Source organism: Ixodes scapularis, unplaced genomic scaffold, assembly GCF_016920785.2.
Source record: "Ixodes scapularis isolate PalLabHiFi unplaced genomic scaffold, ASM1692078v2 PGA_scaffold11__112_contigs__length_91849675, whole genome shotgun sequence".
NCBI lineage: Eukaryota > Metazoa > Arthropoda > Arachnida > Ixodida > Ixodidae > Ixodes > Ixodes scapularis.
In genome coordinates this window covers 9,468,670-9,540,758 of record NW_024609837.1, presented here as the reverse complement: position 1 = coordinate 9,540,758, position 72,089 = coordinate 9,468,670, and the positions used below count along the sequence as shown (strand labels likewise).

The following is a 72,089-nucleotide window of genomic DNA, read 5'->3' as shown; positions in this document are numbered from 1 at the left end:
GTTAGCTACCCGACGAAAAAGCCTTAGGTTAAAATTCTTCTACACTTTTTTCATGACCAGACCATCATCCGAAAGGACAAATACTTAGCGTGTCCGTACTATGTGTCCCAAAGATTAGACCATTCTTTCAAAGTGGTAACTGTGTCATCTTGCCAATCATCATTTTTTGTTCGTACAGGACATTTTTGCCATCCTCGTCATTTACTGTGACGTATTCGCCAAGTGTATTTTATACCCGCTTATGTAACCCTCTCCCCAATATAATGCCCTAACGGGCGCAGCAGGACCCAAGGTAAATAAATAAACAACTTGTGCCACATGTTTCATCGGTCAAATTTATATTTACTCCATTGATAGGGTCAAGAATACATAAGTAGAGATAAAGGGAAACTGAAGCGGTTCTGCATTTTAGTAAAAACACTCAAATCGTCTTCACTCGGCCACCAGGATCAGGAATATCAAGATTATTTTCCAATCTGGTGCACGGTGGTTTTATAAAATGATTTCCCAAGTACCGCCGAGGCCCTCCCTACCGAAAAATCCGGTATAAGTTTTCGCTATCCGGATTATGGAACCGGAAATCTATCTGGATTCTATCTGGACTCTATCTGGAATTTAGGTTTTCAGAAATTATTCCTTTGTCTGAAATCTGGATTTCGGGTTTCCAGAAACAAATTTTCGGTTCCATGTTCCGGATAGTGAAAAGTTATACCGGATTTTTCGGTAGGACTTCCTTCCTGCAGCGTGACGTCATAGAAGAAGTTTTCGGAATCTCCGCTCTCGCGCATTTTCAGTTCCTATCAAAGCTATGCACGCGCAGTCTCGCTATTTTCAGAAAGGTCAGAAAAAGGCGTCGCGACAGGTGTCAGTGGGGGGGATGGCAAGCTCGCAATTGCACGCGCTGCCCACACGAGCAATGCGCCCTGGGCGGCCGAAATATATTTGCAATAATACGTATCCCCTGGTCGGAGGTTTTTCGTGTTTTCTCGAGTTCTGCTACATATTCGGAGAAAACGAACGTGATATTCAAATTCACGGGGTAACAGTACTCTAAAATTTACCTCTTACTCCTTTGTCTTTTTTTTTTTCAATAACCTCGTCAGTTTTTTCTTTAAAACTACGTCAGTATAATCTGGTTTACTTTGCAATAAGCGCTACAACCACAAAAACTTCGAATTACACTTTTATGTTCCTCAAAAGTTAGCCTACGAATACTTCCTTTGGAGTGAGTGATAGAAAACACGTTTTTATTTCACTTTTTTTTTTTTTTTGTTGTTGGATGGAAAGCTAACTTGAAAAACGGATCCCCGGGACAAAAAGCTGCATTTTGGAAGCCTTGAGGTCGAAAGATGCATTCAAGCGACGCTGTTACGCACGGCTTCACCGCTCCTCTCGACGTTCTGAATTCCCCATTTCAATTGAATGGCACTCGCATTCTCACAGACCCCGGGAGCCGTCAGGCATCTCCTGGTGCGAGAAACTTGAAATCATTGAGCCTGTCAATTGCACGACCGCACCCCCCCCCCCCCCCCCCAAACCCCCCTTAAAAAAAAAAAAAAAAGTTAGCAGGTGACATTTGTGACCTCTTCTCCGATCCGTCTCAATCTACGAAAAAAAAAAAAACGGCAAGAAAACCTTAAATAACTATAGTAACCTTAGGATGGACCACTGCAGACGCGACCGACTAGTGTGCCTAGATTGCAGAGTGTCTCTAACTTTGGGGTCACGTGGTTCATGGGCTGCGATTGTAATACTAGCTGCGAGGAGGAGTCAAAAGAGCTGCCATCCTCGTCGATCGACAATACATCCGCGCGCACACGACCCGCGTAAGAAGCGTCCGCCATGAAATCGCAAATCCTCTCCATGGTTCGCGTTGACACCTCTCTTAAACATGGGCTCTCTGCTACGGACCGTCGGAGCCCATCCAGCACAGCATCGAGTGTCACGTGACCCTCGAAAGGGGCGCAGAGACGAGCCGGGCCCGTGATCACGTGACGTGTTCGCAGCGCCGGATCGGCTGGGATGGTTGCGTAACGTCCATTGCGATCCATCCTAAGGTGATTCCGAAGGGAAGATTTGGTACCAGGAAGCATCAGAGCGAATCCCCGAGCAGGAGGAACGTACGAAACGCGCGAGAAGGAAATGCGGCGAAGTGCGCCGGGCACGAGTTGGCTAAACTTCATTCCGATAACGCAGACTGCACTTTCGTTCGCAAATTCTCCACTTTCGAACCTCTTTTTGTGTGCGTGTGTGTCCGTGTGGTTTTCACCCGGCACGCGGGGATTTTGAACAGCTGTGGCGTGGAAACTTCATTTGGTTCGATGGAAGATTTCCCGAGTCATCTCGTGGTAAATTGAAGGCCCCTTATTTATTTCCCCATTCGTGTCGTACGTTTTTATTGCGTCTGTTTTAGAATACGCTTGACGAATGACTTGATAACAAAAAAAAGAAACTCCGCGTGCTTTAGAAGGCGAGATCGAAGTCGGATGGTTTCATCGCGAACGGCACATCGCAGACGTCGGCGTGCGTGCGGAAAGTTCCAATGGTCGCCATGTTCAGACGGTCACGCATGCGCAGAATCCCTCCGTGGCCAAGTGAGCGCGAATCGATTGTAGAGAGTGGTTACATTTCCTTGATTCTACTTACTTCTACTGACGACGCGCGACCGAAATCGTCGCTGTGGTTTACGATTGGCCAACCGTCCCCTATGGCGTACTATTGAAATAATGGTGAGTGCAAGTTCGTCTGCTGTGATTGGTTCTGAATGAAATTTCGTCTGCTTCTTTTGCAGGGGTTGTGGTGACGTCAAAAAAAAAAAACGCTGAGCTCTGATTGGTTCTGAATTAAGGATAGGGGGTAGACCTCAAGGCAGCTTGCTTTAAGCTTTACCCACTATCCTTCAGTCAGAGCCAATCAGGGCTCGGCGTCTTTCTGACGTCACCGCAGCTCCTGCGCTAGAAGCAGACGACTTGCTCTCCGTATAGTAATGTGAGACGGTCAACTTTGATGGTGCTGGGTTAAGAACGCCACGACTCCAAGCTTCCACCGTGTTTTTTACACACATCATAACACTTCTTTCGCCACTGATTATAGGAACTCGAGACGTTAGGGCGAAGCAAATCCTGTTCGTGACGTCACGGACGGGAGCCACGCGAGGGCGCCACCGAAACATCTCGACGACACCCAGAAACAAATCCCAAAAAAAGAATCACAAAAAGAACGCACCCTCTTTTTTCTTTTTTTTTTTCTTTCAGTGACTATAGGCCGTTTCGTTGGACGGTTGCCATGTGGAAATATAACGTAGTTGGGTTTAGCGACAAGAACGAGAGTAAATAGTTTAACCCTAACTACAATAAAATGTATGGCCAATGAAACGGCATCGGACTATTGGTAGGAACCCCTTAATTTCTAGCTCCTTCCAGTCGGCCATTAAAGTTATCTGCTATTTTTCCCTAACTCCACATCGTCGGAGTTGAACATGATGGCCGCCATGAAAAAACGTGCTATAGACGTTTTTCGTGCTACTGTTGCCATGATGAAATATTTTGTACTTAGGCTGGCCGACAAAAGCTAAAAAATAGTTTAAGCATAGCTACAATAAAAAAAAGTACATCCCAGAAAAAACTAGATCTATTGACACAATCCTCGTGAATTCTAGCGCCTCCCAATCGGCAAATAAAATGGTTTTCTATTTTTACCCATCTCAGCTACACCAGAAATCAACATGGCTACCACAACGAAAAAAAAAAAGTTCTATGCGTTACCTTTAATTCTCGAGCCACTCGATGGCAGCTTTGTTTTGTATCAACTAATCGGACTTCGAGCCAGCAGATTCGAATGGGATTTAGGCTCTTTCACCCCTAGAATGAATAAAAATGAATCTATTTTTGTCAGCGTGATATTTTTTTAATAAAAAAGTGAAGCAGATTGGCGTACGTGATACTCAAGAGGGACGAAAAGCTTTGCTTTGCTCAGTAACAGTTTTGTTTGACTGCGTTAAAACTACCTGCGCCAAGCTGTTGCCATGGCAACCCTTACCACAAGCCAATGGGGAGTCACTGTGCAGTACGACGCAACGCAACGCAACGCGGCCAACGGAACTGTGTGAACGAACCTTGACCGTTCCTATTCATTATGATAACACCTGTGCACATGCAGTCAGCGTCACACTTTGAGTTCGGGGTCCTGTTTATCCGTTCATCAGGAAAATCTTAAAAAAAAAAAAAAAAGTGAAAACCTGACGCCAGGTCAAAGCACAAGGTTGAATTCACAAACGTCAAATAAAAACTATGAAACATTGTCTCTCCCACGGCCATCCCCGCATAAAAAAAAAAAAAAAAAAAAAAAAAAAAGATTGCAAATGCAAGCATTCTGTCCTAACCATTTTGTTTTATGATGTCGGCACTGCCAGTGGCATAACCATACTCTCGATCTGGTTCCAAAGAGATTCAATACAAGGGCAAACACGAATCTCGTAATGCACAGCGCGACTAACCTACGCTGCAATCCTATGATTGCTTCGGTCGTTTCGGATGTTCAGCAACTCTTAAGTCGAAACACAGATTGCCCAACAGGGACAGGCAACGCGGGTTTCACTAACCATCGCGCGGCTGGAATTCTGCCCTTCGCTATTTTAAGGTAAACTATACCGCGGTAGTTACGACGCCTCGCGCCACAATTGACACGTGGTGTTACAGTGCCAGACTTTTAAGCTAGTATATATTAGGGCTGGGCAATTGATCGATTAACCTACCGATTAATCGATTAATGCTTTAATCGCGATTAAATTTTTTAACTGGTTAATCGGTAAAATTTAGACGAACCAAAGAACTCAAAATTAAACACTTCCATAACGCAGACGTGGACAAGTACGCCTGTACGAAGGGCGAACTTTAGGTCAGATTTTAGAATAAGGTAAACTGTATAGAGGCGATATATTTTTAGCATCATATTTAGGGCAGAGGTTACGCCAGTCCCCGGCCATTTCAATGTCGCTCGAGTGTCTGTTTAGCGCAGTAGAGACTATTGTGAACAATGAAAGGAAGTCACTCTTTTTAGAGAATATCAACGAACATCTTTGCCTCACGCAGCAAACGTAATATTTTGTGAAAGATCTCTGATAGTGATCTTGATTAATTCATAATCCACGTTCTACATTGCACCGTTTATCATAGATTCAGCAAAAAAAAATACTTTTTTGAATATTTTGCAATGAAATAAACGAGACCGATTAATCGATTAATTAATCGATTAAAGGGTGACGATTAATCGGGTTAAAACTTTTAATCGACGCCCAGCCCTAGTATATATGCTCGCCAAACACGTAAAGACGCAGAAAACCACGTAATGTTTAATCCGAAATAATAAACGCCGCACGCGGAGCCCGTCCAGACAACAACACACACCCACCGCCCAAGGGCTGCAGGATCCTGACCAGAGGCGTTCAGGCAGTGGCCGGGCACGAACTCCACGCGGAAAGACTCGGGAACGTTAATCCGTTATACAAAAGTTGGGTTAGAATGGACTGCCAGATTTGGTATTCTTTCGCTATTTGACATTCGGTTTCATAGCTTAGCATGCCGGAGGCACCAAGCATGCGGCATTTTACCCCCTTCCCACTAAAGGTGGCGGGTTCGAATCCCGACCGAGGTGCCCGCAATATGACGGAGGCTTATTGCGGAGAAGGCGCCGTGTAACCGAGCTTTCGGTTGCACGTCAAAAGATCCCCAGGCGGTCCAAATTAATCCTCAGTCCACCGCTGGGGCGTGTCAGATGCCCGTCGTAGGTTTGGCACGTAAAACCCCCAAATTTGACTTCCCACTAAACTGTATGCCAGCTTAAATAGTGCCGCTGACCGCACAACCCTTTAGCTATACACTATACGGTTTATTTTAAGTACGCTGCGACCCGATAGAGATAAATCAAGCAACGCCAGAGCGCGTCGTCATGGCGCGCTCGTTTCCTGGGTTGGCCACAACGAGGTAGAGGGTCTCAGAGCGATAAACTGGCAGCTGAAAGTTACCCCCAACTGGGCGACGCCATGTTGCACATTTTAACCACTAGACACGTGACCTTATCCCTTTACGTCCAGATTTTAACGAAGTACCTCGCACATATAATTGCCCATTTATCTTTAATAACGGTACCAACGAAATGAGTTATGTTTCGCTTTTTTTAAGTCCAAAATGTGCTTTTACGACAAAAACTCGGACAGTGTTGCATTGTCTCCTCTAGACGCCGTCAGCCGCGTTGCTGTATTTTGGGTTTTTATCGGAGCTAGACACTGATCTTCGAGGCTAACGGTATTAAAAACATAGTTCATCATATTTTTTTTTTTTTTTTTTTTTTACAGCGACTGCAATACAAATCTTGGCTCAGTTTTCCGTGAAAACCTCAGGATTGGGCACGGTCACGTGTTTAGTGGTCAAAATTGCACAACATGGCGGCAGCCGAGTGGGAATCAGTTTTGCCCGGTGAACGGGATACCAGTTTATCGTTCTAAGCCCCTCTGCCTTGTTGGTTTTTAGTGCCGTGACGATGCATTTTTGGCGACGCTTGATCGGCCCTATAGACAAACTCAACTCTAACGTCACGCCGCTGCGGTGGCGCTGCTGTCGGCACTGCGCATGCGCAGATGCGTCGCCTCGGGCGAATCTGGTTTCTGCGCGCGCTCAGCGCCCCCACCCAGCGTGGGCAAACGCGGGTTGCTTAGTAAACAGTGTGTTGGTCGAATGGATCGTAGCGTCGGCCCACTTTTTAAGTCGAACGGAGTGGAGTATAGATGCGCCACTAGCTAAAACCCTTGTACAAGCTAAAGCCTGCGCCCACCCCTTCGTGACGTCAGAGTAGGTAGGCCGACGAGCGGAATAGCGACAGTCGGCTGGGCGCTGGGCTTTCGCTGTGCCGACACGCTGTGCCGACACGCTGGCCTCTAGCTTCGAATGGAAATATTGTACGAGTGTCACTCAAACGTTCGTGACGACGACATAATTACTCGAATTAGTCTTTTCAGATTAAAAGATCGTGTAACAGCTCTAACTTCTGCAGTTCGTCTACTAAGTTACGACGACTGAAAACACTCGCGATAAATTTGAGCCACTACACGCTTTCCACGAATATTTCCCTTAATCTCCTTCGTAAAATCATAGCGCTGCTCTACAATCGCAGATATTTTAATTTGAAGCATATTAAAGCGAAAGAATTATATGTCCCATCGTTCAGTCGACCGAGCGAAAACACTTCGGCGACAGAAAAGGCACCAGAAGGCTTACGTGACCACTCAGTGGGTGACTAAGCAAATTATTATGATGACTAAGCAGATTGAGAAGGATGACTCAGCACATTAGGAAGGATGACTAGCATATTGTGGGGATTGTGATCCCTCAACATTCTGTCGCGTCAGCGTTTTGGCGCGCCGTGGCGGCCGCGCTGGAGTAGCGAGAGGCGGCGCTGCTTACCACTGTGAGTGGTAAGCAGCGCCGCCTCTCGCTACTCCAGCGCGGCTGCAGCTGCAACACTGAGTTGCGGTGAGCGGACGTGTTTCCTGGTTCTCCTCGAGCATCCGAAGCTAAGTGCCAGTTTTTCTTCTTTTCTCTCTCTTTTTTTGAGAGTTGATTGGAAGTGACTATGCGGTAGCAGTATTAGGTTTGAACAGCTTAACGTTAGTTTCGCAAAGTAGGCTCTGTTTGAATTTTTGGCGGGAAGGGACGGTTTGTTCCCGGTCTAGACATGGGTCTAGATTTGGGTCGGCATGACAAGGGTGGGGACGAGTTGGTGCAGTGCGAGGGGTGTGGGAGGTGGTGTTACCTGGAGGAGACGGGTTTCGGGAGCCTGGAGGTGGCGGCGGAGGTGAGTTTCGAGTGTCGGCTTTGTGTGAAGCTTCAGCAGGTAACTGGGGAATGGGAGGGTAGATTTCGGGAGATTGAGGCCCAGCTTAAGGCAGAAGGAGAGAAGCGGGTGGGTCTCGAGGCCCAGGTGGAGGAGCTGACTAGGCAGCTTAATCATGAGAGGGAGCAGCGGGTCGGCCTCGAGAAGCAGGCGGAAGAGCTGGGGGAAGTATGGAAGGCGGGTTTAGAGGAGCGTAAGAGGGAGTGTGACAGTAGGGTAGAGCGCCTGGAAGGGGTAATTCGAGCGAGTGAGAGTAGCGAGGGAAGAAAGGAGGAAGTGTCAGTTCTAGCGGGACGAACCACCAGTCTGCAGGCTGGGGTCCCTGGTGGTCGGGAGTCCGGCCTGTTGGCAGGCGGGCTCGACGACGCTGGAGAGCTGATTGAACCTCAGCTCAATGGCGCCTTCGAGCAGCAGGCGTCGGGCAGTCAGGTGACAGGAGATAAGTCGCAGGACAAAGGCGCGCAGGCACCAGGGGGATCTAGGGTACTGGTAGTGGGGAGCTCTAACGTAGCACGGGTTAGGAGGGGTGTACATAACAGGGTGAAGGGAGACCAGAGGGTAACCGTAGAGGTCCAGCCAGGGAAGTGTATGGTGGATGCTATGACCGCAGCACGTGAGGGGGTGTGGGATAACCGGGAGGGAAGGAACCTAGTAATAGTTCATGCGGGGCTTAATGATGTGCTGAAGGGTAGGAGCCAGAACCTCGGAAAGCAGCTAAACGTGGGAATACGTAAGCTGAGGGACGTGTCTGAGAATGTGCATGTGGTTGTGTGCACCATTCCAGAAGTTCGGGGGCAGTCCGGGTTAACGGAGAGGAGGGTTGTCGAAGCCAACGGAGTAATTAAGGGTATGAGTCGACAGCTTCGGTACGACGTAATGGAAGTAAACAGAGAGGTGTACGAGGCTGGCTCCCGCCCTTTTGCAGATGGCATTCACTACAGTGAGGCCACGGGTTACAGGGTGGGGGATAGGATGGGCCGCACGGTGACTGCTTTTTTGGGGGGACCGAGGGCCCTGGGGGCACTGAAGTAATTGAAAACCCAACGAAGTCAGGAGAGGCACCCAGGGTTAAAAAGAGGAGAAAACGTAAGAACAGGTATAAAAAAACAGCACAATCAGACATTGGATATATTAACATGCAGGGTGGTAGAAATAGGTTAAAATGGGAAGAGGTAGAGGAGCAACTAAGAAAGGAGGATTTAATGGTGTATGGGTTTGTGGAAACACATCTCAGAGACATGGAGCAGCCACCTTGCAACCCTGACTATGTGTGGGAAGAATGCAACAGAATGGAGGGAACGAGGAAGGGAGGTGGAATTGGAGCATTTATTAAGAAGAATATGAACTTTCAAAGGATCAGAAAGGAGTGCGCCGAACATTTGTGGCTGAAAGGAAAAGTCGCTGGGGAATCAACAGTCCTTGGAGTGGTTTACTTATGGACAAGGACAGGTGCTAAAGAGGAAAACAGAAAAATGATTGATTGCATATCAAGAGACATTAGTGAACTAGGGGAAGGCTCCGAAATAATTATTATGGGAGACATGAATGCCCATATTGAGGGTCTGGATGGGTATACGGACTCAACTGGAAGCATATTACTAGAACTGGTGGAAAAACATGACTTAGTTTTATGTAATACCAGTCAGAAGTGTGACGGGCACATAACTTGGGAAACTGGCAATCTGCATTCAACTATAGATTACGTACTCATGTCACACAAAATATATGGTAAGTTACAAGTAATGAAAATAGATGAAGAAGGTTCCAAAAGTCTTGGTAGTGATCACAAACGTATTAAGCTGAATTTTGCCAGAGAAGTAAATCCTGAAACTAGACAACATAATTCAAAGCAAACTTTCTGCAGCGACAAAGAGTTGGAAATAGTTGTTGAAAGAATAGAGGCAGCAGTTTCAGGGCACCGGCATACAGATTGGACCTATGAGAGCCTAACTAGGCTTTTTGCTCTAGAACTAGACAAAGTTAAGAGTAAACGAAAGGGGAAGCAAGGACATAGACCAAAAAGCTGGTGGGACAAAGAAGTGAAGCAAGCGATACAAAAACGTCAGGAAGCCTCTAGAGAACACAGGTATTCCAAGCGTAGTGGGGAGTCCGAAACGGAAGTAAAAAGAAAATGGGACAATTTTATAACATGTCGCCGAGAGGCATCCAGTTTGATCAATGCGAAAATTCAGAGAAAGGGTGAGGAATGGATGAGTAATGTAAGTAAGAAAGATAGAAACGCTGCCAAGAAGTTTTGGGAGCACTTGAACTCACTCGGTGAAACAACGCAAGCTAGACAGAGGTTCATACTCTCGCATCAGGGAGATCAATTAGAGGGAGATGATGCGATACAATATATAGGAGCAGTGATGGAGGAGAAATTTCGGGAACGGTTACATGTGGAAGATAGGAGAACCGAAGGAAGTAGCAGTCCAGTTTGTGACATCGCGGATTTTGGACAAAGAGAATGGGAAAAGGCGGAACGAAGAGTCCCTAGTGGCACGTCGACAGGCACAGATGGTATCCCTATCAAGCTGGTGAAGAATTTGGGTCCTAAATCTAAGGCAAAACTAAGGGAGGTAGTGAGTACCATGATAACAAAAGGAAATATTCCAGATGAATGGAGGCTTAGTAGGATGAGTATGATATATAAGGGAAAGGGAGATAAGTCTGATATTAGGAATTATCGTCCTATAACCGTGACACCGGTTATTTACAGGTTGGTAATGCAGATTATAAAGAACAGACTGGAGGAATGGGTAGATTGCGAGGGCATACTGGGCGAATTACAGAACGGGTTTCGAAAACAAAGAAGGTTGGAGGACAATTTATTTTCTCTAACACAGTGTATAGAAATAGCGCAAAAAGAAAACAGACAGCTCTGGCTGGCATTTCTGGATATCAAGGGTGCCTATGACAATGTGAACCAAAGAAACCTGTGGGACATAATGGAGAACTTAAACCTAGATGAAGGACTAACAGCACTATTAAGGAACATTTACAAAGATAACAAGGTGATTATAACATGGGAAGGAAAGGCGACAGGGAAAATAGAGATAAGACGAGGCCTTAGGCAGGGGTGCCCGTTATCGCCTTTGCTGTTTATGTTGTATCTGAGAGGATTGGAGGATAGACTAGAGAAGAGTGGGCTTGGGTTCAACCTTTCTTACAGTAAGCTAGGCCAAAAAATTCAGCAATCCTTACCGGGATTGATGTATGCGGATGATATTGTACTAATGGCTAACAACAGGACAGAGTTGCAGGAATTAATGAGCATCTGTGGTAGGGAAGGAGAGGAATTAGGTTTAGAATTCAGTAGCGAAAAATCGGCAGTCATGATTTTTAACGAGGATGAAGTTGAGAGGCTGAAGATACAGAATATTACAGTTGAGATAGCTAGTAAATACAAGTATCTAGGAGTATGGATATGTGATGGTGCAGAATATCTCGGAGACCATGAAAAGTATATAATAGGTAAGGGCAACAGAAATGCAGCTGTAATGAAAAATAGAGCACTTTGGAATTACAACAGGTATGAGGTGGTGAGAGAGATTTGGAAAGGGGTCATGGTGCCTGGCTTGACTTTTGGAAACGCAGTGCTATGCATGAAATCCGAAGTGCATGCGAGACTAGAAATAAAACAGCGCGGAGTAGGTAGACTGGCTTTGGGGGCACATTGCAAAACGCCAAACCAGGGAGTACAAGGAGACATGGGATGGGCATCATTTGAGAGCAGGGAAGCGGTGAGCAAGGTAGAATTTGAGGATAGGTTGAGGCAAATGGACGGGGAGCAATGGGCACGAAAGGTTTTCAGCTATTTATACATGAGGAGTGTAGACACAAAGTGGAGACAGCGCACTAGGAAATTAAGAGGAAAGTTTTTGGGCTATAGCGAAGATACCGAAGAGCAAGTCTCAGTTAAGAAGAAAGTTAAGGCCACAGAAAGAGATTGGTGGCTAGAGGGAATGCAGACAAAGACGGCTCTGGAAAGCTATAGATTAAACAAAAGAGTTATTGCCAAAGAAAGCATTTATGACAATTCTAGGGGAAGCTCATTGCTGTTTGAGGCAAGAACGGGTGTTCTGCGAACCAGAACATACAGAGTGAAGTACCAGGAAATTGATACAGTGTGCACTGCTTGTGGAGAGGAGGACGAGACGGCTGAGCACTTGATACTCTACTGTAAAGGGCTTCACCCTATGCCTACCGAAGACAACATAGATTTAATAAAGTCATTGGGTTTTAGAGACAGCGAAGGGAGAGTGGATTTCAAGACTGTAGAGATTACCAAGCAAAGATTAAGTGAATGGTGGCAGAAATCGAGAGAAAACTAGGTATTTTCTTATCCACTGATGGCAAGGGGGTTTCATAGCCTCACTTTCTTTACACTGCGGAGTGAATATAGATTTCACATTTAAATATTCTAAGCTTAAATGGTAAAACAAAATGGCTAGGTGGCGTAAGCTACCGCCCGATCCAAAGGGCTCAGCCGTATTCATCCATCCATCCATCCATCCATCCAGTGGCTTCCTCCTCTCCCCCCTTGGGGCGATTTCCGTAACGAACCCCCGCACAAAGGAGATCGACGTGTCGCTCCTTGATTGGCCACTTCGCCCCCGCCGTTATCTTAAAACCAGCGGACAGCAGTCTCGCTTCTCTTCTTCCTGGGATTCGGCGGCGGCGACAACGGGGAACCTTCCGGCGCACCGGTGAGCGTTTACCCCGTCCTTTGTACATTTGTGAACGACCGTTCGGCCGTGGGCGATCTCCACACCGACGGCGTTCACCAGCTTATAGCCGCTGTGTTGTTGTTATTTTGTTTCATTGTAAATAAACAGTTTATCACCGTTACCAACGTGACTGGTGTCTGTTTGCGCTCAACGAGCAGCATGCCACGCGAGTACGAACCCGCTTCGCGGTAGAGCGTCTCGCCGCGAACGTGGTACTCCCAAAGGCAGTGGCCCCAAGGAGAACCACAATTTGGCGCCCAACGTGGGGCTGACGACCAGAATTCCGGTACGTCTTTGTGTGGCGACTGCTGCCGAGTGACGAGTCCTCGCGCAACCAGCGCTTACCGTGACGATGCAGACCGACTTCTCGGATTTGCTCACGCTGGCGACCGCGGCCGACGCATTCGCGCGGCCCCCACTTCAACGAGAACTTCGAGAAGCGCCCTACGGCGCACCCCTGGAGCCGAGCGTGGTTCTGACGCCATTGCGAACGGGCGCCATCGCTCCCGGATCTTCCCTGAACACACGTGCTCCGCCGCCGGCACAAAGCGAAGCCTATCGGTCTCCCCACGGAGAAACCGCTGCGGCGCCTCACCACACCTTGCTCGAAAACGCGGCACGTGTGATTGAGAGTCTGACAGGTGCGTTGCGAACGACAACACTCGCACCACAGGCCCAACGACCTCCGGTCCGAATTCCCGTCCCGACTTATCGGGGTTACGCAGACAGAGCGAGCGCTACGGACTTCCTTGACGATTTACGGAAGTACCAACGCGCGATGGGAATGTCCGATCTTGAAATACTTGAGCGCATTCTGCCAATCGCGCTCGTCGACGAAGCCGCCCGCTGGTTCCGACTTGTCGGTGACCAACCCGGAACGCTCGATCAGTTCCGAGAGGCGTTCCGCCGCGAATTCCTTCCCGCCGACTACGAGAGAAGGATGCGGCGGGAGCTCGAACAGCGAACCCAGCATCCGGACGAGTCCCTGCTGGAGTTCGTACGAGCCATGCAAGAGCTCTTCGAGCTCGCAGAACCCTCAGCTCCCAATGCAGAGCGAGTGGAACGCGTCATACGCCAAAGCCACCCGACTTTCGCTGCGTATCTTCGAGGCAGCCGTTTCCGCGACCTGAACGAGCTCGCCTCCGAGGCCCGGCGCCTTCAGGGTGATATTCTCGCTGCCCGTGCGTACCGGCCTCCGCCTCCAGCGTCAGCGGCCCTCGAACCGCGCTGCGCGTGGAGCGGGCACACACCATCCCGAGCACCGAGGCGCTACGATTCCGCAAACTATGCGGAAGATCGGGGCCGAGACACGTACGCAATCTCAGATCGCGCGCTCGACCCGTACTCCTAAGGTAGACGAACAAGCCGGCCGACGCCGCAGTTCAGAACCACCGACTCGCGCCCCAACGAGGCAGCGAGGCAGGAAGAAACGAGGATCCCTCAATCTCAGCGAGCCAATGCACGCTACGACAGAGCCGGCGAAAACCAAAACGCACGGCGGAACCCCCAGCGGGGCGACGAACGAAGATGTTTTCGGTGCAATCGCCCCGGTCATCTCGCTCGCCAGTGCCCGGAGCGGCCGAACACGGAATCGCACCGTGCGGGAAACGAGCAAAGCCACCGGTAAACGGCCCTTGGACGGACGGACCGGTGGCTAACAAAGAATCAGAGGGTCCCATGGCCACTCTTTTGCCGACCGCCTACAGAATAGGCTTCCCGACCGGCACGCCGGCCCCGTTCATTTCTGTGACGGTCGCCGGCAAGGCATTCAAGGCACTCCTCGACACCGGAGCAAGCGCTTCGATGTTCGGCGACGAAGTGTTGACTCACCTCCGACAGAATTCTGTCCGACTCCGAGAATGCAACACTGCCTTTCGCCTAGCCTGCGGAACCGCCCTTTCGGCTGGTACCGCGCGGCTGGTTGCGAGATGGGAGAATCGAGTAAGACGACAACGCTTCGTTCATCTCCCTGGCCTATCGGTGCCCATTATTTTGGGCAGAGACTTCCTTGCCAACACAGGCATTGTAATCGACGTCAGCAGCGCAGGCTATCGGGAGGGCACGTTTGCACCCCTGAAACCCTTCTGCGAACCCCCGGCCGTACCGCCAACGCCACCATTGGCGCACGCGACGAGCCGTCGAGAGGAAGCGAGGGACTCCCTAAACCGGGTCATTGACCCCAAGACACCGAGTCCAGCGCCGATGGCAGCGAGCGCCGCCCCCATCGGGGAAATGACGCACCCACTGCTCACGCAATCATGCAGCGTGTCAGGGCGAGAAAAAGCACTACTGTCGTCGTTGTTGCGCCGCTATGACGCAATGTTCACGGACCGACCGGGCTGCACAAACGAAGTGCGACATCGCATTGACACGGGCGACGAACTGCCAAGAAGGCAGAACGCGCGACCCGTAAGCTTGGCTAAGCGAAAAGCCATCGACCGTGCCCTGGACGAAATGATCGACACCGGAGTTGTCCGGCGATCTAACAGCCCCTGGGCATTCCCCGTGGTGCTGGTCCCGAAGAAAGACGGCAGCTCACGTCTCTGCGTGGACTACCGCCGTCTGAACGACGTCACACGAAAAGACGCCTACCCGCTACCGAGCATCGACTCGATTCTGTCCAACTTGGGCAGTGCGCGGTACTTCACCACCCTGGACGCTAGCCGAGGCTACCTCCAGGTTCGGATGGAGCCAGGTGACGAGGCAAAAACAGCCTTCTGTTGTCACCGCGGGCTTTTCGAATTTACACGAATGCCCTTCGGTCTGTGCGGAGCGCCAATGACGTTCCAGCGATTGATCGACCGAGTACTGGGAGAAGCCAAATGGAAACACGCAATGGCCTATCTCGACGACATTGTCGTCTACTCCAACACCTTCGAAGATCACCTGCGTCATCTCGAGGACGTACTCGACCGGCTAAAAGCCGCGGGAATGACCCTGAATCCCGAAAAGGCTCAAATAGCCGAAACCCGCATCGCCTTGCTCGGGTTCGAACTGGATCGCGGGCGCCTTGCGCCACATCCCGACAAACTACAGGCCATCCTGGAGTTTCCTGCGCCAACCGACGTGAGCTCCCTCCGTCGCTACCTGGGAATGGTGAACTTCTATCGCCAATTCATCCCAAACTGCGCGACGCTTCAAGCACCACTGACACGCCTTTTGCGAAAGTCCGTGAGTTGGAGCTGGGGTCCCGAGCAGGAAGCGGCCTTTCGCCGCACCTCCCGAGCACTCGCGGACACAGCTGAACTCAAGCTACCCGACTTGAACAAGCCCTTTCTGATCCAAACAGATGCCAGCAATCTTGGCTTGGGCGCGGTCCTGCTCCAACAGCACGAAGGTGTACTCCGACCGGTGGCCTTCGCCAGCCGCTCGTTGACGCCAGCTGAAAGGAACTACAGCACATGCGAACAAGAGTGCTTGGCCATCGTCTTTGCACTCCGGCGTTTCGACATTTATGTCGACGGGACCACTTTCGTGATCGAAACAGATCACCAAAGCCTAATATGGCTCTCCCGACTTCGCGAACCCGCTGGTCGCTTGGCAAGATGGGCTTTGATGCTGCAAAAATACGACTACGTCGTGCGGTACCGGAAAGGCAGCACAAACGTGGTGGCGGACGCATTGTCACGAGCCCCCGTAGACTGCACACAAATTTCCGCAAAGACCCAGGCCGAGCCAACGACATCCACATTGTCAGGCGAAGCCGTGACTCAGTCCCAAAGGGAGGCAACAGATCTGACCACCCCGGACGAGACGATCAACCACCTAGACGCAGTGAGCGCCGTGGGAATCGTGTTCAGCAAAGAAGAGCTTCTGAAAGCCCAGCAGAATGATCCGTTTTGTCGAAAGGTGATCGACGGACTCGTGGAAGAGTCGGACGCCGTGGAGGCGGGCGGTGCGACCGCCGGGCGCAACACTACTGGTATTGTAGTAGGCGCCGAGTGCCGGGACGTATCTGGTATTGGTGCGGGCACGGAGGATTCATATCTGCTGAGCAATGACGGGCTCTTGCTGAGGTACATACCCTCCGAGAACGACTCCGACGAGGCGTTCAAGGTAGTGGTACCCCGCAGTCTGAGAAACGCAGTTTTGCGCTACTATCACGACTCGCACTTGGCCGGACACGCGAGCGGCTCTAAGACTTACTCAAAGTTATGTCGCATCGCCACCTGGCCGGGCATGAAACGGGACGTTTTCCGTTATGCCCGCACCTGCCACTCTTGCCAAAGCTTCAAACCGAGAGGCGGCAAACCGCCGGGCCTAATGCAACCGATTCCGAGCCAGCAATCATGGTCTCTGGCAGCCTGCGACGTGGTCGGCCCCCTACCGAGGAGCTCTAAAGGACACCAGTATTTGCTGGTTGTAACTGACCACTTCAGCAAATGGACGGAACTTTTTCCACTCCGTAAGCTGACAGCCCGAGCGATCACGGAGAAGCTCATGGAGGTTTTCACCCGTTTTGGGTTCCCCGAAGCTCTTTTGACTGATCGAGCGAGCTACTTCGTCGGGAAGGTATTCGTGGACGCGTGCAAGGCCCTTGGCATAAAGCACAGAACAACCACGCCGTACCACCCGCAGTCGAACATCACGGAGCGATGTAACAGAAACATCAAACCAATGCTGGCCGCCTTCGCGGAAAGGCACCGTGACTGGGACGCATATATCCCCGAGATCGGGTTCGCACTTCGGACCACACTCAACCGTTCGACGGGTTTCACCCCCGCTTTCCTCACATTCGGGAGAGAGCTTCCGAACCCCATGGACCGTGTCCTAGGGGGGAGCGCCGGGGTGGACAACGCGCAGCCGACGCAAACGTACCACGCGCGGCAGCTACAAACTCGGATGACGGAAGCCTTCTCGGAGGCGCGTCGCAATCTCGGGGTAGCGCGAGCGAAACAAAAAGCTCAGTACGACCGCTCGCATCGAGACCTCCGCTACAAAGTGGGCGATCTCGTCCTCAGACGCAACCATGTTCTGAGTGATGCCAGCAAAGGCTTCTCGGCCGCTTTGGCTCCGAAGTGGTGTGGCCCGTACCGAGTGCAGGAACTTCTCTCCCCACTCGTGTACAAGCTGACAAACTCGCAATCAAGAAAAGTCGGTGGGCCGGTACATCTGTGCGATCTGAAACCCTACCATGAGAGGGAAAACGGGGCCAACGAGCAAACTCAGCCCCCGCAGAAACATGCACCCGCAGCGCGAGATAACGCCGACGATGAACAACAGGCGTCTCGCTACAATCTGCGTAGACGGAGGAGCTATTATCCGAAGTTTTCGTAGAGGCAGCCTTATTAAGTGGCGAAATGTCACATTAAGGGAAGTGCAAAGCACAATACACCTGCTGCCTTCGCGAACGCGCCAGACACCATTGTTTACTGGCAATAGGTGACCGGCGTTTGGCAGCAGCCGCAAAGCACTCTGGGTAATCTTCACTTCCGGTTCGTAGCTAGCAGCCGACGCAGCCCCATGACGGCTATGGAAGCGTGTGCGGGTGTCGAAACCCGATCAATCCGGGCCACCTTCCTCTGCTGCTGGGTGACTTACGCACTTTTAAACGTTTCAAGTTACTTCTATGGGTATGTTAAGTAGTAGTCGGTACGCAGAAGCATCGAGAACGGGCACGAAAGCGCAGAGCGAGTGCGGCCGGCGGCAAGCTGCACTCGCACCGCGGTTTCCGGGTCTTCGCATGAAAACTCAGGCTAGATGTTTCGTTTTCCTTTTGAGCCAGCGTTTTTCATTTGGGTTCTGTTTATTTTTGATGGTTACGTTAGATCACATCACGACTGAAATAGGTGCGAATGTAAGCCGTAGGACGCGGCCAGCTGAAATGCCCGATCGGAGGTCTGGCGTATTTTTCTCATTTTGTTAGAACACCTGAAACTGGGTAAGAAAATCTTGAAGCAATCAAAAGTTGAAGAAAGGGAAAGAAGTCGGTCAGATGGCGTTTCAAACTGAGCTAATATGTTTTCTCGCGCGATTGAAATGCCACTTCCGTACACAAATTAGTTTCGATGACATCAGATTACGTGACAATCCTTGCTTTTTAACACTAAAAATTGGTTTGCTCTGTATGTTTATACAGCCTTGATGGAGATGCGTCTCAACGGGTAATCGGTCTCTTAGCTGTAGATGAGAAATTTAGCCGGTACAGTACAACCGCTAACGTTTTAACGTGCATCACGCAGTAGTGATCACACGAACGTGGGCCGGTACGAAACTCATCCAGATCGAAACGGGCGGGGGCGGTGGGGGACCGAACCCAGGAGGTTCCCAGCGCAAGCTTTCGCTCCACGCTCCGAGCTGAGACGCGTTAGTCCACTCGGCCACTTCCTCCCCTGCTTTTTAACACTCACGCGTTTTTGGTACTTCAACTAAGTTGTCCCCCGTGAACTGTCATAACCCTCCCTCCCCCCCCCCCCCCCACTTCACGTTTTTTTAATGATGTCGAGTAAGAAAGCATGCATGAACAAGCACCGATTTTGATATGAGCTACGCAGGGTCGTACTACCGGTTTATTATCAGTCAATATGAAGGTGCTGCCCATTTGCTCTTACTTCTTTATATTGCAGCAAGCTGACCTGTTATTTTTTTTATTTATATTATAGTAAGCCACCCATTCACCGCCGCTTTGCGGGAACAGTCTGCGGCGGCTCATTACAGAAAAAGTTAATCCGAGCTGTCGATATAAGAATTAAACGGCGTGGCGATAGCACTGTATGTCGACGAAACGTCATGCCATGAACTGATTGCCTGCGAGATCGCATCTCGCGTTCTCGCAGATGCCTTGTACGACAAGCAGTGCTCACCGCTTCGTGGATTAATCAAGACCTTTTGGTGGGTGCCAGAAGTCTGTAAGAGATCGTTATTTCCCGCGGCCCCTACCTGAAGAGAGAACAGGTTCTACTGGCCTGTAACAATATTGGCCGCGCATAAACGGTCACCGACGTTTGTCTGTCACAGGTCACTTCGCTCCATATCACTCGCTTAACAGCGACGGCCCATCGTTGCTTCCATGCTTTGTTCCACGGGAACTGGAACATCTTATGCCCTCTATGGCTTGCGTTAGAACAACGTACCGCGGAGCTGTGAACCATTTTCAGCGCGAATAGGGTGTTTTCACTGACGTAATTTCGTCCACCATTTTGTTGTTGCGATCTGTGTGGCGTGTGCCAAACTCGAGCATTTCAAGGATTTGCATGCCTTCTCAAATGCGTAGAGCACCGCTGACATCATTTCAACCGGTTACGATGTAATCTTTCAATGTAGTAAATTTGTTTGAAAAAACAAACTAACAACAAAATGGCGGATTGACGTCATGTGCAAACAACCTATACAGCACGGCTACCACGCCTAGAAGGGCTCTCGATGCAGCTGGACGAATCACGACCGGCTCCGGACGAACCGGAAGCGTGAAGTCACGTGGTGCCTCGCTTCGGATGACGAAACTTCCGGCTCAAACGCCGGTCACCTATTGCACTGACCTAGATACGTCACCTCAGCGTTCGCTCCCGGATGAACCCGTAGGGGAATCCCCCAAACACGGCATCCGAGGGAAAGGGTACGCGTAACTGCCATTGGTCAGTTATTGCCACCTACGCTCACGTGTGCCACTTGTCAACGCAAGAGCCCGGTGCGAACGTCGTCACAAGCGGTCGGAGACCAAGTGGTCATTCTACCGCAGTACGTTCCGCACCTACGAAGAGGACTTCCAGCCTTTGCTTCGCGTCGTTCGGGAGCTGCTGTCTCCTGGCTACGGCAGTTCAGCGGCGTCCGGGGACCACGGCTGGGCGTGACTCGTCAGGCAGCCCCTCTACCCCAGCCGGCCGCGGGCCAAACCAGTAACCCGTCGTTTCCGTGGGCCGTCGGGATCGTCATCCGGTCAGGGACTGCCGGCTCATCATCTTCGGGACCCGCGCCGCGGTCGGAAAGCTCGCCGACCAAGGACCAGCTGTTCCCGTTCGTCCCGTGACAAGTCCCAAGGGCCCCAGGGACCTGGAGCAGTTCGCCCGGCAGGGCTCGTGGGGCACGCACTACATCCGCCGCCGAGGGATGATCCACCGGGACCTGGTCGCCCGGAACGTGCTCGTCGACGGACACGGTTGCTACAAGGTCGCCGACTTCGGCCTCTCCAGGAGCATTACGGACTCCGAGTCGGACGTCTACCACCAGTGTCCAAGTGCGCCCTACCGGTGCGGTGGATGGCTCCGGAGTGCGTGCAACTCCTGGTTTCCCCTTCAAGTCCGACGTCTGGGCGTTCGGCGGACTACTGCTGTGGGACATCGTCACTTTGGGCTCGACGCCCTACCCCGGCCTGGGCGCTCAGGAGGTGACCCGCTACGTGCGAGGCCGTCACAGGATGACGCAGCGGATCGACTGCAGCTGGGAGCTGTACCGCCTGGTGAGGGCCCGCTGGACGAACTTTTGGACGTATGAGCCGGGCTGTTGTGTCCCGTGTCTTGCAGCCGCTGGCGGCCTTTTTCTTTTTTTATTATTTTAGTCTAGTTATGTGTTTGTGTTGGTCCACCCGTTTCCGGGTGACTATTGGCTAAGGAGGGGGGAGTGTGGGGATTGTGATCCCTCAACATTCTGTCGCGTCAGCGTTTTGGCGCGCCGTGGCTATGGTGTACTACACCATACCGTGGCGGCCGCGCTGGAGTAGCGAGAGGCGGCGCTGCTTACCACTGTGAGTGGCTTCCTCCTCTCCCCCCTTGGGGCGATTTCCGTAACGAACCCCCGCACAAAGGAGATCGACGTGTCGCTCCTTGATTGGCCACTTCGCCCCCGCCGTTATCTTAAAACCAGCGGACAGCAGTCTCGCTTCTCTTCTTCCTGGGATTCGGCGGCGGCGACAACGGGGAACCTTCCGGCGCACCGGTGAGCGTTTACCCCGTCCTTTGTACATTTGTGAACGACCGTTCGGCCGTGGGCGATCTCCACACCGACGGCGTTCACCAGCTTATAGCCGCTGTGTTGTTGTTATTTTGTTTCATTGTAAATAAACAGTTTATCACCGTTACCAACGTGACTGGTGTCTGTTTGCGCTCAACGAGCAGCATGCCACGCGAGTACGAACCCGCTTCGCGGTAGAGCGTCTCGCCGCGAACGTGGTACTCCCAAAGGCAGTGGCCCCAAGGAGAACCACAATATTAAGAGGGATGACTCAGCAAGTAAATCATGTGTCTGTCTTTCATGCATGGGCGCTTGGGCCTTCGGCCTCAAGTCGTCTTAGGAAAAACATAGAAGACTTCGTGTTTTATTTTTGACGTCCATGCTCATCACACAACTAGAAAATATGTGAAATAGTATCTTAGGCCTAGCGCCTTCCAGGTAGTTTCCTGAGAGGTAGAATAAAAGTAACAGCACACTCACGAACTCCCACCACAGGTTGGACGGTCACTTTCGTATTTCAAATGTACGAAAATAAGTGACGGCTCGCTAATGATTGAGTCTATTGTTTTATTTTAAAAAGGTAGCTTTAATAGAGTGAAACGAGCAAATGCGACACAAAATGTGACTGATTGACTACAGGCTAGAAGGCAATCATGTAATAAATCAACGAGGCAAAATGTACAGTTCGTCTAATGAGACAACTTCCTTTTTGCCACCGTTTCGTGTTTTAGAATGTCGGTCTTGTGGCTCCTTCACATTTTATTTTTAAATCAACGCTACAGTTCGGGGAAAACAGAGGGTTGCTTTTTGGCTGAAGCAAACCTTGCATCCTGCCTAAGGTATCATTTTTTCTGTTTGCAGACATTGTTGAAAAGAATGTCTGTCGAGTCCCTTGCACAAGTCTCCAACTCTACAAACGCTGGCAGCGTAGCTATAGTGTCAGGTGCCTGACAACAGTTCGTGGATCATGTAACCGCAAGAACTGAGCGATGTGCTGGGACGACATTAGCGTGTTCACAACTTCGGCATGCATTACCACACTGACGACAAGTGGGGCTAAAAAGTGCAGTCCCCCTCAATATGAAACATCAGTCAGATGATGACCCACTGCATACATCGTGAGGAAGAGTCTTCCCCAAACCCAAATGCTGTCTACGGTATTCGCACTTCAATGTTTTCAGATACAGAGGCAAAGTATCCAGATACGTACGTCCTAATAGGAGTCTTGGACGACAGCGGTGCTAAATCCTGGTCGGTGATGTCAAATGCAAAAGTTAGAACACAACGCAAGATACTCTCCGCAGGTATGATAAATGATAAATATGATAAAAACAACAAAATGTTTTCAAACACTTTGAAAGTGGTAACTCATTCTAAAAATAGCTACAATGTCTCCTTGAGAATAAAATAAAATAGCGGAGTTGTTTACTATACTGTCGTCCTTCTGGCCACAGTGACAATTCGTAAGTTCAAGAGTGCAACGATATAAATTCAAAATCTGCCAAATCAACATACCTTCGAAGAGGCAGCAACTTAAACTATACTTTCTCCGGAATTCCCTTAATGCAGTGAATAGGCCGTTGTTCGTCGGTTAGGAAGGAAAATATGGGAACCTTCCATTCTTCGGTATAATTTTTCCGGTACAACCACACACAACACACATAAAGCAGTGATCCTCACATTCGCACACGCAAAAACACTAAACGATTCTGGTCGCCAACGGACGCAGTAAGTGATTTTCGCTAGGTTCATTTTCAACTGCTTTCTACGTCGCTCGATGCACGTAACGTCTGGTTTTTCTTCGCTTGCAAGCCGCCTGCCGTCTTTAAAATTGCGTCGTCACGACGCGTTATTTTTTATTTGTTATTCGATTCAGTAGATATAAGTACATAACACAATTCCATTTTTGACGATTAGACCGAACGCAACGGAGATAACAGGGCACTAGAAAATAAAAAAAAAAGTGTTTCCCCGGGCAATTCCAAGTGCCTCATCATCATCGTCGCAAAAGCTCGGGCGGTGAAAACCCTCTGCTGACTCTCCTCTTATGGCCTACGAGTAGTGACGTACTGACGTAAAAAAACAAAACGCCCCCCCCCCCCCCCCCCCCCCAAGCCGCAGACTTTAGTTTCTAAAAGGGTTTTGCGCTAGCCCCAAAGCGGGCTGTCGCACCCCGGTTCGTACTTTCTTTGCTTTCTTCAACTAAAACATGTCTGTTATCTTCTGTTTCCAGTGAACCCATATCAGGAGCAAACAAACCGTCTGTCTTATCTCCATGACGCCATGGTAACAGACTCGAAGCAGCGACGAACGCACACGATAGCGCTCTTCGCTCCTTCGCCCCACGGCAGAAGACAGCCTCAACTGCCTCACACGAAACCAGCACCAATCGTGCCACTCTTCACGATGCCAGTGATCAAGCGTTTGCGCGGGTACTGCGACATCCTAGACTTGAGGCCCATACACTTTCAAGAGACACTTCCCGACCACATATGCTGTAGCGTATGCGACGTGATTCCCGGGCTTTTGCTGGGACTTCCGTGTGGACACAAATACTGCGGGGCGTGCTACGACCAGATCGCAACCCAGAGGCCTGCTCGCTGCCCGCTTGACCAGGTAGGCTACGGCTGCAACTGCGTCGGCTGCGACAGCGACCGTCACTACGGCTGCCAATGCGGCTGCGTCTCCAGGATCTTCGTGTTAAAACCTGCCCTAGAAAATAAGAAAGTGCGGTGCATCAACGCCAACGAGGGATGCCCGTTCGTCGGCAGCCTTAATACCTTGAAGGAACACTTCCAGGTAAGCTGTCAGTTCCACGTGGTGACCTGCGGGAGGTGCGCTCAACACGTGCCGCGGAAGAGACTCATTGAGCATCTTTCAGATGATTGCAGGAGCGGGCGAACGTTAAGCGAACTTAAGAAGACGAAATATGAAGTCGGGAGGGTGATCGATAAACTCAGCGCGGCAAAGTGCGCCGCAGAGGACAACATCAACTCGGTACTCGCCTGTACCCAAGCTTACGCCAAAGTAACCAACGACTTGCAAACGCTCCTCGAAGACTGCTTACCTCGGCTTCACCAAGCGGAGAAGCAAATCTTGCAAAGAATCGGCAGCGTCGCGGTCTTTGAACCCAGTTTGGAAGGCCAGCGGAGAAGTTCTTGTCTCTTGCGGAACTTCAGTGCCAAGTTGCGAAGCGCCGCGTCCTACACGAGCGACTCCTTTAACGTGGCGGGATACCCGATCCAGGTGGGCCAGACGTTCGTCGGAGGTTTTGCGGATCAGTTGTACGTCTATTTATCGCTGCTCACCTCGGTGAGGAGGACCACGGAAAACTCTTCGCAATGGCCGATCCGGAAGACCTTCTTTTTGATCCTGGTACACCCAGAAGACTCCGGCAAGAACATCAAGCACGCCATCATGCCGTCAGAGGTGGAGCACGTCGACGTCTATTTCACCAGGATCCGAGACAACACAAATAAGAAGAAGATACAGAGACCTCTCGACAAGTGGTTTAAGACCAGTAAACTGCAGTCGGACGGCTTCGTCGTGGATGACGCATTGCGAGTGACCGTTGAAGTAGAGGGTTGACACCGTATAAGTGGCAGTCCACACCGTCGCGTGAACAAAGAAGTATAGTCACTGAGAGGATAACAACGGCAGGGCGCCTCCTTGCAACGCTCGGCCTTCAGCACGCCTTCGTTGCCTTCCTACACGCTTTGGCTGCGTGTGCACACTCGAGGCTCAGGATACACCGAAGCATAATCGAAAGTAGGAAGCTCGCGCTGGAAGCGGTACAACTGAAGCTTCTCACTGCCGTTTTCACCTTGTCAGTGACTATACAGCACACGACAGGAAACTGTGAAGTTTATCGCATCTTGGACAACAACTGATTTCGATGTTAGGATTTTCTTAAGAGTTATTCGCATGTTGGTTGTCTATACGGTGTCTACAGTTTTACGTGAAGAACATGTTATTTTATTCTAATTAATCGTTTGGTGCATTACAGTAACATGAAAGTACAATAGATAAAATAAATGAGTGTCAACACGCCGTGTGCCGTACTCTCCGATAAAAACAACGTGGTCCCTTTACAATACTTTACACAGCAACCACTGGCGGAAGCCGCCGTATTTTAGTCATGTACAGCAAGCGTGCATCAGATTCGAATGCTGCCAATGCGTGTTCAATCGCTAAATATGGCTCCTAACTAACAGCATGACCAGGAAGACAAGTTCGGTGATTCATGAATAGGGCCAGTGGGTAAGACGGGAACAAGTTAATTTGAGGTCTAATGGGTTCGACTTTGTAAAGAAGGATGAACGTCGGTGAACGTGACCCAAGCAAGCGAGGAGTTTGTTTCTATAAATATTTTGATTGAATAAATTTTAAAAAAGCATAAGCGAGCAGTTTTTCGGTCGGTTTTATAAAGAAATTACGCCCAATTTTTTTCTTCGCATTTGTGAATCAAATGTTTGTGAAGAGCACTCGCAAAATATAAAACGTGCAAATTCGTTTTGAAACGTTTCTAGTTTAAACGATAAGTAGCTTCGGTGAAGATTCCATATAAGGGAACATATTCTAGTTTATGAGAGGATAATTGTTCTATAAGCGAGATTAACTTGTCTCAGGAGTGAAATGAATGTTTCGCTTAAAATAAAATGCAGATTCCTAGACGCATCACGGATTCTGCGTTTTATGTGCGTTTTTAAATACAGATTATTGGTGAAATTTGTCCTTGAAGGAGGTTCAATGTTTCTCTTTTTATTTAAAGAGCGACAAAGTTTGGAACTTTTATACCGCTGAAGCGCTAAGTGTATAATTTAACTATATTTTTTTTAAGGCAAGGAAAACGTTTACATTACAAGAAACGCTACCCTAGTCAATAGAATTGCTTAATGTGTTCATACTAGACACATCTTCGGCGCACTTCAAATCAGAATTGTGGAACAAAAAGTGTTTTATCCAGTCAGCTTTTACAATGGGTAACTTCAAAGTTCCCATTTTTTCTAGTGATCCAGGTCCTCCACTTTTGAACTAGACGGTACGTTAACCAGGTGATTTCTCAAACATCAAAGAAAGGACATTGCGGTTTAGTTTTACAAACTGCATCTGGCTCACTGGCGCACAAGAACGCTAGTATATAAGGGTAAAAAGGCCGATTCACACACTTCAGTTTGCTTACTAGTGAGGCCTGATGCAGGCACGTAGCCAGGGGGGGCATGGGGGCCAGGCTTCCCCCCCCTCCCCCCGAAATTTTCCATTTTGCTGGGACCTCCTCTCCCCCTCCCCCTCATACACCATTTTGTCATAGGCGCCCCCCCTGGCGATCAGGGTCAACCCAGCACTGAGGGAATGTGACCATCTGGGTTGGCCTTGCGATTCTCGGAGCACTGGGTCACGTAGTGCTTGATTGGCTGGGATATAGTTACTCTGGAATAGTTCGTGGCATCGGCCGCGGCCATATGCTCCTGAAAGAGAAAGCAAGGCGCGGAGCCAATTAAAGGCCACGGCCAAAGCTTTTGGCGTCCGGCTCAAATCTGCACACGTGCACTACTCACTTTTCTGAAGCGGCATAGAAAGCAAGCTGGGTTGGAGCTCTGGGTGTCACTGCTCGGGTAGGTCGCTGCCGTTGCTCGCTGCGACGGTTTTGAAAGTAAAAGGGAGGCACGTGGCGTTGAGGCATGGCGCGTTGTCACAGCTTCACTACGTCATACATGCATCGTCTCATCGACTCAGACCATGGCCGTAGGGGATTCGTGCGTATCCAGCCCGGCCGTGCTCAGACAAGCATGTGAACAGCCTCGTCTTCTTCAACGGTACATCTAGTGCCACTACATAAGCTGCGTTCCGAGTAACAACACTTGGCCATATTTAGAGCCACTAAATCAGCTGCGCTTAGAGTATGGGTTCCTCGAGCTTGTTGTGGGCGCCGCCATTTTGGCTCGTATGCAGAGCAGACGCAACTGCCGATCGCCGTGATTCAAAAGTGCGACTTCCTCAGCACTAAATCGATGTTAGGAAGGTCATGTAGTATTGCTTTGCTCTGCCGCGAACTGTTTAAACAATTGTAGAGGGCGGAAAAGCGTTTCCTGTGATTTCAGATAAAGTATTCAGAAAACTGGCAACCATTATCTTAAGACACAATATGGCCAAGAGTCGTTACTCTGAAGCGTAACTTATTCAGTGGCACTAGCCGTATTGTGTCTTAAATCATGGTTGCCAGTTATCTGAAGCTTTATCTGAAATCAAAGGAAACGCTTTTCCGCCCTCCGCAAGTGTTTAAACAGTTGGCGACAGGGCAAAGCAATACTACATGGGCTCTCTAACACCGAAACTGAAGCTGAGAAAGTCTGACTTTTGAATCATGACGATTGGCAGTTGCGTCTCCTTTGCATACGAGCCAAAATGGCGGCGCCCACAAACAGTGTCGGGGAACGGGGTGCCGACCCTTTAAGCGCAGCTCATTTAGTGTCTCTAGTTACGTCATCACACCCGAACGGCGCCAACTCACTAATTGGGTCCGATCCCGACGCTGAGTGTCTTACGACGCGTTGACTGAACTCGACTTCTCGCCGAAGGTTGACGCAGTGTTGACGCAGTGCAGATCACAGAGGTAGGGAGTTACCCGGGATCCTATGCAGATGCCGCTTAGTTGTACGTACTGCTTGTTTCGATGTGCTACTGCCGTCGCCTTCAGGTGGATGCTCAGAAGCTCTAAAGCGTGTTTCACATGCAGCGGTTTTGGCCCTAGAGCGGCGCGATTTCTGCCGTCGCGGCGCTCTGGCCAGCACCATGCGGTTGAGCGGCACGAGCGCCGCGACGGCAGAAATCGCGCCGCTCTAGGGCCAAAATCGCTGCATGTGACTTCCTCAGCATTTGATTCGGTGTTAGGAAGGTCATGTGATATTGCTTTGCTCTATCGCGAACTGTTTAAACATTTCTGGAGGACGAAAAAGCGTTTCCTGTGATTTCAGATAAAGCTTCAGATAACAGGCAGTCATGCTTTTCAGCCACAATATGGGCAAGTGTCGTTACTCTGCAGCCTAGTTTTGCGCCGCTAAATAAGCTACGCTTCAGAGTTACGACACTTGCCCATATTGTGACTTAAAATCATAGTTGGCAGTTATATGAAGCTTTATCTGAAATTACAGTAAACGCTTTTCCGTTTTCCACAATCGTTTAAACGGTTTGCGACGGAGCAAAGCAATATTGCTTGAGCTCTCTATAACACCGAATCTAATGCCCAGGAGTTGCACATTTGATTCATGATCGGATCGGCAGTTGCGTCTGCTATTCACAAGGACCAAAATGGCGGCGCCCACAACAATGTCGGAGAACGGAGTGCCGATACTCTAAGCGGAGCTCATTTAGTGGCTCTATCGTAGCTTATTTGGTGGCACCAATTCAACCTTTTCCCGAGCGTCGGGTTTAAGTCGCAACACCTGGCTTTCTGCTACCTCACTGAGATGCCCAGCCACTAAAATAGATAATAACGGATTAACCCCTAGGCAACGTTTTAGACATAACGCTGTTGTTTATATAACTGAAAAAGCTGTCTCGCGACCACAGAAATGAAGTGAAGCCTACCGATTGAGAGACAGAGAGGGGGAAGGTCAGTTATGGCTGTGACAATGCACATCTCCGTAAAAGCGTCGACCTGTCAAGGACAAAATCACCGCCACCCTAGGAATTTTCCTGGACAAGAAGTTCTTTAGCTTTGGTTGCTCCACTCAACAGATGGCAGAAGCAGTCATAAAATCCCCAAAATAACCTGCTATTACGTTTTTTGCTGACTTCAGACGAAGCTGAGCATTGTGTACAGAAATCAGAAGCTGCTAATTTGTATATGCGATATTAAATCCTGTTTACACTAACATTATATATCAACTGATTAAAAAATATATGAAAATTACCTTTTTGTGCCAGAAAAAGGTGCATTCTATTGCTGCAGATTCAAACATTTCCACAAAAAAAAAAAATCAAAACGGGAAATCTGAAAAAAAAAAAAAAAAGTGTACGATAACCTAATCAGCGTACATTAAACTTTGTCTGTCAGAAGTTCGGATACTTTGTGTAGACAGCTAACGGCGGTGCATTTGTACTACGAAACAGTGTTTGGCTGTTTTTGCCATTTTCTCCTATTTTCGTGGGAGCCTTACAACAAACCTTGAGTACTAATCTTTATGAAATTCGGCAGATATTCTAAAACGATACCTTTCAACAACTATCACAGCGTTCAGACGTAAAAACCGAGCAGCTGTTATAGAAATTGATTGTGATCTTCCTCCCATAAAGCCTACTCTCAGACAGAAATGAAAATAAAAAAATGGCCACGATTTGCAAAGCATACAATCTTAACCTACATATTTTAACAATTTGAAGCAAATTGGCCGGACAATAAACTCTCCCCATTTGTACTATCAAACCATGTACCGCCGAAAACACCTCTCATAGATATTCCCACCGAGATTAATTTTTAATTTACTCGTACTTATTTGATATCGAGGTAAAAAAGATGGCATCTCGTATACAGTGGTATATATTAAATATTTTTAGGGAGCGACCACGCGTTATAATAGGCATTCAAACGCCGGCATATATCGTCCTTTTTCATGGACACCGTGCTTCAGCCTTAACCTACTTAACGAACCCTTCGATTCGTTACGATGACGCCTAAGCAAAAGTAGTCAGCGTCGCACTTAGAGTTCGGGGTCCTGTTTAACAGTTCATAAAGAAAACCTTCAAAAATTGTCAAAACATGACGCCAGGCATAAACACACGGTTCAATTGACAGACGTAAAAAAAAAAAAAACATAAAACATGGACTTTATTACGGCAGTCTCGCACAAACAAAAATAAAAAAAAGACTGCAAACGCAAGCACCCTGTCCCAACCGTTCTGTTTCGTGATGTTGAAGCTGCCAGTAGTAAAACCATATTTTTTATCTGATTTAAAATAAAATCAATTGAAAGGAACATACGAATTTCGGTAACGCACAGCAGAACTAAACTACTCTGCAATCTTTTGCTTCGGTCATTTTGGATATTTGGCAACTTTTAAGTTGAAACCCAGATTGCCCAACAGGCAATCCGGGTTTCACTTACCATAGCGCGGCTGGAGTGCCCTTCACTATTTGAAGATGAAGTACTGCATCTTTCCGGTGGCCTCCGAGCGTTTTATGAGCACTAAAATTGATACTAAAGTGGTGTGTTGCGATCGCAGCGAAGTAATTTCTAACATTTTCCTAGATTAAGACGGTTTGTGTGGCCGCGGTGATTGTAGTGTGAGGCATCGTAACTTCAGTATGCGGCATACAGTGGCATACCAACTTGTTTTTGAGTGGGGGAGGGGGGGGGGGGGGGAACCAAACACCCCCCCGGTCGCATACTTTTACAAGCGATGGGCCGAACTTTTGCAGAGCGCAACTTTTGCCGAACTTTTCTAAAGATTCGGTAATGATTCGGCAAAAATACACTGCTACCAGACTTAACATTGATATTTCGTTTTTTCTGACGAAAAAAGGTTTATGTTTTTTTTTCTTAACTTAAATACAACATGTAGTGCCTATTGACACAGTTTTGATTAAATAAGGTAATATTCTACAATATAATCGTATCGATGTCGCTTCTGGGTGTTTAGTGGCAATTTTTGTGTCTGTTTGCAGAAAGTGGCGTGACAACGAGGTTGGGTAGTAGCCGGCGCAGTCACGAATCACGCTACGAGAGTTTTGATTTTGAGGCTTCATCAGCGCACGCCTGCAAGTGTGTTTACATTGTTAAAATAAAGGCAATCACTGCGTTCTTACTTTCTCTGGGAGTCACCGTTTTGTCCGCGAAAACGAATGCAACGGTTGCTGCACCTTCACCAGAAGAGATAACAATACTGTAAATATGCATGTTCTTCTATTTGAGTCACCTGACGTCAGCTTTGCATGAAAGTGTGCGTTCCATATTCGCAACGTGCCGTTTTTAACTTTTAAAATTCCGGTTTCTAGTGTTAGGACACACACAGACGTTTAGGAAGTTGGGGAGAGTTAGCAATGTCGGATGGTGCAACAGCGCGAGCATGGTAGTTTTGTGTTTAGTTTTATGTAGATACATGAAAATCGCGAGATAACGCGAACCAGAAATCAATATTATTCTGTTTTGGCACAAACTAGTTGTGAGCCGAAAAGAGGATTGTTATAATAATAATAATAATTCATAATTTATTTGTGATGGAGGATACAATAATAATAATAATAAATATAATAATAATAATAATAATAATAATTTTATTTGCACATACTGGAAGGGGCCCATGTGGTTGTGTGCGGGGCTAGGCAGTTACGTGAAAACCCTTACGCAGAGCGCGTACGTATTAGTAGTACGTATTGTAGGTAGTTCAACTACTTTACTCAAGTTAATGTAGTTTAACTACTTTGCTAGGTAGTTTGGAAATTTTCAATTACACTTCTATATTGGCAATTAGTAATTTACTTTAACTACTTTTCCGAGTAACTGCTACTCAGATTACAAATTTCTTTTTAATTTTATTGGTTCTTTTGCATATCAACAGAGATTAGATATTGGAAGATTCAGCTGGCATATGCAGAGGGGGAAGCATGTGGCGTAGAAAAGGGGGGGAGGGAGGAAGAATGTTATTTGGATAGTTCAAAACTCCCCAAAATTTTAACGAACCCCCCACTGTAACAACACTGCTACGAGGCGAGTGGATGCGAACAAGCACGACGCAAGAAAGGCCCAGGAACTGTGTGACTAGCGCCAAAGACTGGCGTTTCTTTGTATCCCGAAGCTCAAAGAGACTTGACGCATTCGAAGAAAGTATCCCCGCTTCTCCCCAATGTAGGAATTCTTGCTTACTACAGGAGGTATACACACTACATCCTCACTCAGAGAAGGTAACAAAGTGCAGCACCTGCTCTGAAGTTCGTCTAGCGCTCCTGTATGGCTTGTGCTGCCTTTCGAGACGTCATCTGGTCATTTATCTGAGTGAAGTAATGGCGGCTATAAGACCGATACAAATAAGTGCCTTATAAGGTGACTGTGTTAAATGGTTCGTCAGCGACAATAAAGCAATTACCCAATGACGTATTAATTGCCGCCATTTCCAAAAAAAAAAAAGAACTGTTGCACCTCCGATTTAGCCGCCCTTTCCAAAAAAAAGAAAAACTAATGCACCTCCGATTTCCCCTAAAGTAATGCAAAGCGGCAAATAAAAAAAAAACGCTGTATAGGGAATGAAAGGGCGCATTCTGAAAGAGTGTGTGAAAAAGTACTTCTACTTTACTCAGTAAGTACATTGTGTTTATAGTACTTAACTTCAGGTACATTGCACCCGGTGTACTTACTACTTTACTTCAAGTCCATAACGACTCATTTACTTTGTACTTCCAAGTAGTTTTTAGACGTACTTTACGCAACACTGTAAGCCATCAAACACTGTCTGCGAAATCAAGCTTAGGCAGTGCTAAACCTCAAAGGTGAAATGATACATCCGCAGTACATCCTTGACCAAAAAGAAATACGCAACAATTAGGCATGCGGAAGCAGAACCAGCTATTACAGCATTTCTGTGAAAACACAAGCCGTTTTATATTCAGCCAACAGAATTTTGCTAACGGATCAAAAACCTATGTAAGTACTTCCTTGTTAGCATAGAAAAAGAAAAGCAACTACAAAAGTAATTCGCTACTTTTTTACGGTAATTTTCTTTCCATCAGAGTAATTTCTACTCTAGTCAAATTAGTTTTGAGGCTAATACTCAGTAACTTAAATTAATTAATTTTTTTTAGTAGCTTGTACATGTCTGCTGCCAGCTCGCTAACACATATGAAAAAACAAAACAGACAAATAAATGTACAGATTATACACACTACAAAAACTACGCAAAAAGAAAAAAAAAAAGAAGGGGGAAAACATATATATCACATTATAACGAGGATGCCAGCTGCATGCCATACATTCTGGCAGGCTCTCGTGACTCTGCCCTGCTTGATGGCAGCGGGCTGCGCACACTGAGCGTAATTTTCAGTCAATGTTTCAACGAACTCGTTGCATCAGTGGACAGGTCAAATGAAAAGGACTTTATCCGGAATGCACCGCATCATTTGTCACTTGCGCAGTGGACTGCGTAAATTACTGATCGATCGCTGCAGAACCCAGGGATCCTGGGTTCGAGCCCCATCCCTGCCCGTTTCGATCTGGATGAGCATCGTACCGGCGTGCGGTCGTGTATCACTACTGCGTGATGCACGTTAAAGACCCCAGGCTAGCGGCTGTACCGCACTGGCTAAATTTCTCATCTACAGCTGGGAGACTCGTCGCCCCTGTGAGGCAGACCAAGTTCTAGGCTGTATAAACACACACACAACCCAATTTTTTTTTTACTGATCGATCTTCTGTTCTTGAGGCAGAAAATATTGAAGAGAACCACACTCGCAAAAACTCACAAACGCACAGTTACCGCATCGCCTACTCCAAACCTCGCCGTAACCGCTGGTTTTACTAAACTGTGAGATGGTAACCGCGCGACTGCGCGGCATCCATTTGCGATCCACGGCCCCGTCGCGTTCGTGCGCGTGCGCAGACATTTGCGAAATTTCTGACGAATCTTTGCCAAACTTGCCTTCAAAATTTCGGCATGTGCAGGACCTTGCCGAATCTGAAATTCGGCAGATTTGGTCCATCACTAACTTTTACGGTGTGTGTGTGTGTAGGCGTTGTAAAAGAGGAAGAGGGGGGGAAAGAGGGCCAATTGTGTATGCGCACCGGGCACTTTGGTCACTGACTCCCTTTACAGCGCAGGCGATAGACGCCCTAGCAACGACGCTCACGCCGGATTGGCTGCTCGGCAACGCGCGGGATCTTAAATTTCGGATTCGGACGGTGCGTGTATCGCTCGAAGCGCGTTAACCGACCCCCGCGCCTGCGTTCACGCCGCTTCGCGGCGACAGTGCGCGGCTGCTAATTACAAAAAATATTAAACCACTTAGCCCCCCCCCCCCCCCCCCCCCCCCCGTACACGGCGTCCAGCCGGCAACCGAAGCCCCCCTGTCCCTCATGCACCTCCGCCGTAGAGTCCCGTATACGATTTAGTTCAGCGATTTTTCGTCAACAACATTCGTTATTTTTTTTTTTTTGTGTGTTAATCGTAAAAACGAAATGTCGTAAATATCCCCAAATGCCTCGACAAAAAGATGTTCGAGGAAAAACCATAAAAGAAGTAAGCCCCCACCATGGATAGAACCCGGGTCTGATACGTATGAGGCAGACATATCTTACAACTGAGTTACGCTACCGCTTCGGAAACTCGCATTGTAACCTCTGCCTATGTTGACGGCAGCAGCGCCTATCTCCACGAACCAGCCGATCCGGCGTGATCGCCGTTGCTAGGGTTTGTATCGCCTGCGCGTTACAAATATGCCCCCGCGGGTCGGGGGCAGTGCCCTTGGTATTCCTTGGGCACCGCCGGCCAGTGTTTGCCCTGCCCTGTGGCGGCTGTTTCGGGGGGGGGGGGGGGGGGGGGGGGGAACGCATGCCTTGCCCCCCCCCCCCCATGGCGGCATAGCAAGGAAACAGGAACGGTTACCGAAGTTACGACACCGCGCACTACAATCAACAAGCAGTGTTTTAGCGCCACACTTCAAAGGCAGCATAGGCTCGCCAGACACACAGAGAGGCACAGAACCAGGATGTTTTCAACCCTAAGCAATGAAGGCTGCACCCGGAGCACGCCGAGACAAAAACGTACACACCGCCCCTGAGTATACCGGACGGCGCAATGAGCTGGCCCGGGTCATTCAGACCGGAGCGGCACACAAGTCACGTGGAAAGTCTCTAGATCGGTAATTCGTTCAGCAAAAAGTGGGTTTCAATGAACCGCCAGATTTACTATTTTCGCCATATGGCATTCGGTTTCATAGCTTAGCCCCCGTGCCGTGGGCATTTTCCTCCCTTCGCATATCACTGAACTAGGCCAGCTTATAGCGCCGCTGACTGCACAGCCGTTTACCTATAAACGTTAGCAAGTAAGCCCTCTAGGCGAGGACATCTTTCTGCTGGTGTGGGTACATCGTCCGATAGTCACGCATCGCTGAGGCCGTGGGTACGCCTCAGCAATGCTCGACTATCAGACGATCCCCACCAGAAGCAAGATGGCGGCGCTCGGAAAATGTGTTTTGCGAGCCTCTATACTAAAGCTTCATTTTAAAGCCAACCGTAACCGTTGATCCCATAGAGCCGATCGAGCAACTGCGCTCGTTGTTTTGTCATCAGCGGATTAATTAGTCACGCACAATCCCAGGATCGCGGCGCGTCCACTGCTTGTGATTGGTTTAGTCAGTGACACCAAGAGCACACCGACAATGAGCGCAGTGACGATGCGCTTTTAGGCATTACTTGATTGGCTTCATCGAATCGCATCGTCAAACGGGGCCGGAATTAAATGTGGAACGGAGTACAAATGCGACGCTGGCCCATACCATAGCCTCCTCTATAGTGATGGACTGAACTTTTGCCGAATCGAAAATTCGGCGCCCGGTCTTGGGATTCCGCAAAGTCGAACTTTCGCTGGATGTTTCTAAAGATTCGGCAAAAATACATTGTTACCAGACTTAACGTTAATAATTAGTTGTTTTTTTTTTTCTTTTTTTTTTGCGAAAAAAGGTTTTATGTTTGTCATGTAATGCATACTGACACAATTATTACTAAATAAGGCGACATTCTACAAGATAATTGTATCAGTGTCGTTTTTGTATGTTTACTGGCAATTTTACAGTGACTTCTTGTAGAAGTGGCGTGACAACGGAGGTTAAGTAGATAGCGCGTGCAGCCACGAATCACGATACGGGAGTTTCGGTCTTGAGGCCATCATCACCGAAAGCCTGCAAGTGTGTGCACAAATAAAGGCAATAACACTGCGTTCTTACTTTCTCTGGGTGTCACCGCTTCGTACGCGGAAACGACTGCAACGGTTGCTGAGCCTTCACCAGAAATGGTAAAAACTGTATTGTAAATATGCATGTTTTTCGACTTGAGTCACATGACGTCAACTTTGCATGAAAGTGTGCGTTCTATATTCGCAACGTCTCGTTTTCAACCTTTGAAATACCGGTTTTTAATGTACACACACGGACGTTTAGGAAGAGTTATGAATGTCGGATGGGCAACGTCGAGCATGATAGTTCTGTGTTTAGTTTTATGTAGATGCATGAGAAAACCGCGAAATAAGGCTAATTAAAAAGCAATATCATTTTGTTTTAGCACAAACTACTTGTCAGTCCAAGAAATTATATGATTCCGGAAAGCGCTTTATATTAATTGTCAGACAATGTTTCAACTACCTCGTTGCATCACTGGAAAGGTCAAATGAAAATCACGTTATCCAAAATGTACCACACCATTTGTCGCTTCCGCGGTGGACTGCGTAAATTACTGGTCGATCTTCTCTTCTTGAAGCAGAAAATATTCAAGAGACCCGCACTCGCTCACAAACGCACAGTTACCGTGTTGCCTACTGTACACATCGCCGTAACCGCTGGTTGTAACTAGGGGTGTCGCGAACCGGCCGCGGTTCGAGTTCGACCAGGTTCGACTTTTTCTAACTTTTAGTGGAAAGTCCGTCGAACCTTGTATTGAGGTTCGACTCGTGTGCGCATGCGCGACAGGCTGGCCAGTTGGCTTCGGATTGGATGGTAATGGCTAAGAGATGAATTAAGTGCAGCGCTGATCGGCTATTTCAGTCAATACAGTACTAAAATTTAAGTTATTAACTTCTTCAGTGAATAGAATTAGTTTCTTTTAATTGCAGTTGTTTACACAATAAAATAACCCTTTGCCTAAAAAAAGAAATTCTCCAAACCTAGACATGCTTGTATCAAGGTCTGGCCACACTGTCCACAAAGTCGAACCGGTCGAATCTGGTGAAAAGTTCGAAGGTTCGTCGAACCGGTTCGACCCAGTCGAACCCCGAAAGTTCGACCAAAAAATCTGGTTCGACAAAAGTTCGCGACACCCCTAGTTGTAACACAGTGCGATGGTAACCGCACGACTGCACGGCGTCCATTTGCAGTCCATGGCCCCGTCGCGCTTCCGCGCGTGCGAAGACATTTGCCGAATTTTTGCCGAATCTTTGTCGAACTTTTGAGCGGAACTTTGCCGAACCTGAAGTTCGGCCAGACTCGGTCCATTACTACTCCTCTCTACTCACAAAGCCTGGCAGTTCGACGACGGAGCCATAGAGTGCCCGGCCGCAGATTTGGAGCGCGAGGGTCTGGTAGCACAGAGCATCGAACAGCCATTTCTCGGGGATCCTGGACGTCAGCGCACAGCGTTTGCAGCGGCGAGGACCCGAAACACGCTTGTTCGCTCGGGAGAAGTGTGTTTCGGCGTGTCGCCGCAGCGGGGCGTCAGTCACGTGACTCTCCTCTCATCCGTTGTCTGCTACTTTACTCCGATACTTTCTTCGCCTTTGTTCAAAAAAAAAACATTGCTGTTATCTTTTGTTTCCAGTGAAACCGTATCTGGTGTCGTTAATCCGTTCGTCCTATCTCTAGGACGCCAAGGCAACAGACTCGAAGCAGCGACGATAGCGCACTTCGTTCCTTTGCACAACGGCAGGAGACAGTCTCAGCTTCGTCACGTGAAACCAGCCATTATCGTTCTACTCTTCACGATGCCAGTGGTGAAGTGTTTGCGCGGGTACTGCGACATCTTAAACTTCAGGCCCATACACTTTGAAGAGACGCTTCCCGACGACGTATGCTGTAGCGTATGTGACGTGATTCCCGAGATTTTGCTGGGACTACCGTGTGGACACAAATACTGCGGGGCGTGCTACGACCAGGCCGCCAGCCGGAAGCCTGCTCGCTGTCTGCTTGACCAGGTACGCTGGGGTTGCGACTTCGTCGGCTGCGAATGCGATTGCCGCTGCGGCTGCCACTGCAGCTGCGTCTCTAAAACCTCCGTGTTTACGCCTGTCCTAGAAGAGAAGAAAGTGCGATGCATCAACGCCAACGAGGGATGCAGTTTTGTCGGCAGCCTCAATACCTTGAAGGAACACTTCCAGGTAGACTGTCAGTTCCACGTGGTGACCTGCGGGAGGTGCGCTCAACACGTGCCGCAGAAGAGATTTCTGGAGCATCTTACCGGTGATTGCAGGAGCGGGCGAACGATAAGCGAACTTAAGAAGACGAATGATGAAGTCGGAAGGGTAATAGAAAAACTCAGCGTGGCAAAGTGTGCCACAGAAGACAACATCAACTCGGTTCTCGCCTGTACCCAAGCCTACGCAAAAGTTACCAACAACTTGCAAACGCTCCTCCAAGACTGCTTGCCTCGAATTCACCAAACAGAGAAGGAAATGTTGCAGAAGGTCGGCAGCGTCCCAGTCTTTGAGCCCAGTTTGGAAGGCCAGAGAAGAGGTTCTTGTTTTTTGAGGAACTTCAGTGCCAAAATGCGAAGTGCCGCGTCCTACGCGAGCGATCCTTTTAACGTGGCGGGATACCCGTTGCAGGTGGGCCAGACTTTCGTCAGGCGTTTTGCGGATCAGTTGTACGTATATTTATCTCTGGTCACCTCAGTGAGGAGGACCACTTCGCAATGGCCGATCCGGAAGACGTTCTTTCTGATCCTGGTACACCCAGAAGACCCCGGCAAGAACATCAAGCACGCCATCATGCCGTCAGAGGTGGAGCACGTAGACGTCTATTTCACCAGGATCCAGAACAAGGCCAATAGGAAGATACAAAAACCCCAGGACAAGTGTTTCAAGACCAGTGAACTGCAGTCGGATGGCTTCGTCGTGGATGACGCACTGCGAGTGATCATTGAGACAGAGGGTTGACACCGTATACGTGGCAGCCAACACCGTCGCAAGAACAAAGAACTATAGTCACTAAGACGATGACTGCGGCAGGGCGCCTCCTTTCAACGCCCGGCCTTCAGCATGCTTTCGTTGCCTTCCTACATGCTTTGGCTGCGTGTGCACACTCGAGGCTCAGAATACACCGAAGCATAATCGAAAGTAGGAACCTCGCGCTGAAGGCGGGACAACTGAAGTTCCTTTCTGCCGTTTTCACCTTGTCAGCGAATATATAGCACACGAGAGCAAACTGAAAAATTAATTGCACAAGGACTGACTTCGATGTTGAGATTAGTAGTTATTTGCATGTTGATTGTTGACGGTGTTATAGTTATTTATAGTTATTTGCATGTTGCATGTTGACGGTGTATATACAGTTTCATGTCATAGACATATATTTGTATTTCAATTAATCGTTTGGTGCAATATTTTCAAGGGAACGCACACTAGATAAAATAAGTGAGTGTCATCACGCCCTGTGCCGTAATCTCTCAAATAAAAAATTAAAAAAAAAACTGGACCCTTTACTTCACGCTGCGACCACTATCGGAAGCCGCCGGTTTTTGGTCGTGTACAGTGTGTACAGTATAGCGTGTATGGGATTCAAATTTTCTGAAATAAGTTTAAATAAAAACGATATAAGCGAGTAACGTTTTGGTCGGTTTTCTAAAGAAATTAAGCCCAATTTTTCCCTTCGCATTTGTGAAGAGTACTCGCGGCATTTGAAATATGCAAATTCGTTTAGACACGCTTCTAGTTTAAACGATATTTTGGTGAGGAATTTATCTAATGAAAACCTATCCTAGTTTAGATAGGGTCATTGTTTAATAAGAGAGAAGAGTTGTTGCCGGGAAAGTGAAAGTGATGTTTCATTTAAAATAAAATTCAGATTCCAAGACGCATCACGGTTTCTGCGTTTTGTGTATACATTCGAATGCACAATATTGGTGAAATTTGTTCTTGAAAGAAGTGCAATGTTTCTATGTTTATTCACGGAACGGCAAAGATTAAATTTTTTATAGAGCTGAAGTGGTAGATGCATAGTTTATGAATTGCTTAATGAGTCCCTACTAGACACAGGGTGGTTCTCATTTGAACCCGTTCGCATTTCTACCTTCTCGTTTTTACCTTCTCATTTCAACCCAGCGCAAAACAACTTTCGCGTTTCTCCCTTTCTCATTTAAACCGTTCTCAAAACAAACTTTCGGGTTTCGACCCTTCTCAAAACGACTTTTCTCATTTTAACCTTTCTCATTTCAAATTTTCTCAAAACATACTTTCTGGTTTTGACCATTGTCAGAAAGGCTTTTTTCATTTTAACCTCTCTCATTTCGAACCCAAATTAATCCAACATCATGTTCTCGCAATCTTTCTGCGGCGAATTCGGGTAATTAATTGACCTTTTTCAGAGATCGCTGGGCGCATGCGCCGACTCTGAGAGAGGAGAGGAAAGGGAAAGGCGCCATTTTTGGTGGCTCTCTCGCCCGCTCGGTCGCTCAGACAGTGCTGGTTATGCTTGACTCGTCCGGTATTCTCGCGGCTTGGCCTCATAGTCGTCATGCCTCACCACCGCGCAGCAGAAGGTTGCACAAATAGAAGCAAACATTGTTAAAATGCCAAATTTTATGAAGTTCTTGTAGCCTTTGGCGGGTGGTGCACGAAAGCACCCGATGTCAAACACCCCGCCGTTTTTGCCCTGCTTTCAAACGCCTATGACGAGAGTCCCCCGTTTCAAGTGGCTGGAACATCAGTGTGACGGTGGGACATTCTGCTTTTAACTAAAATAGCGTAAATGTGAACATGATGATATACCTGAAATTGGGGTAGGAAAAGGAAAACGCAAAAGGACAAGGAAAGAGGACAGACAACGTCTCCTGAGACGTTGCCCGTTTTTCCTTTGCGTTTTCCTTTTCCTACCTCAGTCTCAGGTTTAATAATATAAAATGAGCGTGTTGCTGAATAGTTACTAATACATGAAAGGATAAAATATCAAGGACGGGAAGGCATACAGGACTTCTTGAAAGAGGTACTATTTCCGTCCCTGTCCTCGATGTTCCATCCAGCTTTCATGTATTCAATTTACACCAGCTCGCCTGCACTCCAACCATTTTTTTATTAATAGTAAACGTGCAAACGAGGTTGTGTGACGAAATCATGCCATACCCGGTACTGAATTAAAAAATAACAGCATAAAGCTTTCCGTTCTTCAGGCGTGCGCTATACACATTCGCGTCTTGCTACGTTAAAAAAAAAAAAAAAAAAAAAACTGACAAACCGAGGGAAATGAATTTAAGCCTTACGGAGACGGAACCTTGATGAAATTTCTTGGCTACCATCCGTGAACTTGTGGCTGTTTGCTGTTTGCCCTGTTTGTTGGGCCCACTTTGTCGAAGGTTCGTAAACGTGCCGAATTCAAAGATGGATTGTTTCTAACATACCGTTCCTTACTTTTTGACGGTGCAGGCAATCCTTCGCGATATCAAGACGGCCCGGATTTCGCACCGTCCGAGTTTGTTTACACATTCCCGAATACGGCAATGTCCCGTGCCCTCGCGCGGTACACAGGACGGAGAAGTGACGGATACGATAAGCTTGAATAACTTAAGCGATCAAAGAGAGTAAAATCAGCTGGTTGTAGTAGCCGGGAATCATAAATTAAGCTCACAAACTCCGCACAAAGTTGATGATTGGGTCGGTATCCAAGCTGGTCACCATTACTTTCCTTACATAACACTCTGCCACTCTGCTTTGAAAGCAGACCCCTTTTTTAGTTGCTTGCAAGACGCGGCACCGAAGTGACGATGAAGTGACTCTGAGTCGATGGTAAGAACCGATGCTGCGTCGGCGGTCTATCCATCCCTGAAGGTATAAAAACGAACGAGGTCCTCTGTATCCTAGACATTGACTTTTGTTAATCCTCCAGGTCGTTCACAGCGATTTCGAAGAAAATATGCATGCGAAGCGACGACAGAAAGACACGTTAAGTTTGGTGAAGGATGGAACAACGCCACCAGAGAACACACGCAAACACATAGACCGAGAGACAAGCAGGCCTGGCGCGGACGAGGGAGAGACGTTCCCGGAGCCACCAAAAGTGTTTCGAGGGATACCCGCGAGGGCGCGCCACGATCGTGGCTAAACTTTGAAAAAGGTCAAATAGCCCTTGCCTGTGGCACCGGCGACCAAAAACGTCTCCACCCGAATGCAAAGCACAATGAACTGGCGTTTTTATTTGACTGGGTCGCGAGTGAGCTCTGTTAACTTCTTCGATCATTCTATGGTACCATGAGCACGCTGAATACGCCAACAACTTAAATTACGACTCTTTGAGATGTGTGTAAACAGAAGCGGCTTCACAAACCTTTTCAAAATATTGGCATTACCACAGTCCGTACAGCTCACAGAATATTAAAATATAAAATCAATGAAAGGGCAGATGTATAAATCAGTGTGGTGCTGCCCGCACGCGCGTCAAATTTTGCCAGCGTCGCTTTCCATATTCTGTTTACTGTTAGTAGAGAGTTTTTTTAGATCATTCCCATGACTCCGATAACGGTACCCGATACTCCGCCACCGCCTCCCTTGCGCATGCATAGTATCGTTATCGGGGCTATCGGGGGTATCGGAACGATCTACTAAAACTCTCTAGTGCCTTTTTGGAATCCCCAGTCTTCTCATTGCACCTCCCTCTTTGAAATTGTAATGCGTGTTCAAGTTTCAAACTGCATCACTATGCATACTTTTTTTCAGCGGTGCAATACCTTGTTATTATAAAGTTGAAAAATAAAGTGATGTATGATGCAGCCCGTGTCTCAGAGCAAACATACCTTGCTCAGGCTGGACAAATTCTTCCAAAAATGTTGACTTTCTTTGAAACATAAATTATCTTTCTCTTCGTTGTTTTTGCTATCTTGTCTCAGAGCACAAAAGGGTGCATGTCTCAATGGCTTCGTTTGCCACTCGAACCCGCTATTTGCTACCTCAGCGAGCATTGTTTCGTTTGGTTCCCTATCCCGAATCGGATGTGACGATACCGGATAAAGTCTGGCAGACAAGCTGCCCGACCACTTGGAGCTTGAAAAAACTTCTGCTGGTAAATCCGGTACACGCCTGAGGAGCGCAACCCGAAAAGCTTGCTCCCGCCAGCCTTTGACCACGCGAACGCCCTTGCCGAAGATATGGGAAAACGTTTTTTCAGGGAAAATGACCATCCGAAATGGCCATTACAAGCAATAACACACGACTAGCACAATGATCCATCCGCTGCAAACGACGACATCTTAACGACATACAGCGACAGAAGAGAAATGAAGTACCGAATCTGCGCTAGCACTTTTGAAACCACGTCACCATGTGACCACGTAGCTACGTCAACAGACTCGGGGTGGCACTCAGGCATAAGGAAAATTGTTTCATGTGCTATGCAAGAGATGGTGCCGCTTCGCTTCATCTTCAACCTTCATCCTCAACTGTTTTTCCTTCTTTCTAAACCTCACTACGGTGTTCAAATGACAACGGGTTCAAATGAGAAAGGATCGAAACGCGAAAGGTTAAAACGCGAAGGGTGTTTTGCGAATGGGTTCAGACGAGAAGGGTTCAAATGAGAATGGGTTCAAATGAGACGGGTATAAATAAGAAAGGGTCAAAACGCGAAAGGTTCAAACGAGAAGGGCGTTTTGCAAATGGGTTCAAACGAGAAGGGTTCAAATAAGAATGGGTTGTTTCGAGATACACCCCTAGACACATAGTCGGCGCAGCTCAAATCAGGAGTCTGGAATAAAGATTGTGTTTTTATCCAGTTTTTACAACAGATAATTTGAAAGTTCCTATTTGCTCAAATGATCCAGGTTCTCTACTTTTGAACTAGTCGGTACCTTAATAACATGATTTCACAAACATCAAGGAAACGTTCAAAGAACCACAAACAATTAACGAAGTTATAGTTTTACTTACTCCATCTAGCTCATTGGCGCACAAGAAAGCTAGTATATGAAGGTAAAGGTTTTCTCACACACTTGCGTTTGCTTACTAGTGAGTTCTTGCGATCCCTTGCGACGAGAGAACACCCTGGTCAGCTGGCGCCATCTACGAGGCGACTTTTGAACTCCATTTCAGTAGAGCGACGGCTTCGCTGTATTTGCGAGATATAATGTACTTAAAATTTATAAAAACAAATGTCGTTTTTAATATTTTCAAAAAAAATTCCAAACAAAAAAAAGAAAAGAGAATGATGAGCGAGAAAACAAAAAGTGAAATTGGTCCACGACTACCCGGTAGATGGCGCCAGTCTGTTCCTTTATCGTTAATTCTCTCGAGAGTCTCTCGACTGAGTTGCGGTGAGCGGACGTGTTTCCTGGTTCTCCTCGAGCATCCGAAGCTAAGTGCCAGTTTTTCTTCTTTTCTCTCTCTTTTTTTGAGAGTTGATTGGAAGTGACTATGCGGTAGCAGTATTAGGTTTGAGCAGCAGCAGTTAACGTTAGTTTCTCAAAGTAGGCTCTGTTTGAATTTTTGGCGGGAAGGGACGGTTTGTTCCCGGTCTAGACATGGGTCTAGATTTGGGTCGGCATGACAAGGGTGGGGACGAGTTGGTGCAGTGCGAGGGGTGTGGGAGGTGGTGTTACCTGGAGGAGACGGGTTTCGGGAGCCTGGAGGTGGCGGCGGAGGTGAGTTTCGAGTGTCGGCTTTGTGTGAAGCTTCAGCAGGTAACTGGGGAATGGGAGGGTAGAGTTCGGGAGATTGAGGCCCAGCTTAAGGCAGAAGGAGAGAAGCGGGTGGGTCTCGAGGCCCAGGTAGAGGAGCTGACTAGGCAGCTTAATCATGAGAGGGAGCAGCGGGTCGGCCTCGAGAAGCAGGCGGAAGAGCTGGGGGAAGTATGGAAGGCGGGTTTAGAGGAGCGTAAGAGGGAGTGTGACAGTAGGGTAGAGCGCCTGGAAGGGGTAATTCGAGCGAGTGAGAGTAGCGAGGGAAGAAAGGAGGAAGTGTCAGTTCTAGCGGGACGAACCATCAGTCTGCAGGCTGGGGTCCCTGGTGGTCGGGAGTCCGGCCTGTTGGCAGGCGGGCTCGACGACGCTGGAGAGCTGATTGAACCTCAGCTCAATGGCGCCTTCGAGCAGCAGGCGTCGGGCAGTCAGGTGACAGGAGATAAGTCGCAGGACAAAGGCGCGCAGGCACCAGGGGGATCTAGGGTACTGGTAGTGGGGAGCTCTAACGTAGCACGGGTTAGGAGGGGTGTACATAACAGGGTGAAGGGAGACCAGAGGGTAACCGTAGAGGTCCAGCCAGGGAAGTGTATGGTGGATGCTATGACCGCAGCATGTGAGGGGGTGTGGGATAACCGGGAGGGAAGGAACCTAGTAATAGTTCATGCGGGGCTTAATGATGTGCTGAAGGGTAGGAGCCAGAACCTCGGAAAGCAGCTCAACGTGGGAATACGTAAGCTGAGGGACGTGTCTGAGAATGTGCATGTGGTTGTGTGCACCATTCCAGAAGTTCGGGGGCAGTCCGGGTTAACGGAGAGGAGGGTTGTCGAAGCCAACGGAGTAATTAAGGGTATGAGTCGACAGCTTCGGTACGACGTAATGGAAGTAAACAGAGAAGTGTACGAGGCTGGCTCCCGCCCTTTTGCAGATGGCATTCACTACAGTGAGGCCACGGGTTACAGGGTGGGGGATAGGATGGGCCGCACGGTGACTGCTTTTTTGGGGGGACCGAGGGCCCTGGGGGCACTGAAGTAACTGAAAACCCAACAAAGTCAGGAGAGGCACCCAGGGTTAAAAAGAGGAGAAAACGTAAGAACAGGTATAAAAAATCAGCACAATCAGACATTGGATATATTAACATGCAGGGTGGTAGAAATAGGTTAAAATGGGAAGAGGTAGAGGAGCAACTAAGAAAGGAGGATTTAATGGTGTATGGGTTTGTGGAAACACATCTCAGAGACATGGAGCAGCCACCTTGCAACCCTGACTATGTGTGGGAAGAATGCAACAGAATGGAGGGAACGAGGAAGGGAGGTGGAATTGGAGCATTTATTAAGAAGAATATGAACTTTCAAAGGATCAGAAAAGAGTGCGCCGAACATTTGTGGATGAAAGGAAAAGTCGCTGGGGAATCAACAGTCCTTGGAGTGGTTTACTTATGGACAGGGACAGGTGCTAAAGAGGAAAACAGAAAAATGATTGATTGCATATCAAGAGACATTAGTGAACTAGGGGAAGGCTCCGAAATAATTATTATGGGAGACATGAATGCCCATATTGAGGGTCTGGATGGGTATACGGACTCAACTGGAAGCGTATTACTAGAACTGGTGGAAAAACATGACTTAGTATTATGTAATACCAGTCAGAAGTGTGACGGGCACATAACTTGGGAAACTGGCAATCTGCATTCAACTATAGATTACGTACTCATGTCACACAAAATATATGGTAAGTTACAAGTAATGAAGATAGATGAAGAAGGTTCCAAAAGTCTTGGTAGTGATCACAAACGTATTAAGCTGAATTTTGCCAGAGAAGTAAATGCTGAAACTAGACAACATAATTCAAAGCAAACTTTCTGCAGCGACAAAGAGTTGGAAATAGTTGTTGAAAGAATAGAGGCAGCAGTTTCAGGGCAACGGCATACAGATTGGACCTATGAGAGCCTAACTAGGCTTTTTTCTCTAGAACTAGACAAAGTTAAGAGTAAACGAAAGGGGAAGCAAGGACATAGACCAAAAAGTTGGTGGGACAAAGAAGTGAAGCAAGCGATACAAAAACGTCAGGAAGCCTCTAGAGAACACAGGTATTCCAAGCGTAGTGGGGAGTCCGAAACGGAAGTAAAAAGAAAATGGGACAATTTTGTAACATGTCGCCGAGAGGCATCCAGTTTGATCAATGCGAAAATTCAGAGAAAGGGTGAGGAATGGATGAGTAATGTAAGTAAGAAAGATAGAAATGCTGCCAAGAAGTTTTGGGAGCACTTGAACTCACTCGGTGAAACAACGCAAGCTAGACAGAGGTTCATACTCTCGCATCAGGGAGATCAATTAGAGGGAGATGATGCGATACAATATATAGGAGCAGTGATGGAGGAGAAATTTCGGGAACGGGTACATGTGGAAGATAGGAGAACCGAAGGAAGTAGCAGTCCAGTTTGTGACATCGCGGATTTTGGACAAAGAGAATGGGAAAAGGCGGAACGAAGAGTCCCTAGTGGCACGTCGACAGGCACAGATGGTATCCCTATCAAGCTGGTGAAGAATTTGGGTCCTAAATCTAAGGCAAAACTAAGGGAGGTAGTGAGTACCATGATAACAAAAGGAAATATTCCAGATGAATGGAGGCTTAGTAGGATGAGTATGATATATAAGGGAAAGGGAGATAAGTCTGATATTAGGAATTATCGTCCTATAACCGTGACACCGGTTATTTACAGGTTGGTAATGCAGATTATAAAGAACAGACTGGAGGAATGGGTAGATTGCGAGGGCATACTGGGCGAGTTGCAGAACGGGTTTCGAAAACAAAGAAGGTTGGAGGACAACTTATTTTCTCTAACACAGTGTATAGAAATAGCGCAAAAAGAAAACAGACAGCTCTGGCTGGCATTTCTGGATATCAAGGGTGCCTATGACAATGTGAACCAAAGAAACCTGTGGGACATAATGGAGAACTTAAACCTAGATGAAGGAGTAACAGCACTATTAAGGAACATTTACAAAGATAACAAGGTGATTATAACATGGGAAGGAAAGGCGACAGGGAAAATAGAGATAAGACGAGGCCTTAGGCAGGGGTGCCCGTTATCCCCTTTGCTGTTTATGTTGTATCTGAGAGGATTGGAGGATAGACTAGAGAAGAGTGGGCTTGGGTTCAACCTTTCTTACAGTAAGCTAGGCCAAAAAATTCAGCAATCCTTACCGGGATTGATGTATGCGGATGATATTGTACTAATGGCTAACAACAGGACAGAGTTGCAGGAATTAATGAGCATCTGTGGTAGGGAAGGAGAGGAATTAGGTTTAGAATTCAGTAGCGAAAAATCGGCAGTCATGATTTTTAACGAGGATGAAGTTGAGAGGCTGAAGATACAGAATATTACAGTTGAGAGAGCTAGTAAATACAAGTATCTAGGAGTATGGATATGTGATGGTGCAGAATATCTGAGAGACCATGAAAAGTATATAATAGGTAAGGGCAACAGAAATGCAGCTGTAATGAAAAATAGAGCACTTTGGAATTACAACAGGTATGAGGTGGTGAGAGAGATTTGGAAAGGGGTCATGGTGCCTGGCTTGACTTTTGGAAACGCAGTGCTATGCATGAAATCTGAAGTGCATGCGAAACTAGAAATAAAACAGCGCGGAGTAGGTAGACTGGCTTTGGGGGCGCATTGCAAAACGCCAAACCAGGGAGTACAAGGAGACATGGGATGGGCATCATTTGAGAGCAGGGAAGCGGTGAGCAAGGTAGAATTTGAGGATAGGTTGAGGCTAATGGATGGGGAGCAATGGGCACGAAAGGTTTTCAGCTATTTATACATGAGGAGTGTAGACACAAAGTGGAGACAGCGCACTAGGAAATTAAGAGGAAAGTTTTTGGGCTATAGCGAAGATACGGAAGAGCAAGTCTCAGTTAAGAAGAAAGTTAAGGCCACAGAAAGAGATCGGTGGCTAGAGGGAATGCAGACAAAGACTGCTCTGGAAAGCTATAGATTAAACAAAAGAGTTATTGCCAAAGAAAGCATTTATGACAATTCTAGGGGAAGTTCATTGCTGTTTGAGGCAAGAACGGGTGTTCTGCGAACCAGAACATACAGAGTGAAGTACCAGGAAATTGATACAGTGTGCACTGCTTGTGGAGAGGAGGACGAGACGGCTGAGCACTTGATACTCTACTGTAAAGGGCTTCACCCTATGCCTACCGAAGACAACATAGATTTAATAAAGTCATTGGGTTTTAGAGACAGCGAAGGGAGAGTGGATTTCAAGACTGTAGAGATTACCAAGCAAAGATTAAGTGAATGGTGGCAGAAATCGAGAGAAAACTAGGTATTTTCTTATTCACTGATGGCAAGGGGGTTTCATAGCCTCACTTTCTTTGCTCTGCGGAGTGAATATAGATTTCACATTTAAATATTCTAAGCTTAAAGGGTAAAACAAAATGGCTAGGTGGCGTAAGCTACCGCCCGATCCAAAGGGCTCAGCCGTATTCATCCATCCATCCATCATCCATCCATCCATCCATCGTAAAGGACCCCAAGGGGTTTTAAAGTACTGGGTCGTAAACAGTCGCAAGTGTGTGAAGAAGATTTAAGGAATACGAAACGTGACTTTTGACCAAAAATTTCAAAAAGAGTGTTCACATTTTTTAGTTTTTTTGTTTTCTTTCGAAAGCCTGCTGACCTCTACAAGCGGTGCAGTGCGCGTCAAGACCGTGTGATGTTCGAGTTCTGCGTCACTGGTTTTATTGCACTCGATAACAACCCCAATGCGATGGTGTCCCATGCAACCCTTGTACCACGCGTCGAACAACGCAGCCACGACGATGGAAGCCAATCGCTGGAAGGCACCGACTTCGAGTGCTCCTCTTTCACAAGTCACGTCGTGGTCGACTGACTCCGGTTCGCGGTATCTCTACTTCTGCGCCTTTTCTTTCCACTAGAAACTTGTTCTCCCATATCGCGCTTCTTCAACTACGTTTGAAGTTTTTAGAGCGCAGATTCTGAGGCGCCCGTTTCCGGCTTGAGCGGCGTCGCCGTCGGCGTAACCGCGCGGTGCATTATGCGACGTTTCCCATGATGACGTCACACGTGACGTCACGAAGGTTACCAGTGACGTCACATGTGACGTCACCGCGCGTTGTATTGTGGGTAAATTTCCCCGCTAAATTTAGCGAAAACATTTTCTTGCTAGATTTGGTGGAAAGTTTCCCCGCTAAATTTAGTGGAAAAAAAATTGCCCGCTAAATTTAGCAAAAAAATTTCCTCGTGAGCAAATTTAGCGAAAACAATTCCCCGCTAAATTTAGCAAGAAATTTTCTCCTAAATGGGAGGCGAGCAGGAGAGGAGGAGGGGAAGGTACGAATGAGGAGGAGGGCATACCCTCCTCTGCGAACCTTCCCCCCCTCCTCCTCCTCAAGAGCTGCGCTCTAAATCGGCGTTACAATGAATTGTAAACGTCTTTTTTTTTTTATGAACAAGACGTTTGTGGATAGTGCGGCGTTGTAACGGATTAAGCCGCGCCGTCAGACCGCCAATACATCATCCAAGAAACAGCCTGCAGACAACATGTCTGCCTGAGTTTCTTCCTAGTATGAAGGTCACGTTGATCACACAAAAACCTCCCTGCAGACATGTTCGATGCACACATACGTAAGAAGCAAATGGAACGTGCTTGAGGAGTGTGCGTAGGTAATTCTGTTATCATGTCTGCAGCCGGTGTATTTTGTGTGGGGTATGAGTATGAGGACAGTAGGGAACCAAGTTAATCGTTCTTTACCTGCTTTGTATTTGAACCAAGCAACCATTACCTCGTCGTTGCACAAAACCGCTTCCGCCGTTTTCCCTCCCCCCTTTTTAGTGAGCAACCTCACGAAGGCGTCAACTCATCATTGGTCAACCGTCCTTGGAAAATATAAATGTTATTCCGTTATGGGACACACACTGCCGCAGTCAGACGTCTGCTACGAAGGGAGTTGGAGCGACAGCCAGGGACGAAACGGGGATTTTTTTAAATGTACCCGAAGTCTGTCAGCGACATTAGAGGGATGCTAAACCGAAATCTGGATTCCCCAAAACACGCGGCAAAAGCGTGCAACGGGATGCTACAAACAAAATATCACTTATACAGCGATACCTCGAACAGATGAGCTATTTTTCAGAAAAAGAGGCGCATTTGGCAAGAATGTTGACGTCATGTTTCTGCGAGAAGGAGTCGGAACGGCCTCGCGTTTTCTCCGCCTCGCCGCCTTGAGGGAGCGAAGCGAAGAGAGAAGGAAACTAGGTATCTTGACGGTTACGCGCCTCGCCCGCCTGGTTACAGTGTTGCCTGGTTCAATCTCGACTTCTTTTTCCAAAAATACGGCCGTCCATTTGAGATATCACCTTACTAGTAGTGTTGTAGGGATTGTAGCATCCCGCCTACATCTCCAGCATTGTTTGTTTTTTTTAATTCAAATTTCGGTTCACCATCCTTTTAAAGCGGTCATGAAACGATTTTCCTACTTCTTCCTCCTTAGCTTTAATACTCACCTCAAATGCAAATTGTGAAATCGCGTCGTCGTGACATTCTTCGGCACCGGTGCGATGACTCCTAGCTTCCACCGTGCTTTCTATGCACACCATAAAACTAGTCAGTCCCCAGTGACGATAAGTTCCGTCAGGGAACTCATTGACCACGAACGCGAATCCAAATATTCGTCGACGGAATGATTGTTGACGAGCGCATACGTCCGAGTGACGCAGTTCTCGTGTCCAATGCGTGAGCTGGGCTCGGCTGACGTCAGGTTGGCACCGCTGAGGCGCTTTTGGAACCGCGGATGTATCATAGTGAAAAGGCAGAGAGCTTTCGAAGGAAAGAAGGTACAAAATAGTCCGCTATATTTTCAAATCTTCGTACCGAAAAGCTGGCTTTTGATTTTCTACTCTCTTCCTTTTGGCCAACTAAACGATATGCGATTAGCCCCAATTTAAAATCATTTATCCCGGCCAAAAATTCGTTTCATGGCCCCTTTAAATATAGAGATCGACAAACTCTATTTTTGGTGGGGATCGGAGCACTTGTCTGCATCGTGGCGGGAGCCGCGAGACGTCCGTCAATTATTAAACAACGCAACGGTTCCCTTTGACGTTCGAGGGAATTGGATTTGGGAAACAAAATGCGGACAACTGGCGCCTGATATCTTCTACGGGCTCAAAGCCTCGGTCTTACCCTTCATTTCAATTCAAAGCGCGAAGTGTTGACATCGCAGTTTCGATTATACGGGTAGAAATTGAAGGAGAGGAGACCGGTAAAGTTTCGTTATTCATGTGCCCAACACGTTGTTCCGCTAAAGGAACTCAACAAATAACCCAACACGTTGTTTTGGAAAAGGCCGTAGGGGTAGTGCAGATAAAACAGGGCGTTCGGGCCGCTGGGGTGCCTTGGGAAATCATCGTACGGAGCCGGCACTTCTTCGTTCTCTAGTTCCTTAAACTTTCGAAAAACAAAAACAAAAAACGAGACTCTCCGTAGTTCATCTAACATGTAGGGTGCCTGATAACCAGGCTCGAGCTAAAATGAGCCTTAAAACTCCGCATCTGCACGTAGCAGTTAACATTTTTTGTCAGAGGTGTATTTTGCAGGTCGGTTTTGTATAGCGAAAATTACAAAGCGTAGCTCGCTTTCTGTGAAAAATGGGGTCAAAACATTTGCCAGGGTCAACGGCGGGCAGTGACGCAGACGACCGAGTCGAGTGGTTAGGGTCGGACCTTTTAAATTTTTTCCACGCGCACCAGAGTCAAACTTCAGTCGAACTTTGCGGTTGAAGTTGAAATAAGTCGAACTTGTTCGAACTTAAGCCACGACCAGTTCGCGGCGTCCCTAAACAAGAGGACCTTCACCGAACTGCCAAATGGCGAATTCCATTGGTCGTTTTGGAGCGCGCCGGGATCGACTTTTCTTGAGCGAGCCTATTTCACTGGGCGATCGGGACCGAGACCGATGTGTTTCACTGGTCGTTTTGGATTAGTTCCCGCTCCAGATCTCGATCTCGATCCGAGAAAAGTTGCTCCCACAATTTCGGCGGATTGAACCGGACGCCAGCCAGCCGAGCCCTCGGCGCACACACGTACGTGACTTCCTTTCTCGTGGGGCATCTCGCCTGATCTCGCCCATCTCGCCTCAGAAGAAGAAGAAGCACGTCGCAGGCTGGGCTCCTATACTTCGTTTCAGCTTCGGTCCAGACGCAGCCGACGCTACAAGCGCGAGCATGTGGCCCAGAACAGTGCTTGCACTGCACGAGCGCGCGTGCTTGGCAGGGATACTGAAAGCCCGGAGCTCGCGCTTGTAGCTTTGGCTGCGTCGGGACCGAAGCTGAAACGAAGTATAAATTAGGGTGACCACCTTCCTGCTAGCAAAATGCGGGACACGCGGGGTGAAAGGGAAGGGGGGGGGGGGGGGGGGGAGGGAATGAAGGAAATTTATCAGCACGCACACAACGATCAGAGACTCTGTTAACACATTTATTATCCTGTACTGTTTTTACGCCTGCTAATTGTAGTGCAGCAATTAAGATAAAATAATTTTCATTCCCAGTTATATATATTTTGAATGCCAAACATGTCATTAAATGTGTCGAAGTTAAAAACATAAATATTGACTGTAGCCGAACTCAAGTCATCAAATGGAAATAAGAAACAGTGAATCTTTTTGGGGGTTATTGCTTAATCTCGGCGCTTACTTTTATAAATATGGTCCTTCACAAAATTTTAACAGTATGTTCTTTTCCCGACCTGTACAACTGTAACTGTCTTCACAAAAAAGATCGGCAGCAATTTTTTTGCATTGACACAGCAAATTTGAAAATTACAATATCTTATATTTAAACTTTTAGCGAGCCATTTTTCCTTACAATATTTTGCGCACGCGAACACGCACAACGGCGCATGCGCGTCCGTTCTTCTGCAAGAAAGACGGTCACTTCCCGCAATGCTTAGATAGAAAATGGCGTACCATTTTCATTCAGACGATTACCAGCGACCTCCGCGCTTCCCCCTGCCCCGTTTTTCAGCAGCACCATGAGTTGCGGAGTGAATTTTGCGACAGTGTGAAATGCGGGACATTTTGAAGATTTTAGAATTTCTCGCGGGACGCTGGACACGAGCCCCCAATGTGGGACAGTCCCGCGAGTCGCGGGACGGGTGGTCACCCTAATGTCTCGAAATTATAAGAATTCGTAATGGCCGCTTGCTTACCCCTTGGCTCGACAGCCGGTTCGTTTTCTAGGAAGGAGAAGAGAAGGTATTTGCCGGCGCTACGGGCATTCCGGCAATCTTTGCTAGAAGCGCCCGAGCCATTCCTGCCGCACGTGCGTCGAACACGTGTTAGCGCCGCGACTGCGAAAACGCCTTCGAAACGACCGCGGCGGCCGCGGAAAGGGGATTCCCGGGCAGTTGAATGACGGGAAGGCATCCGCCGATCCCGGAGCAGTGGTCATGTTCCGCTGGGGATCCGCAGGCGGCGCGACCCCGTTCGGATCGTGTGCTCCAGTCCGGATCTGGTCAACTGATCCCGGCGCGCTCCAAAACGCCCAGTGCAATTCGCCAATAGAAACTCGAACTCAAAACACAGCTGCAATGTGTATTTCCCCTCGCTTACCTTTACATGTGGCGGCGACGCCTCCAACGTCGTCCGAACGGAAAGCTCGTCAAATTCACAACACCAGACTGGTAAACAAGGTCCATCCAATTAACACCATCCGAGAGAACATAGGATGCGCTCTTTCCCCACAAACGTCAACACAGGTGGGTCCACGCAGCCACTGCCAATGCTGAGCGCAAGATCGTCTGCTTCTTGCAGAAGGGCTGCGATGATGTCAGAACGCCGAGCTCTTATTGGTTGATTGAAACATAAATAGAGGGTAGACCTCGAGACATCCATCACTAAGGACCACCCACTATCCTTTCAAAGCCAATCAGAGTGCGGCGTCGTTCTGACGTCACCACAACCCTTGCGCAAGAAGCAGACGATTTACTGTCCGTGTCTCGCAGCGTCTCGTAACGAACGCGACGCTAGCACGCGGCGACGCCAAGACGGACGCGTCTGATTCTTTACGGTCACTCTCGTTCGAGCTCCTGCGTGTTTGCCGCTTGGGGTCCACGAACGATGACGTCATACGCAGGCCTTGTCTTCTAGGTGGTATTCCTCGAGGCAGACATGTACAAATTACTCAAAAAAGGTAGTTAAGTTAAGTTACTGAGTATCGACGCCAAAGGTAATTGGAGTAGAGTAGAAATTACGCATTTGTAATAGTAATTGAGTAAACTACTAACTACTGTAAAAAGTAGCGAGTTACTTTGAAGTTACTTTCGAAGTTACTTTTTTATATTTTTGTGGAAGCAAAATGAACAGCAGTTTTGATCAATGAAAAACCCTGCCAGCCTAAAATAAATGCAGTCTATTTATAGCTTGCGTTTTCTCCAAAATAGTTTATTCGCTCGCAGAAGCAATTGACTTTCAAAGTTCTTGATAGGAGAATTTTCCCCTTTTCCTTCTCAAGACGTCCCCAGCCAAGCTAAAGAGACGTTCCACCGTTGCACTGAATGGAACGGTAGAGTTGAATTTGAGAAACAGGCTGTGCAGGGTCGGGTAAGCGAGTGTCGGCATCTTAGGTGTCCATGACGAAACATGTGAGATTTGCCTCGGGTAGAGGGTCTTTTATAACAAACTTTCCTCCTTTTTTCTTTTTTCTTCGCCAAGGTGAGATTGTTATGCCTGGCCCCTCTTTATTCCGACGTCGTTCTGAGAGTACGCTGAGAGAGTGCACCAGACCTTCAAGGGTTCAAGTCTCGCGCCACGACGATGAGATCATCCGGACGACTGCGCGTTCCGTTGTAGTGCTAGTGTTACGCTACTGAAAAAAAAATTTTTTGGTTTAACAGAAGATGAACCGAAGTATACTTCGCCGCTGACGCCGGGTCCAACAAAAGGATCTCCCAAGGGTAACTCGCAATCCTTGCCGGCGACTACAATATACTGACGCGCCTGACACGCCTGACAAGTAAATCGTTTTTAACGAAGAGGAGGTCTCCCTGGAATGGATGGTCGGAAGGACGCGAAGGATTACGTGAACAAGCATCGTCGCTCGTATACAGTTGCAGCTGGAAGAGGGAACGTGCTCCCATGAACAGATTATCCGTGCCAGGGTTTGTGCGCGGGGGAGTCCGTCTTTGCAAAGGCGTATGCGCTGACGACAGGCGACCATGGGAACAGGCGCCCAGCTGCGAGGTCATCCCAGTGGCGCCTTCCGCGGAACCTACCGCTTGAGTCAGAACTCACTAAAGACAGACAACAACTCTCGGAGTGTCCCCGTCTTTCACGGTTGCAGCTGGAAACGCGGCGCCTGCGTGCATTACCGGATTAGGTCAATACCCGACCAAGGCTTGTTAAGCATCCCTTCCTGCGTTCGTGCGTGCCGGTGTTATGTTTTGGCTGCTCGCCGCCACTTTGACCCAAGGACGCCTTCCCGAACAAGGGGGCCCCTTGTTAGGGAATGCCACTTTATCTGCCGGCGTCTTATTCATTTCTGCGCTCAAACTTTCGTGATGCGCAAAATTAGCACAATATAATTTCGAAAGTACTTAGTAATTTGAGTAGAAGTTACCTGAAAAAGTAGTTAAACTACTAATTACCCAAATCAAGTTGTAATTGAAAGTTACCAAGTTACTCAAAAAAGTAGTTAAACTACAGTAGTTTGAGTAGAGTAGTTGAACTACGTCCAAGTCTGCCTCGAGGGAACACATAAAGATAAGCCTCATCATGTGCCGATTGTCAGAAGGTTCGGGAACCGCTGCACAACGGCGGCAAAACTGACACCGCGGAGGAACGTGCCAATCTAAAAGTATAGAAGACACACAAACAAACGCAGACGAAAAAAACGAAAGGACACGGTGCATGGCCGAACTTGATTGGTTCCGCGTTCCGCCTGTGATAAAATACTCACTTAAGACGAGCGCACGAGTGCCATGACGTTGCGCTTTTTTTGGCGCTGCGTGCGTGTCTTCGTCAGTTCGTGGCGTCGGTTGCGCTTCGCTTCACCTCACGTGGGCTGTGTTCCAATTCTTACCCAAATGTTTCTGAGTTACTCCAGCGGGTCGTGTCACGTGACAACACCGATTGAAAAACGCTGGACGCGGGTAGGTTTTAGATCGCCAAGGTACAAAACTCTTACCCTGGAGTAAGATCGAGTCCATTTTGGAACACGGCCGTGGTGAAGACGCAGCCGACGCTACGACAACCAGACAGCTGCAGAAGAGCACCATCGTGATGTTCGTCATGTTTCTGTACGCTTAGGGAATCGTAAAAGGAACAGTTCAGGCCAGGGACCTGCGCTTTTGACGCTGGTCGATTGTTCGCATCAGCTCGTAGCATCGGCCGCCTCTGGACTTAAACTGAAATGAAGGATAGACTCGTCAAACTTTTGTCGCCGAGGTCCAGTCTCCGCTCTTCGTGTACTATATCGGCTCCAACTTTGTGTTTGACGAGTCTTGAACCCCAGGGATTCCACAGCTTCTAGCAGCGGGCAAACTCTCAAAATGCGTCTATTGACAACGCTCGTTGTACTCACGTTTTGATTTCTCTCTTTCTTTAACAAAAACTTTAGACTCCATTCATCGTAGGAACGAATCATTATATTCAACGAGTCGATTTTCAAGCTCAAAATTCGCCGATTCTGATGCTACCACGGCTTTTGCGTGCTCCAGAATTCGATCCTTCGCAAGTTGTCCAGTACGGCCAACATACGAGAAAGCGGGATCGGGACCGGAAAACAATTTTTGACAAGCCAGCGAGATTTTAGGGTTGTGCGAATAATGGATTTAATCGAATAGCGCTGCGTCATTCATAGCCTTGACAGTGCAAGGGAAAGTCACGACGGTTGGCTCTTTCAACAGTGCAGAAGCTAGGAATGCGATTCAAACCACTACTCGCACACCATAAAATATATACAAGATATTCAACGAGAAGAGGTAATTAAATTACAAATAGCGCTAGGACGAAGACAGACGAAGAAGTGGACAGGACAGGCGCTATTTGTAATTTAATTATATGTAACCAACTAGCCCGCCAGAATGTTTTAAAAGAGAGAACAGGAATTGAGTTTTCTTTTCTTTCTCTTTTATTTGCTTGCACGAAACAGTACAGAATAATTTTCTTTTTTGCCAGTATCTGTTGTTACATTTACAAGACTGGTCAAGTTTCAACGCAAGTTGTTAAAATCATAATTCTTCACATGCATTTCTACTCATAGTTACCGCCCGAAAAGGGTTACCGGACTTGTACACTGGTAATTAAATAATTAACAAAACCAAAAAATCGACAACGTAAGGTTCACGTGCATACCCGACCCCCAGAAAGTCCCCACGCTCAAACAACGTCTCTGTAAAGCGTGAAACAACCGTGAACAAAAGTTGCATCGTGTGGCGCCGCCCAGCGGCGTAACCATAGCAACCACTGCTGCCGCCATAACGTGGCCGAAAGGCGCACCACTACGACCCAGCATCAGCGGCGGTTGCTATGGTCACGCCGCGACAAGACGCGGTCTTTGCTCACTACATACCACTGATCTTCATTCAGGGGCTGGATGGCGCGTTCAGCAAACAGGTATGAAGCCACCGGAAGTAAGCAGCTTGTCACAGAAGTGAGCGCCTGACAGGCTTTCCAACTCTTCCGGGTGCTGGTTCAAAAATCGCCCACAGAGCTGGATTTTTTCTTGTCATCTTAAGAGGGCCTGTTTGTTCCGTAGTAAGAGCGGATCTTGACCTGAGAAGTCTCCTGGGAAGTCATTCGATGAAAACATTTTTAGATTCTAGTTGATCAAGTGTGCGTATGTCGCACGTTAAAACGCCTTATTCTCGGGATTTCGTTTAAAACGGTATTATTAAAACCCACTCAAGGACACAAAAAAGCATGGACCACGACATCGACTGGAAAGCCCGGACGCCAGACTTACGGGACAACAATCGAACTTCCGGTGGCTTCACTAGCGCCCGGCTCGGAGAGCTCGGGGAGCACCTATGCGCCATCTGGACCCCTATTTAGAAATCAGTGGTTCAAACAGGACACACGCAAAAAAAAAATGTCATGAACAACGACAACAAGAAAGTCACTCTTTTGAAGAGTTTCAAAGCTCCGGCTTGCGCGTACGTTTCCGGTGAGGACCTGAACCACGCACTGCTTTCCTCCTCGCCTTCTAGTTGTCGTCCCTCCCCTTTCCTGTTTTCGGGATCCAAAGTGTTAATAGACCTCTTTCGAAAGTCACGTGCCGATTATTAGGAGGTCGGAACCACTGTACACCCGTGAGCGATATGAAGGTGAACAGCCCTCTTGTTGTTTTTGACGCTCTTACAAGTTTTGGAACAAGCTCTGTTCCAGAAGAGGGCTAGAACGCAAAGTTTAGACCCCAAGCCACGTACCATTTGAGACGTTGAGAGTTAATACAGCTTTAGGAAGCCGTAAAACAGGCAAGAAACCAGGTAAGGTGTTCACCTTCATATTGCCTGCGGGTGTACAATGGCGGAACAACTGACATCGTGAAACGCGCCAAGTCGTTCCATAAGATAGTCGGAACGCGGCCAACGTTAGCAGCCGACGAGCCAATCAAACGGCGTCGAAAGTGCAACGTCACTGCGCTCGTCTGCTTTTTCTGCGAGTGTGTTTTTGCCGTTCCGTTGTAATCCAACCCAACACACAAACTGTGCGTGACGTTGCGGTTTTAGTCCGCCAATGTACAGGGATTTCCCAGCTGTCAACAGAGGACAGTCTTTCGATAGGGGTCTGTAAACAATTCTTCAACGATAGAGTATCAGACGTAGAAAAAAACTGTGAGCAGCAGCAGAGGTACTATTTTCGACGTTTCGAGTAGGACCTGCTCTTTTTCAAGTGTAGGTAAATACATGTTGTAGAATGGTTCAGTCCGAGATCGAGAGGGAGAGAAGGAAAGCAATCATAAACAGACACGAGTCGACCCCCAAAACAAACTCGCACACAGGGGGCTACGTTTGCAACATCACGCAGGCACGCTATAGCAACAAAAACAAAAAAAAAAAACAAGAAAAACCCGGTCATGGCAGTCTCCAGGGAAACCAATCTCTAAGCCCGTCCTAATATAATCAAAACTATGCGCGCCACCAGAACAAAAATTGCAGTCTCCAGGGAAACCAATCAATATAGAAAATAGGCGACGTTCCCCCTATCTCTAAGCCCGCCTCAATATATTCAAAACTACGCGCGTCACCAAAAAAAAAAGAAAAAAAAACGTAAGTAAAGTGGTCAGCGAGCGCCGGAGGCGAGGAGACAACGCAGGGAGATAGGGCCGGAAACCCCCTTTTCAGCGTAACCGAACACGCCGCGTGTAGCAGCGCGGAGACAAACCTAAAAAACAAACAAAAATGTATTCTTCTTTAAAAAAAAATAAAAAATTACGCGACGCTAGCAGGATCGTCTAAGCCTGCAACAACCTATAGAGGTTTCCCTTTGAGGTGTTGATTCCATGTGGAGCCAACGAACTTATTTCGATATGTAAAATTACTCTTTATTTTCACGTGATATCATTTTTTAAATTACTTTTCACGATGGTAAATTTTAGGGGCGTATTGATGTTAAGGTAGTCAGAGTTTGAAGTATTTAGCAACGTGTATATTTTCATTATCTACGATGTCCGAATCGTGGCATGAAATTCCTCCTCTGCGGAATGTTTAGTTTTCCTCGCATATCGCAAATCGCAGAGCGTGCAGTTAATAGTATATATCACGTCAGGATCGTTTCTGTCAATGCGTTGTTTAATATTAATGAAGAAAGCCGTTGCGCAACTTGAATTACAATTGGGGGTGAAAACGAAAGGGCAGAGCTGTCATGGGGAACTCCGACAAGGACCGCAGCCACAGGATGATTCGGAACTTTTTGCATAAGATGGACATAGCATTCTCCCAAGGCTTCGATGGTTGCGGAAAGTCGCAAAGGGTGGTTCGGGAAATATATATTTAAGCCTGTCGTCAACGTGCATTGATATTTAAATACCCCTTCAGAATAGAACTTGGGCTTGATATGGTAGAGTAGTAGCTTATAAGCCAGGGAACCCCTGCTCCGTTACAGCGAAACTGTTGCGAAGGCCGACGGAGTGACACGTTCTAGAGCAGAGGCCAGATTCACGAAACGATCTTACGTCAAAAATGTGCGTAAGACAAAACTTAAGAACAAATTCGTATTCACGAAACGAAATTTTCGTACGTTTTGCGCAGGTTACGACGAAATCCTACGACAGCTCCCAAGCTGTCTTACGCACTTCTTACGATCAAATCAGCATGGCTGACAGCGTCGCGGTCGCGTCGACCCACGGACGTTTATTTTTTTACGTGCGCTTCTCACGCGTCCCGACTTCAAGCAGCAAGAAACAAGTAAAAACTACTTGAAACAGACCACGACGAACGAAGAAGAACGCTGGATCCACGGACACCCGGAAAAAACTTCAAGGGCCACGAGTGCGGACTCCGACCGATCGGCAGATAGGCCTAGCAGGCACTCCGACTCGGCGCAGCGATGATCTGACGGTCCTTGGCGAAAACCGTCTGCCCACGACCGGCTGGCGTGCTGAATGGAATATGCCCGCGCGACCCATGTGAACCTTTCCCGTATATTATAGTTTGATCGCTGACCTCAATTCTAGATTAAGAGGTCAATCTCTTCCTCTTGCCATCCCCTTGTTTTCCGAGGCAACGGTGACGAACGCTGTCGTCGAAAAGGGGCTCTCATCGATTCTATCTCTGTTTTGTGTGATATCAAGCTCAAAAAACGCCGTATGGATTACCTTCGCAACATGGGGGAGGCACTCACTTGATCGAATGACGTTTTAGCGAACGCCCACATTTCATCGAACGACACTTTAGCGAATAGTCAGACGCCGCGAAGCGGCGTTTTCGGGTGGGCCAAGTGAGTTCATATTTTTGTAATGAGTTGCCGTAGACTGTCGCCGCGAAGCGGCGTAAAGCGCAGCGCGACGGATGGGTTAACGCGGGCCCCAGTTATTCGCTAAAACGACCATTCGCTCAGTGGGGCCGAGGAGTAGGAGATGGCAGGATGTGGAGTTGAGGGCGAATGGGGGAATGATACCTAGAGTTAAGGAGCTGAGAGTGTTGGGACTGTGGTTACAGGAGGCTAGGGGTAATGGCGTGATGTTGGATAAGTTGCAAAGGAAGGTCGGGGCAGCGATGCAGATGGTTAGGAGGGTGGCTAGTAGGAGGAGGGGTATGAAGGAGGAGAGTGTTTTGAGGCTGGTGCAGGCTTTTGGGATGAGCCACATCGCGTATGTGGCTGGGTATCTGAAGTGGGGGGTGACGGAGAAAGGGAAGATTAATGCTCTGATACGTAGGATATATAAGGCGGCGATTGGGTTGCTGGCATGTACTAGCACGGAGATGATGGAGCGATTGGGTGTGCATAATACATTGGAAGAGGTGATAGAAGCGCAGAGGATCTCGCAGACGGAGAGGTTGAGGGGGTCTGCGGTGGGGCGTAGGGTGTTGAGCAGGGTGGGGGTGGGTGCTGAGGCTGGCAGGGGGGGATTGGAAAGGATTAAGGATGAGGACATGAGGAGGTTGAGGGTTAGGCCGGTGCCGAGGCACATGCATCCGGAACGGGATAAGGGGCGTAGGCAGGCAAGGGCGCAGGCGCTGTATAGGCTGTATGGGAAGGAGGAGGGTATAGTGTTTATGTGGACGGAGCTTTTGATGGGGACCGGGGAGTGGCTGTGGTTGTGGCGGGTAAAGATGGTAGGGTGGTTACAGCGTCGGGATTGAGATGTGACAGTGCGGAAGAAGTTGAGGAGGTGGCGGTTGCAATGGCAATTTCTATCGAGGGTGTAAGGAAGGTATTTAGTGATGCAATGGGGGTTGTCAGGCGCTTCATGAATGGAACGGTGAGTGAGAGGGCTAAGAGGTTGATCAGTGTGAAGGGACAAGTGGAACTAATATGGAGCCCTGCACATGAGGTGGGGAATGATATGGCCGACTGCTGCGCCCGAGGACTCTTAGGCCGGGCTTCGCAGGAGGGGTCGTATGTGCCGGTGGGTTATGGAGAGTATCTTGAATGTTGCAGACGGGATAGGAGGAGGTTCCCGGAACCTCACAAGGATTTGTGTCGGGAGGATGCGGTGCTTTTTAGGCAGTTGCAGGTGATGTGTGTGTATACCCCGGTGTTGGGGAGACATGTGGACCCAGGGAATTTTGAGAGTGACTTGTGCAGGGTATGTAAGGACAGTCGGGCAACGCTGCAGCATATTGTGTGGGACTGTGAACAACGGGGGCATGAGGCATCGGGGACCCAGGACTGGCCGGAGGACTTCAAGGATGGTGTGATGTGTGTGGACTTGGAGGGACAAAGGGGTTTCGTCCAGCGAACCCGGCGCTTGCTTCACCGGCAGACTGTGCGTAGGTGTGTTGGTGAAGGGGTGACGGAGGGGTAGGGGTTTTCGCAGGACCAATAAAGAGGTTTTCCACCACCACCACCATTCGCTCAAATGTCGCCTTTCGCTAAAATGTCATTCGCTCTTCTGATATGGACCCGTAACAGTTCGTGGGTCGCAATGCCGGTCCAACCTTTCTTCGCCGGGTGTCACGTCAGCATCGAGTTGCAATTGTAAAGGATCGGTCTCGAAGCGCTTATCAATTCGCGGTCCAACAGCGCAAATCCAGCACTTCGGTCAAACGCGCGCGTCCGCTCCGTAGTGTGAACAGGCATTTACGTGGCTCTTGCTGACACTGTCGTAGTTCAAGCGTATCTTTTTTAACGTCGGCTCGCTCCTGCATTTCCGAAGCCGCAAAAAAACGCCGCGGCAATTTGTTCCCATCTACGTCGCTTTGCAAACGACTGCGGGCCGTCTTTTACCAACGATGACAGTTGTGTTCACGTGGTAGCGATCGAGTTCGTAGCAGTCAATGGGGGTGGTTACGCATCCCGGCCTCGGCATTCGGGCGAGTTTAAATCGTGTTAGCGTCGACATATCACTGCACGGATACCAACCCCAGACCAGCGGCGGCAGAAAGGCCGCCTGTGTTTGTTATGAAAAATCCACGTGCTCCGAACGGCTCCGAACAAATGCCGAGCTCTCCGATTGGTTGTTCGTGCTGCCGAAGACGCCGTCGCCATAGCAACAGCACCGGTAAGTTTTAGTTTTTCCGTACGACAACGTCGCTTTCCTCCTCTCACTTAAGAACGCGTTCGTGAATACCGATTTCCCCTCTTCTTACGATGTTCTTAACTTACGAACTTCTTAGCTAAGTTGTCGTAAACTAAGAAGCTCTTCGTGAATCTGGCCTCAGACTCTTTTCTTGTGACGTCATTCAGAATAGATATGGGATATCTTATTTTTACTAGTGTGTTTTTAGTGAAGTCATATTGTCTCTGAAGTTCAAATCTTCATAGAAAATCCTACGTAACCGAATAAACTTACTGCGATCGAGGTATATTATTTTGTTTTTACATTTTGGGTGGTAGCTATCACAGCAAAAAATCTTGCGCTTGTCTGTAGGCTTCCTGTATAGCTTTTATTAAATTATTTCCCAGTTTTTCTAACGTTAATATCAAGAAAATGTATGGCGTTTCAGAGTAATTGCAACTAAATTTAATTGTGCGGTGACAGCCATTGATGTTAAGTAACCCAAAAACGAGAGAAATGTACTTCCTATGTCGTTCCAGATTATAAAAAATATCGTCAATATAATGACCATATATGGCCAGATTCGTGGTATTCGACCAAAAAAAATGTTTTGTGTGTTTGTGTGTTTTTTTTTTTTTTTTTCAATTTAACCCATACAGATATTAGCATAAATCGGGGTCATCTTTGATCCCATAGCAGCACCTTGAATTTGCAAGAAATGAGTGTCGTTAAACATAAAGTTATTGCGCTCTAAAATTAATTATAATAAGCATAAGATACAATCGCTGTCTTCAAGAGACGAAGGATAAAAAGGGAGAGGAACTCCTCCGCAGCAAATATTCCCTTATTAGTAGGAATGTTGGTGTAAATAGAGTTGACATCGATAGTGACCAGAATGCTTTCCTCTGATACTAAGTCAGATTGGTTCATGTGGTCGATAAGATAAAGGAAGTGCCTTATATTTCACGTAAGACTGTAGCAAGGGAGGCATATGCTTAATCATGTGGTTTACGAATCCTGAAATCAGCTCGGTTGGAGTGTCTGTCCATGATATAATGGACCTCCTTGGATTGTTCAGCTTGTAAATCTTTATAAGTAGAAGACACCAGATTGAGCGTTTTTTTTTTCATAATTGCATTGATCCTCGTTAATTTTATTTGTATTAGTGAGGTCTCCGAGTGCTCTATTAATTTTCTTATTAAATCTCTGTGTAGGATAGTCAGGTAGACAGACAACGTTCTGTGTTTTCTAGCTGCGTTCATGCTTTCCGAATATAGTCTGACTTATCATAATCACAATTCCGCCACCCTTCTCCGCGGGACGGATGATGACGTCTTCCCTTGACTTCAAGTAATAAAGAACCTGTTCTTGCTTTCTTAAAAAATAACTTTTACGTTTGTTTTCTTTAGCCAGCGAGTCAAACATGTCCCTGGAGGTCATGACGACAGCCAACAGAGCGTGTGAGTGGCTCTCCGGATTTACGTGATGAGTACGTTCCAAGTACGTGCCCAAGAACGCAAGCAAAAAAAAAAAAAAAAAAAACTTTCCACCCGGCGCAAAACAAAACACATAAAAAAACGACGTATTAAAGCGGGTTGGAGTTGGAGAAAAACCTCCACTTCCCATACAGCAAACATCATATACAGCGTTTACTGCGTCCGGTTTCGACAGCCTCGGGAGCGCTCTGCTGGAACGAGCAATTCACGTAATTTCGTACTTTCTCAGTGTCGGGAAGGATTTTAAGTGCATTGTACTCGAAGTACCACTTCAAGTAGGTTCAGAAAACGTGTACTTTACTTGAAGTACATTAACTAAGTATGTACTTTTTTTTTTTTAGTTAAATATTTTCCCTGGTACTTCTCAAGGAACGCACAACTCCCCACTTAAAAATTACATACCCCAAATTTGGTTTTGTTCAATTTGTATCACAAAATGGTACTTTGTCAACTCTGAACACGTTTTTTCAGATTTTACAAAGCATCATTTCGTCATGCAAATGTACCGGGACCAATCCTGGGTGATATATTTTATTGCAAACAAACGCGAGCAGGCGACTCATCGCTCCGTCTGTACGGGGGGCGGCTTTCCCGCAGCATTTCGACCTCTCGCTACTTCACGTTCGGTCACCGCGAGCGAGAAGGTGAAAAATATGAGGACACCCATCCATCAGAGGAGTGCTTGCGGAAGCTACGCGCTGACGTCATGCTTTCCCCCATCCGTGCTCTTTCCACCGTCAAAGATGTGCTTTAAACGTTCTTGTACTTCAAAAATACGTAGTATTTATAGTACTTCAAGTAGATTGCACCCGGTGTAATTACCTACTTACATCCAGTACGTTTTATAGACGCTTTGCAGCAGCTGTGCATGGACGCCGCCATAACTGACCTTCAGTTTTTGTTTCCTCTTATTTCGTTTATTTCACTTCATCTTTACCATAGAAGGCCAGGTTATTGCCACATTAGATTCAACTGTGTCCTTTTCTAAAGCATCGGCCTTTGTAGAGGATCGTCAACTACCGTTTCAGTTGCTCAGCATCTCGGTAAGACAAGAGAAGGTCAGCAATGGCGGCTGTATTTTGGCGCGTGTGTAAAGCGTCTATAGGAACTTTACCCCAACACTGCCTTCTTTTTCCCCCAAAAAAACGGCGCATGTACGAAAAAAAAAAACAACGAAAGATTAATAAAGTTTAGCACGTCCTTTCAATCTTTAGCCATTCGCGCCTCCTTCCAGAAGCGCTGTGCCGATATTCCAGGGAAGTGGAGCAACGTCGGAAACTCGGAGCGATAAGGGAATACCAAGTATCTGCAGCCCATCACTATATCAATTTGACTCTCAGCTTTACCACCTTTTTTTTTTTTATCATTATTTCATACATCTCCGAGTGCGTCCAGCCATATATTTTACGTCTTAAGCTTCGTGAAAACGAAGCGGGCAAATTCGATTAGGACTTCATTTTGGAGTTGCTTACGAACGCAAATTGTACGTGCCACGAAAGCGCAATAAAAATTCGCACGTGTCATTTTTTTTTTTTTTTTCGTTTTCTAGGCACATTTATTTTGCTTTTCTTTTTCTGCGCAACTCCCATCTTGCGCTTTCAAAGCCAAGCGAAATTCTGCAAATTCGAGCGAGCGAGACCCGCCCCGTGATAGCATTGAACGCTTGGCGTTGCAACTTTCTTCGGCGCATTAAACACGTATCACTCATCATCATCTCATTTTATGAACCCTTCATTTCTCGTAAATAAAGTTGAGCTTAAACTCTGGCATTTCCTTCGTAGTCCCCGATTTGCCTCAAATTTTGCTGGGCTCACCAACAAACATGGCTGACATAGTAACCCAGATATTGGACCAAAATCATTTTTTTTCTCTCTCTCGAAGTTACAGGATTTACAATTTTGGTTCTTACCGCGTTTTTCAACGTGAAAGTATCTACTGGCAAAAAATCAAATCAGATCAAATAGTTTATTTTCCCATTCAACAGAACATGGGGGGAAGCCCAAGAAAAAATCTGCTAAATCAGCTTGACATGGTCCTCGGCCACCTTACAGAGGCAGTGGCGGCGGCAGTAGGAAAATAGACACTGAGAGAAGTATTAAACAACACTAAGAAACTGACTACCACTTTCCCTATCGTTACGCAAAGTTCAACTTTCCTTAGAAAGCCTGAACTTCAAAAAAAAAAAAAAAAAATCAACCCACATTAAAAGTGTACATACTAAAAGAAAAAAAAAGTTGTTTACAGCGTAGATCTTCATTGCCTATTCAAATTGCAGAAACATGTAAAAAACGAATAAACACCCAGTACGAGTGATCCACAATAAAATACATACAAACAGCCAACATCCGGAAAACGCGATGGGAATACGGTATGTATCACAATACACCGCAAGGTAAACTAAAATAAATAATACATATTGAGTACGGCCAGCGCCACACACACTTTTGTTTTCTGTGTTTTTCATGGTTGTAAAAAAGTTCTGTAATTGTTTAAACGATGTGTTATGTATATCTAGCTCATTACTTGACAAATGATTTAACAATTTTGGCAAGGTGTGCCTCAACATCTGATCTCCGCATGCAGTTCTGTTAGTGGTCACCTGCCAACATTCCCGCCTTGGTGTTTCGTACCCGGGGATGTTTTTCGTCAAGTGTGATGATTTAGGAATTGTTTCAATGCGATTCTACGTTTGATTTTTGTAAGCACAAATGAGCCTATAGCTATACATATTCTGAACCGTCAGTGCGTCTAAACTTCTAAACAACTCCTCGTATGCGAGTCTTAAGGGGCGTTGTGGATTACAAGCATCGTTCTTTTCTGAAGTAGGTAAATCTTGTTTAGGTTAGTCATTGTGGTCGTGCCCCAGACGAGATGCGAGTAGTTTAGGTACGAGGAAACTAACGATCTGTATATAACCTTCTTAGCGGAGAGCGGAAGCACAAAGCGGTTTATATATGTTGATCTAATGACACCAGCGAATTTCGAAGCGAACAAAGGGTGACGTCACGGGATCACTCTTTAGAGTGTCAGGGTGTCTAGCAAAATTATTATTCTGAAATTTTGCTGATTTTTCCAGGTTTTCCCTGATAATTTCAGGTGAAATTCCCTGACCAGTGTAGAGGGCGGTTAAATATATAAGACCACTACAACACTAGGCATTGAGCATTGAGCACTGTGAGGATCATTCTGCATATTCCGAAATAATCAGGTTCGTCCAGTGCGCATTAGGCGAGCACTTTGTTGCCGCCGACATCGTCATTGAAGAGGCCACTTCCGGAACCACGATGAAAACACGACGCTTAACCACACCCGTCAATAACCAAATGGCAACATGGCCGCCAGATGCACACTTTCGGATACGTTCGGCTTAAGGCTTGGATTGGAGTGGGGTCTGCGGCTGTCCCATTTTTTGCTTAGTCTAGTAGCTCTAACTGGATCTAGCCTAGTGTCGCGCTCCCAATCCAATCCTTGGACTGGATTCGTCGGCTGTTCTCTTTGCATCGGGTAGCACACTCTACATCGGGTGAGCAGAACCCGGGCTCCCATCTAAGCAGAATTTATTGCCTATTTTTCTACCCCCCAGTCCTCAAGTCTTTGCTCAAGACACTCGATGGCGTTTCCGGCTCATTTTCTCTGACTGGGCTCGCTTTTTGACAATATCCCTGATATTTCCCGGTAATCAAAATTTTCCTCGTAATTCCCGGTTGCTAGACACCCTGACTTTGATCCCAGCTGGTTACAAGCAGTTCCATAGTGTCAAATGAATACTTTGAAAGCTAGGTCCAGCACCCGCCCAGCAGCACGAAACAAATGATCGGCATAGTCCATTTTTAGATTGGCCACTCGACCTGGCAAGCCAGCCTTCACCCGACGCCACGGCACTGAAAAGCGCGGGTAATTTTGAATGTCGGTTTCGGCATAATTTTCACTCGACGATTTCGCAATAACTATTCTGAATTTAGCGATACTAAATAGCATACCGGAAAGGGAAAAAGCTGGTGATTCTAAAAATATAATTAGTTGTAGTAGCAAAAAAAAAACATTGCCGGAGTGCTTTTTTTAAAGTACCCATGGGCCATAGCGTGTTTTCTTATTGTTGTTACTCGGAGATAAACTAATTAATCTCTGCACGGCCGAGTTCGCACGTTCAAATTTGAGGGACCTACGAAAAAAACTGGCTTTGTGTTGTTTGGCGGAGAAACAAAACATCGCAAGCAAAACTTTTTTTTTTTTTTTTTTCGCGGATTTATTAAACAGAGCGTTTCTGAAATTTAGTCGTAAATAGGGCACGATGCCAACAAGCCTGCCACAATACCAAGCTCCGCGAAAGTTTTGCAAGCATAAAAAGGCACAGTAAAAAAAAAAATTTATGTGCAATTTTTTTTTTAATTACAATTGAAAGGGGGGGGGTGAGAACACCCTAAAACCCCGCCATAAAGGCATACAAATGGCGTAATTGTCTTATTACTTTTCAATGTCGAATTCTGTCGAGCCCGTGCTACACGTACTCTTTTAATGTCTTTAAATGTCACAATGGTAGTTGGAAAATTAACTATAATAAGCTATCTCGGTATCCTTTTTTTTTTTAATAGAACCTGGTCCGAGGGTTGAGAATGTCGTCGTTGAGAATGTCGTATCATCGACGTATAGCAGGCAGTTGATATTAGAGTGGATGAATGTGTTGCTCATAAATAAGAAGTGAAGATTTGAAGCTTGCAAACTCCCGAGACTGTTGAGCCAACACCACCTAGTGGGAGTCACCGGCGGATGCTTATCGCTGTGTTTCGGTTAAAACCGGAAAGTTCCCAGCCTAATGATAACGTATATAGGTAATCAATTGGTTTACAATTTATAGGCAAATCCAAGTTTGCCTTCCAAATCAAGCGAAAGACTGGATCGCGATACAATTAGCAGGGAAATCGAATTGGTGCATAATTAAACACGAACTTCGATTTTTCCGTCAAATGTAGCTGTAGAGCCGCTATGGACGGAAAGCACACCATCTCAGGCTGTCCAGAAATGCCGACGCATTTCAGACCTTAGGAAGTTGACCAAAAGCATGGCTTCCCCCGTAAAGCGTGCTTCTCCTGACGCGTACACCTGACGTGGGGAAACGCAACTTGGGAGAACAAACGTCATGACTTCACACTGAGCTCCTCCGTGCCACACAGCACAACCCACTTAGAATAACTATGGCGGCTGGATCGCGTTTTCGACTGGTGTCTTTAGCGTCCTATCCCGCCCATACATCCAAAATGGTCTCCAAGTGGCAACAATTGACGTCGCAGAAACCGGAGTGTCATGCTGTTGCCTGTCGCGATCCTGGCGGTTGGCCGTAGAAATGCTGGCGAAAAGCACGAGCGAACGCGAGTGGCGCTGTCGTCACGGCGTCCCAACTTTCGGCTGGTGTAGCTTCCGTGGACTGTCACAGTGGGGAGCGACCTGCAGCGGAACAGGCGTCTGCCGTTTATACCACAACTGTTGGACCGCCACCAGGTTCGCGACCGGCGACAGCATGACAGTTCTATGAAGTCATCAGGCGGAAATCGAAGGACCACTTTTTTGGCCGCGGTAAACACACCAGTCGGAGACGCGTTCCAGGCACCATAGAATAACCAAACGCATAACAGTATAGTAGGCAACCCTATTAGGCTATATGAGAAGAAAAATGTGGTTGCTTTCAGTGCGGGTATTTCGTTGAATTGTAGGAGGATATTGCAGACGTGTATCGCTGTTTGCGGGCTGTTCTCGTGAGACAAGTAGAAAATAAACGACATATACCGCTCTGAGGGACTCCTCCTGGACTCTGTTTAACATTAGGGACTTTTAGCAAACCATTACCGCGTCCCGTACTATCGTTGAAGCATGCTTTTAAGCGTGGGCTTGGGTGATACCGTGACCGTTGGGCACGCACTTCATAGGCTCCGGTAGTGTGGTACGCGAGGCCCGATAGAGACCCGTTCACACATTTGCAACCGAGTACGACCGAGAGAGAAGGCCTGTTGAAACATCTTAAAATTTCTTACGACGAGAGAGAACACACTGGTGCGCTGGCGCCATCTATGCGGTGACCCTAGAACTGCATTTCACAAGAGCGGAGGTTTTGCGGGATTTCCAATGTCAAATGTGCGTAATACCGATGAGAAAGACGTGTTTATAACGTTGACAAAAACTTTTCGAGCCAAGAAAAGATAGCATAAAGCGCGAGAGAAATAGAAAATATGCCGGACCGGCGAAGTTTCCACTGCTATTCAACGGATGGCGCCAGTGTGTCCTTTCGTCGTAAGAGATATTGGAGAGTTTTCGTAGATCGTTTCCGTTGTCCCGCAACGCTC

The 72,089-nt window shown here is 47.6% G+C and overlaps 2 protein-coding genes across 2 annotated transcripts; both read left to right on the top strand.

Annotated features, from left to right (window-relative positions):
- The first annotated feature begins 23,820 nt into the window (after window positions 1-23,820).
- Window positions 23,821-25,578, top strand: LOC115310715. The gene has a single exon (XM_029969183.2). It carries the CDS (start codon window positions 23,910-23,912, stop codon window positions 25,089-25,091), a length of 1,182 nt encoding a protein of 393 aa, XP_029825043.2. The 5' UTR covers window positions 23,821-23,909; the 3' UTR covers window positions 25,092-25,578.
- Window positions 25,579-38,103: 12,525 nt separating this feature from the next.
- Window positions 38,104-40,261, top strand: LOC115315272. The gene has a single exon (XM_029974523.4). The coding sequence runs from the start codon at window positions 38,178-38,180 to the stop codon at window positions 39,345-39,347; it is 1,170 nt and encodes a 389-aa protein (XP_029830383.2). The 5' UTR covers window positions 38,104-38,177; the 3' UTR covers window positions 39,348-40,261.
- Window positions 40,262-72,089: the final 31,828 nt, after the last annotated feature.

What these genes read in the sequence shown, in the direction of transcription:
- LOC115315272 (XM_029974523.4), top strand. Translation starts at nt 38,178, where the DNA reads ATGCCAGTGGTGAAGTGTTTGCGCGGGTACTGCGACATCTTAAACTTC.
- LOC115310715 (XM_029969183.2), top strand. Translation starts at nt 23,910, where the DNA reads ATGCCAGTGATCAAGCGTTTGCGCGGGTACTGCGACATCCTAGACTTG.